Source organism: Melospiza melodia, unplaced genomic scaffold (assembly GCF_035770615.1).
Source record: "Melospiza melodia melodia isolate bMelMel2 unplaced genomic scaffold, bMelMel2.pri scaffold_54, whole genome shotgun sequence".
NCBI lineage: Eukaryota > Metazoa > Chordata > Aves > Passeriformes > Passerellidae > Melospiza > Melospiza melodia.
In genome coordinates, this window is record NW_026948798.1 from 1045969 (window position 1) to 1117422 (window position 71454).

Consider the following 71454-nt stretch of genomic DNA (forward strand, 5'->3'; position numbering starts at 1 on the left):
CAACAGCGTGTTATGGCCCTGTCGATTGCCTTCGAGTGTCCCTTCAGTTGAAGCAGTAGTGGTCTCAGGATCAGAAGTAGCTTCTTCTCCAGACGGTCCTTGTCCTCTTCCGTGAGTTGATCCACCAGCCGCTGCATCAAGAACAGGTTTAGTCCACTTGGCAGGTACCCACAATGCTCCTGTAGGGGTGGAAATACAAAGATATCCCCTTCCCCAGAACAGGACCTTAGAAGGATCCTTCCATAGCCCTGTCTTGGGATCTCGGTATTTTACCCACACTTCTTTTTCCTGTTCACCAATTTCTTGTGGCTTATAATGTAGTTCTGCTGGGGGTTGCCCTACATCTCCAAACACGCACAAATGATTGATCACAAATAGGCTTTTTAATAATCTGGCGTGGGGGTCAGTTACTTCCTCATGCTTGGCTAAATATTTCTTTAAGGTACCATGTGCCCTTTCAATGATGGCCTGCCCTGTTGGGGAATTTGGAATACCTGTAACATGTTCAATCCCCCAATTTCCTAAGAATTTCCCTATCCTTTGACTGGTATAGGCAGAGCCATTATCTGTTTTAATCCTTTTTGGTGTACCCATCACTGCAAAGCAACTGTACAGATGTCTTTCCACATGTATAGCTCTTTCTGAGCTGTTGCCCATATATATTTGCTATAAGTATCAACGGACACATGTACATACTTTAGTCTGCCAAAACTAGGGACATGTGTAACGTCCATTTGCTGTAATTCATTTGTTTGCAGGCCTCGTGGATTTACTCCTAGGCCTAAACCACTTCCCTGACTTGACAGAGGTGTACTTTGGGTAATGGTAACCAATCTATCTGCCCTATCATTCCCTTCACCTAAACCAACCTTCCATTTATGACTTCTAATATGAATTACAGCATAAGCATGTTCCCTGGATCTTGTAGCCCTCTTTAACTGCAATAGTAGTTCATATAGTCTTTGATTTTGCACCTCTTTTATGGAAGCGTCTTCAATTCTTGCTACAACTCCTGCTACATACAGAGAGTCTGTAACAACATTCAAAGGTTCCTTAAATTGTGCCATTGCCCATACCACTGCTAACAGTTCCATGGTTTGTAGGCTGTCCACTGCTTCTGCTTGCAGAATATGATGCTTCCATACTCCCTTTTCTTGCCAGGTTATTGCAGTAGTTCTTGATTTCCTGCCAGCGTCTGTAAATGCAGTAATGGCACCTGAGATAGGAGAATTCTCTCGCTTTGGACGAGTTATCCAGTTGCAGTCCCCTATCCATTGAATCAAAGCTGGTCGAAGCTGGTGTGTTTCAATAGGGCAACATGCACCTAAGAGAGCTTCCTGCAGTTCCTCTGAATTAGTCAGATAGCAGTCCAAGGTATCCTTTTTCATTGGTATCTTGATGGCAGCTGGTTCTGCCCCAGCCATCTGCAACATCCTTTCTCTGCCCTTCTTTATCAGATCTGCTAACATTTCAATTTTTTGAAAAAGAGTCTTACTTTGCTGTAGTGGGGGGGAGATCCATTCTAATATCCGTGTTTCCCCCGCTTCTTGTTTGCATTGCATAAGAGCTCCCAAAAGATATTGTGGGCCCTTCCAGATGGTAAGATCTATGGGTACATCTGGATCCCTTCGATGAACATGTCCATGCATAACACAGTCCATAATTTGTTGAATGACCCGCTGTTGTTTGTTAGTAATACACACTGGATGAGTTGGGTCAGTTCCTTTCAGCAGTGGACGCAACTCATCAAGCAGTTCATTAGGTATTCCCACCATCGGTTTTAACCACTGTAAATCACCCAAGAATTTCTGAGCATCATTTAAGGTGGTTATTTTTGTTTTTAATTGCAGCTTTTGAGGTTTAACAATTTGTTCTGTCATAGACCATCCCAGGTATTTCCAGGGAGTAGTTGTTTGGATCTTCTCAGGAGCTACTACTAGAGAGTATTGTGCTAGTGTGATTCCTATTTCCTGGACTTGTTGTTGTGTAAAAGGCATCGGCTGAGCAAACAATACATCATCCATGTAATGATATATCACTGTATTAGGCCATTGCTTCCTAAGAGATTGCAAAGCTGCACTGACATAAAGCTGACACAAGGTGGGGCTGTTGCACATGCCCTGCGGAAGAACCGTCCATTCAAACCTCTGATCTGGTGCTTCTTTATTAATCGCAGGTAATGTGAAAGCAAACCGTCGCATATCCTGCGGGTGGAGGGCAATAGTAAAAAAGCAGTCCTTGAGATCAATAATCAGCAAAGGCCAATCCATCGGGATCATGGCTGGGTTAGGTAATCCAGGTTGCAATGAGCCCATAGGTTCCATCTGATCATTAACAGCATGCAAATCATGGAGCAGTCTGTATTTTCCTGACTTCGTTTTAATTACAAAAATTGGAGTATTCCAGGGGCTGGTAGACAAACGCAAGTGTCTCTGTTGGAACTGTTCTGAGACGAGCTGATTTGCGTGTTGCAGACTTTCCCCTTTCAAAGGCCATTGCTTAACCCATACCAGAGAGTCAACGATCCAGGTAATGGAAATTGGGAAAGCCCAAGCAATGGCTTTTACTCCAAAGGGTGTTCATTTGTTAAAACAACCCCTAGCTGAACCATAATGTCCCGACCTATACGGTATTGAACAGTAGGTGGTAACTGCACCACCGAAAAAGTCGCCATCAGCTGCTTCCCATTGATATAAACTTGAATGGGGAGTGAGCGGCTAGCCAGGGTAAATCCTCCTATCCCGGATACTGCAGTGGCTACCGGCTGCAAAGGCCAGTGATGAGGCCAGCAGTTAGGACTAATGATGCTGGAATCTGCTCCAGTATCCAGCAGACCTGAAAATGACCTTTTCTGTCCGTTAAATTCTACTTCTACTTTTTTCTTGGGTCTCTCGGCAAGATTTAAAGTTAACAAGGTAAGTCCTCCTGTGGAACCAAAAGCACTGTCTCTCCTCTCTTGAGTTTTTATGGGTTGTATTCCTTTCGTCATTTGCTCAAGCAGTACCAGCTGAGCAATCCTTTGTCCCTTGTTTATTTGAAGAGGAGGAAAAGGGGTGTAAGCCATTACCATAATCTCTCCCGTGTAATCTGCGTCAATAACGCCAGGCAAAACAAACAGTCCTAACATAGATGCAGAAGATCTCCCAAATAGTAGCGCACCCACCGCTTTGTTCTGTATAATAATAGGTCCTTGGACCCCTGTAGCGATTTTTTGCGGGTGCAGAGTCATCAACGTTACGTCTACTGCGGCTGCCAGGTCCATGCCGAGGCTCCCTGCTGTGGCGGGCTGGAGACTCCCAGCTGCGATGGGTTGGAGGCTGCCTGCTGCGGAGGGTTGGAGGCTCCCTGCTGTGGAGGGTTGGAGGCATGGGGGGGTGTTGTTGCTGCAGCGGCAATTTGTGTCTGGGCGTGGCTGCTGAGAGAATACGCGCTCCTGGAGAAGTTTCCCGACCTCCTTCTACAAGCGCTCGTATTATAATTGTCCATATGGCATTTCGCACCAGATTCTTACAGCCTGGCATTCCTGGCGTACATGGCCCATGCCTCCGCATCGGTAACATTTCACGCGGCCCCTTTTATTTGATGCTGCAAATGCGGCTGACGCTTGGAGAGGTGCAACAGCAGCTAACACCTGACTCTGAGAGGACTTTGCCTGTTCTTGCAAGCCTATTCCTAACTGTTTAATTGCGTCTACCACTAAAGCCTGCTGCCCGGTTGGTATGAGAGCCATCCTCTCTAATGCCTCCTCTATAGTCCAATTTGCACCTAAGGTATTAAGTATGTTTCTAGTAGCGGAATTACAATTTTGAATCTCACACTGTTTGAGGAGGGCCCCGCGCATATATTCTGCTACTCCAGCTCTCTCAATTGCAGCCGCAGCTCTATCAATAAAAGCGCCAAATGATTCCTCTCTGCCTTGCTTAATTCCCATATATACTGGTATCCCTCCTGGTTCCTTTACCCTTTCTATTGCGAGTCTGACTAACCTCATTGCCTCCCGGCACTTCTCCTGACCTATTAAGGCTTGTGCCTCAGTGCGAAGGAAAGGTCCCAGACCCATAAGTTCATTAACAGTGACGCCATGGAGGGGGTCACCCTGCTGCCTTTGAACTGCCACGCACTCGTTAACGAGCGCTTGCCAGTGAGCATTAAACAGCAGTTGTTGATGTTGGGTAAAGATTAGTTTAACTATGCCACGGCAATCATTACGAGAAGGATGCTGGTGTCAAAAATATAATTGAGCATTTGCTTGGCTGGTTCGCTTTTAAATCCAAACTGACTAACAGTAGCTCGCAATTGAGATAACATTTTCCAGTCTAAAGCACTGATTGTCGCCTGTATACTGCCTCCGGCCTGAGGAGTAAAAATAACCGGACAAGCCAGTTCGCTCGCCATGCTTATCAGCTCTTGGTCTCCCTTTTCCATTGCATCCTTGGCCAGGGCAGCCCACGCATCTCGTCTTTCCCTTGCAATCGTTGCCGCTAGATCGTTTTCTGACCCAGGGACCGACTGACTGCTTTTCGGGAACAGAGTATGCAGTTTTGGCCCCGGCTGCTACGATACAGCAGATACAGGAGACTCAGAGGCGCTCCATGTAGCCTGTGGCAAAGCAGGCAATAAAACACCCTGTGGAGCTTGGCTCGTTAAGGGGGGCTGGCTCATTAAGGGAGGCGGCGAAGCGGGTAATGCAGCACTCTGCGGCGCCTGGCTTATAGCCTGGCTCACAGCCTGGCTCGCAGCCTGGCTCGCAGAGGGAGTTGGTGAGGCTGGTAATAAAACCGTCCTCGTAGCGGGGCCAAGAGGAGTTCCTGACTCCGTATCAAACTCCCTGTCTTGATTGTACTCTTTGTTACGATCATGAGCGGCAGTAGCCTGGTGGGCAGCCCTTTTTTCAGCCTGAAACTGCAACAGTTCAGTATTAACGACCCGCCATAATTTACCCCACTTTTTAGCAGTTTTATCATCATCTAACGCAACCTGCCATAATATATCACCAAATTTATGCCATTCCGACAATTCATGAACTGTGTGGGGATTCACAAAAATTCCCCATTCCAAACCATAAGCCAAAAGACCCAGTAATTCTTTCTGTAAGTCTATTCCCTTAATTTGCCTTTTTTGCAAGAAAGTAATATAAAGTTCATATGCGGCTTGCCTTTCCATACCTATATAAGTGCGCACTTTGCAGCTCCTCAAGGCTTCCGGCCGCACATATCAGCCAGGCCCGTTTATACGGTCGCCTAGGGCACGGCGCGTCTCGGCGGGTTTTCCTCCGCTTTGTTTATTCGCGCTTATTGCCGTTCCGGCTGCTTCGGAACCTGAACCAGTCCTCACCTCCTGTGGTGTTCGCAATCCCCGAGGTGTTCGCTATCATGGTCCGGTGTCACCATTTGTTGAGATGAAGGGAGAACAACCATCCGTTAATGCATCGAACTCAACTTTATTGATCGATCAGTCACTTTAAATAACAGTGCTAACGAACTTCATGAACATTCCAAAATCCAGGTTCATGATAGGCTAACAGAGAAAACTCTAACCAATCCTTTTGTTTTACAATACCATTAATTGTTTACACAAAACAAACCCAGTGTTCCCACTGTGATATGAAAGGTTCCCAAAATTTCCACATCTGTTCTCAGGGTGCCATCTTTTCCCAGAGAGGGTGTTTTGCTTGTTATGGGAAGACTGCCTGAGAACCTTATTGTTTATAAAGTGATGCCTGAGAGAGTCTAATTGTTGATAGAAATCAGGCTGGGAACTGCTTTTGGAACTGCTTTGCAACTACCTTTTACTTTTCTCTCAATTGTATGCCTTCATGGCCTTTTTCTTTAAGCCATGCTTGAACTAAACTCTCCACATACAATAAAAAATAAAATTGCATTTCAGTGGTAATCTTTATTCTAGGAAGAAGTAAGACCCCTTAAGCCAGCCAGCCTGCTGCAGGGGCTCTTTTCCTGCAGGAGCTTTGTACCTAGTCACAACCAACATGCATAAAACCTTTTCCCTGTTACTTAAGATTTTTGACAAGCTCACGTCTTAGTGTTCACAGAAAAACTATGAGCACAGTGGGCATCTCTTCCAGTTCCCATCTTTGTATGCTTCTGGTGGAACTCCCTCAGTTCTAGAGCAGGGCCTTCTCTCAGCTTCCTGCTGGCCCCAGGCTCTCCTTCCGGCCTGCTGGGCTTTGTTGGGTGGCACAGCCTGTGCCAAGGGGCGGCAAGGTGCCTGCAGGCCCCAGCTCTGGGGGAAACGGAGAACGTCCTGCCCGCATCCACCGTGCTGCCAGCTCAGCAGTGCAGCACAGCACGGGCTGACGCTCCCCATTGCTCCCACAGGTGCAGCTGGAACCACAGCACATGTTCCTGATGCCCAGAAGGGCCTTGGAAGGGGTTTCTGTCAGGGAACAGGCTGCTGGCTGGGCTTCCTGGCAGGCCTGCTTGTTTTGGAGCTGATTTTCATCTTATGCTCTGTCCAAATTTGGACTTACGAGAAGACAGTGAGTGTTTAGTTCACCTTTCCCTCAAACAGCTTTTTTTGAAAGTCTACATAGGAAACATTCCCAGTGAGGCTGCAGTGTAGGTGTGTTATGGTTTAGGCCTGGCAAAGCCAGAGCCCCCATGAGTATACCTTCTACCTGATATCCGCTGTGAGATGTGAGCAGGAATAAGCAAAGCAGGCTCCTGCTTGAACATAAAGAAAAGTTTATTAACTAAACTACACACAATTACTAAACTACACACAAAAAAAAAAAAAAAAAAAAAAAACACAAGGAGAATGAAAACTACACAGTAACACTTCCCCCTCCTCCTCCAGATCCCAGTACAATTAATTTCCCAAAATTATCCACACTCGGTCTGGTACCACCCTTTAGAAAATCAAATCTTCAGCTTATGAAGAGTAGACGGAGTCCTTCCTTGTGCCACGGACTTCTTATCACAATTACCACTGCCCGGAGTCCTGCTATCTTGTGACATCTCCTTTCCTTGCCAAGGTGCTCTCACCACCAGGCATGGGATGAGGCAGAGGCCTGCTTTCAGGGTGGACCGTTTTAAGAATGCCTCGTCTCGTTCCAAGCAGAGCACACTCTCATCTCTGGGACCTTTGTCCCCCCCATTTCTTCTATACCCCTGGGGCCGAGGGGTCTCAACACCAAACTCTCCTGGCTCCGAGCCTCTGCTTCCCCCTGCAATGCAGCCTCTGTATCACCAGGAAACCGTCCATGGCTCTACAACAAAAGAGTCCAGCAAAATTGCCATTCCATCTTCCCCCATTCCTTCAACATCTCTCTTTCTCTTTGCCAGACCCCCTTACTGGCCTGTTTCTTCCTTCATCTTCCACTCTTATCCCTTTCCTAGGAAAGGTAATGTTCCGTGAAGTTCTCACTATCCACAAGAGTTAAAAGCTCTCCCAGGCGGCTGGGCTGCTCACAGCCCCCCCGCCCTTCTCCTCCCAGCCGTACAGTAAAAGTTCCAGCACAGGCTGCATTCTCTTCCCCTCCAAAAAAAAGGGGGGGGGGGGTAAACAGGTCGCTCGATGCTCCCCCACCCTTCCACCGAATCCTGGCCTACCGTACATGGGCCTCGTGGCTTTCCCCTCCCCCAGCCCAGCCAGCAACTGGGCCGGGGGAGGCAGGCCCAACCCTTCACATCAGAAATCCCAAGAGGGCTCTGAAGGACAAGAGCCCTGCTTTTAACTCCTTGGGTTTGTACTCTCAAGAGGCGGATACAATACCCCACTGGTCAAACCAGGTGCTCATCTTAAAATCCGAACACCCATTGGTAACCACAGCAAAACAACATATCCCAGATGTCCCATTTCCGGTCAAGCCACGACAAGGTGTGGCCAGTCCGTGATTGTTTAAAGACCTCTGCTGAGGGTTCTGCTGCTGCCCAGAGCTTTCATTGGCCTCCTAATTGCTGGGCCTTGGCCTGAGGGGCCCGCTGGGGCTGCAGCCAGTGCTGGCTCCCACTGAGGCTGCCTGGCCAAGAGCAGCCCCAGGGGCACAGGGCAGAGGCAAAGCTCGGTGGGGAGGAGAAAGAGCAGGGACGAGATTGCCCTTGAAAGGCAGAGGCGCTCTGGGGCCCGCTCCTGGCCAGGGAGCTTGCCCAGAGCTGTGCCCTGCTCGCCAGGGCCTTGAGGGACAGCTGTGCAGCTGGGCCAAGCTGTGCCAGCAGCTCCAGCCGTGCTGGGGAGCCTTGCCAGCTCTGGGCCCTGCTGTGCAGGAGGGTCCCTGTGTGCCACTGGCAGCTGGGGCCTCAGCCACCTCCTCTCTTCACAGGAGCGCCTCTGCAGCTTCACAAGACTGGCCAAATAACTCAGCCAGGGAGAACTGGACCTGTCATCTCTCATTCCCGTGCCGGTGTCCATTGTCCCTGCCATGGCTGCAATACCAGTTTGTTGCTGGGGTCATGCTGTTGCCACCACCACCCAGAACAGGACCCTCTGTCCCTAGTGGGGCTGGCTGTGCTCTAGAGCCAGGCCAGGAGGTGCAGCCCTCCAGACAGGGAAGGGCCTGAGTACAGCAACGTCTTTGGGCTTCACCTCATGTGTCCCTGAGCTACCACCAGCACTGGCGGAGATGCTTGTCTGGGCACAGCCATGGGTGGGCAGGCAGTGGCCAAGCATGGGGCTCCTGAGACACCATATTTTAGCTTAGTTCTTCATTTTATTAATTAGAAACTTTTAGAAATAGGTAGGGTTTATTTTTTTCTTAATAAAGAAATCGTCAAAAATTTGCCCCCCTTTTCCATAGTCGGTAAGGATTTTTCAAAGTAGTTTTAGAATTCAGAATAACTTTGAACATTTTTACACTTCTAGAATCAACTGGACTTGTCATCTTGCATCTCTGTGCCAGTGTCCATTGTCCCTTCCCCAGAGCTGCATTAACAGCTTATTGCTGGTGACATGCTGTTGCCTCCACCACCCAGAAGAGGACCCTCTGTCCCCAAAGGTGCTGGCCCTGGTGTCCAGCCAGGCCAGGAGGTGCAGCCCTCCTGCCAGGGAAGGGCCTGAGTCCACCAACATCTTTGGCCTTCAGCTCGGGTGTCTGTGTGCTACCACCAGCGCTGGCAGAGCTGCTTGTCTGGGCACAGCCAGGGCTGGGCAGACAGCTACTGGGCACGGGGCTCCTGAGAAAAAGCGACCCCATTTTGTCTTCATTTTACATAGCAGAAATTGTTCAGGATTTTTACATAGCAGAAAATGTTCAAAATATTCAGAAACAGTTTTTGTAGAAAAAAATCCCTATATATTTCTTTCCTTTTCCCACAGGAGTTCAGGATTTTTCAAAGTAGTTGTAGAATTCTGAAAAAGGTAGAACACTTTACTACTTGCAGAATAAAAACTAAAACTGAATTTAATTGGTGATCTTTACTCTAAGAAGAACTAAGTCATCACAAGGCACCCAACGTACTGGAGAGGCTCTTTTCCGACTGGACATTCTTACTGCGTGACAACAACCAACCTTTTCCCTGATATTTTCTGGGATTTCTGAGAAGCTCACCTCTCAGACTTCAGAGGCAAACTTTGAGCACAGTGGGAATCTCCTGCTGGGCAGGAGGGTCTCTGTGTGCCAGCTGGAACTGGGAGCTCAGCAACCTCCTGTCTCAACAGGCGTCCATCTGCAGCTTCACAGGACCGGCCAAACGCCTCAGTCTGGGACACCTGTTCCAGACATTCCCCATCGCCATGCCTATGCCCAATGCCCCCGTCACAGTTGCTTTACCAACTTGTTGCTGTGCAGGTGCTGCCACTACCCAAACAAGGTCCTCTCCCCCTGAAGGCACTGGCCCTGATCTCTGGCCCCTACTGAAGGTGGGCAGAGCTCGGCCCAGCATTTCTGTTGCAATAAAGAGATGGAGCTGTCACCCCAATGTCCGGGTGGCAGCAGCAGCAAAGCCCACCTGGCACCCACACTGGCTCAGCTCCGTGCCCAGGAGCAGCCATGGATGCCCACGGTGTGGGCAGGCAGGAGCCAGGCAGGGGCTGCTGTGACCAGCGGCGGGGTCCCCAGGGCTGGGGGAGCCCATGCTGAGCGTCCCTGGGCTGAGGGCACATTTCCTTCCCTGGCATCATCTGGGCCTGGACCTCCTCCAGTGGCAAGCCCAGGAAAAGAGGGAAGCCATCAAGAGCATCTCCATGGACACAGTCTGACCCACAATGTCAGCAGGTGACAATAAAGGTTTTGCTGAGCAATGGACCTGGGATACACAAACACAATCAAGGCAGTCCATTTGTACAGATGCAGGCACACTCTGGGGGTACAGATGAGGCCATGAGGTCACAGCAGGCTCAGGGCTCACAGCAGGCTGAGGTCACAGTTGGCTCTGAGGTCACAGAGGTGCCAGACCCAGTGATTGCAGAGCAGCACAAGGAGCGAGCACTCAGTCCTTGAGCACAACTGTTGTGGCAGCAGCGGCGGTGGCAGCAGTGGTGCTGGCATTGGGACAGCACTGTCAGGACAGTGGTGGCAGCAAGAGCTGCGGGACTGGCAGAGGGCAAGGCACCATGGCCCTTGCTCGGCGCCTCTTCCTCCTGCTCCTCCTGGCCGTGGCCCTGCCGGCCAGGGCTGCCCAGGCTGCTCCGCTGCCAGCGTGGCGAGCACGTGAGCTGGCAGCCTGGCTCCCCTTTCCCGGGACAGCGCTCCCTGCTCCCCGGGAAGTGCTGGGGATGGTTTTCCCCAGGCCTTTAGGGAGGGTTTCCTCTTGCGGAGGGAGAGAGCCCCCATGGCCCTGGGAATCCCCAGTTTCCTCGCCAGGGATGTGTCACAGGCCTGCAAAGAGGGTGCAGAGTGACCAGGAGCCAGGCCAGAACTCCCCAGGCCCCTGTGCAGTTTGACCTTGTCCATTCACACCTGGCTCCCGTAGCCTTAACCAACCCCCTTGCAGTGCCCTCTTCCCAAAGGCAGAAGGGGATCCCAGCACACAAAGGAAATGGTTCAGGTCTTTGCTCCATTCTAGATTTGGATCACGCCTTGGAAGATTTGGAAGTCCAGGTGAATGACACTTTGAATGTCTTGGCAAACGCCAGAGGCAAGTTCTGAATTTCCCTTTTTACTGGCAAAATAATCAGTGTCCATGTTGCAGGAGCTCACCCATCGGCCATTTTGTTAACGTTAAGTCAGGGCTGAAGAATTCTGTAAACCTGGCCCCGCTCCTTTCTGGAGCACTGAGGGATCCCACAGGATCGCTGTCAGTGGGAGGAAGGAGCATTTAGCTGTCCATCCTCCTCCCGTGTGCAATGCCACTGTGTCCTTTTGTGTGCTCTGTGCAGTCACAGAGAAGAGTAGAACAGGCAGGGGCCAGGCCCAGGGCTGTACCGCAGGGCTGAGCCTTGCCTGCAGCCTGAGGATCTCCTACAGTGCCATGGGTGATGTTCTGTCCTGCCTTTCTTTGCAGCTGAACCTGTTGGTGAAGGTGATCTGGCTTCCCAAACCGCATCCATGACTGAGCCTCTGGGAGATGGTGAGGGTAGGTCAAGGCCTTTCCCCTGGGAGAGCTGCCAGCTCAGAGCCCAAAGCTCGGCCAGGGGGGCATCGCTGCAGGTGCCAGGACAGAGCCATGCACGTGTGTGCCCTCGACCTGCGCGATCCCCTCACTGCTCCTGAGGCTCAGTGGTGCCCGTGCAGCTGAGCAGAGATGGCAGAAGCTTCTGTGGCTGTTGTGTTACAGATGTGTCTGCAGGGAGGACTTTTTCTGTCCCTGTGATGATTCCTATACAGAAGCCAGGCTCCCGTCGCAGGGGTGAGTAGTGTGTCCCTGCTGACCCCACAGGCTGAGCCCTGCTTTTGCAGCATCCATTCATGGGAAATGGAACCATGTTGCTCTAAGGTCCTCCAAGGGGAAAGAACAAAGCTACAGGACAGAAGAAACCCCATGAGCCATCTGAACAAATGAGGGAAATGCTGAAGGAAATGCAGCAGGCAGGACAAGGTGGGTGCATTCCCTCAGCCTTCACCTTGGGCTGAGTAGCCGAGGGTTCTGGCTGGACATCTGGACACGCTGAGCCCGGCACAGCAGGAAGGGATCCGTGGCAGCCTCACTGCCCCGCTGCTGCTTCCATGCCCTGCAGGGCTGTTTCCCAGCCTGGCCTGGCTGCAGCTTCTCCCCAGCCTCTGCAGGAAGGCATTGGGCATCAGCTGACAGGCAGACCAAACCGCAACACAGGCATGAGATGCCCTGCAATTTCCCATCTCCAGGCAAATCAGAAGGGGCACCTATATGGAGAAGGGAGAGCCCTTCCCTACCCCACCCCAAAAGTTGAAAGGGATTTCCTGAATCTTAACCATGTCTTTGAGAGGCATACCCTGCTCCAGTGTGTCCTGAGAGGGCTTGGCCATGTGCCCATGTGCTGGAAGATTTGTCCCAGGGGAAAGACGGTTGGAGGGACAGAAGTAGGTAGAAAGGGAGGGAGAAAGGGCAGGAGGGACGGAGGGGTCAGGGGGATAGCTGTGGCACTGCCTGCTGCAGTTTTCCCCAGGGATTTAGCAAGAGTTGCAGCTGTGGAAGTGAGAGCTCCCAGGGCCCTGGGTTGCTTCAGCCGTCCCACCATGGATGTTGCACAGGGCATGGAAAGAGGGTGCAGAGTGACCAGGAGCCTGCCCAGAGCTCCCGAGGCTCTTGTGCAGTTTGACCTTGCCCATTCACACCTGGCCCCCACGGCCGTACCCGACCCCCTTGCAATGCCCAATTCCCAAAGGCAGAAGGGGATCCCAGCACACAAAGGAAATGGTTCAGGTCTTTGCTCCATTCTAGATTTGGATCACGCCTTGGAAGATTTGGAAGTCCAGGTGAATGACACTTTGAATGTCTTGGCAAACGCCAGAGGCAAGTTCTGAATTTCCCTTTTTACTGGCAAAATAATCAGTGTCCATGTTGCAGGAGCTCACCCATCGGCCATTTTTGTTAACGTTAAGTCAGGGCTGAAGAATTCTGTAAACCTGGCCCCGCTCCTTTCTGGAGCACTGAGGGATCCCACAGGATCGCTGTCAGTGGGAGGAAGGAGCATTTAGCTGTCCATCCTCCTCCCGTGTGCAATGCCACTGTGTCCTTTTGTGTGCTCTGTGCAGTCACAGAGAAGAGTAGAACAGGCAGGGGCCGGGCCCAGGGCTGTGCCCCAGGGCTGAGCCTTGACTGTAGCCTGAGGATCTCCTACAGTGCCACAGGTGATATTCTGTCCTGCCTTTCTTTGCAGCTGAACCTGTTGGTGAAGGTGATCTGGCTTCCCAAACCACATCCACGCCTGAGCCTCTGGGAGATGGTGGGGGTAGGTCAAGGCCTTTCCCCTGGGAGAGCTGCCAGCTCAGAGCCCAAAGCTTGGCCAGGGGGGCATCGCTGCAGGTGCCAGGACAGAGCCATGCACGTGTGTGCACTCACCGCTCCTGAGGCTCAGTGGTGCCCGTGCAGCTGAGCAGAGATGGCAGAAGCTTCTGTGGCTGATGTGTTACAGATGTGTCTGCAGGGAGGACTTTTTCTGTCCCTGTGATGATTCCTATACAGAAGCCAGGCTCCCGTCGCAGGGGTGAGTAGTGTGTCCCTGCTGACCCCACAGGCTGAGCCCTCCTTTTTTGGCATCCATTCATGGGAAATGGAACCGTGTTGCTCTAAGGTCCTCCAAGGGGAAAGAACAAAGCTACAGGACAGAAGAAACCCCATGAGCCATCTGAACAAATGAGGGAAATGCTGAAGGAAATGCAGCAGGCAGGACAAGGTGGGTGCATTCCCTCAGCCTTCACCTGGGGCTCAGAAGCCGAGGGTTCTGGCTGGACATCTGGACACGCTGAGCCCGGCACAGCAGGAAGGAATCCATGGCAGCCTCGCTCCCCGCTGCTGCTTCCACACCCTGCAGGGCAGTTTCCCATGCTGGCCTGGCTGCAGCTTCTCCCCCGCCTCTGCAGGAAGGCATTGGGCATCAGCTGACAGGCAGACCAAACCGCAACACAGGCATGAGATGCCCTGCAATTTCCCATCTCCAGGCAAATCAGAAGGGGCACCTATATGGAGAAGGGAGAGCCCTGGCCTACCCAAAAAGTTGAAAGGGATTTCTTGAATCTTAACCATGTCTTTGAGAGGCATTGCCTCCTGAAGATGCCACCTCTCCAATGGGGAAGAGCCCAATCTGATCCAGCTCTCTCTTTTCTTTTCTCCATAAGCAGATGGAGAGGCTGTGCAGAAAGAAGCTTTTCCTGGAGGAAGCAGTGGCTCACGGACAGCCTCTTCTGCAATAAGGGAGGGGATGCCAGGCACAGCCAGAGGAGGTAATTGCTGTGCCTCTGGGCCTGAGCCCTGCTGAGGCTTGAGCTGCCCTCTCTGCTGCTTGGCACTGCGGGCACAGCCCAGACAAGATCAGCACAGTCCAGAGGAATTGTCCCGAGCAGGCTCAGGGCACTCGGGTACTGAGCTGTCCTGCTGGGCTCCCTCCGTGGGAGACACGTCCCGAAACCTGGGAGCGGCTGCACGGGGTGCCCATGGTGGGGAAAGTGCAGAGGGGGAGATCAAGGCTCCAGTGTGTCCTGAGAGGGCCTGGCTATGTGCCAGTGTGCTGGGGGATTTGTCCCAGGGGAAAGATGGTTGGAGAGACAGAAGTAGGTAGAAAGGGAGGGAGAAAGGGCAGGAGGGACGGAGGGCACAGGGTGATAGCTGTGGCACTGCCTGCTGCAGTTTTCCCCAGGGATTTAGCAAGAGTTGCAGCTGTGGAAGTGAGAGCTCCCAGGGCCCTGGGTTGCTTCAGCCGCCCCACCATGGATATTGCACAGGTCATGGAAAGAGGGTGCAGAGTGACCAGGAGCCTGCCCAGAGCTCCTGAGGCCCCTGTGCAGTTTGACCTTGCCCATTTACATCTGGGTCCCACGGCCGTACCCAACCCCCTTGCCGTGCCCAATTCCCAAAGGCAGAAGGGGATCCCAACACACCATGAAAAATGTTCTCATCTGTGCTCTGTTCTAGATGAGGTTGCTCGAAAGGCTTCCCCATTAGATTGGTTGAGAAAAGTGTTGAAGCCTTTGAAGCCTCCTTCAGGTATGTTCTCACTGTCCTACACAGTAATAATTGTTGACAACTTCAGAGCAACCAGGTTATACAAGCTACTGTGACTGTTGTGTTACAGATATGTCTGCAGGGAGGACTTTTCCTGCCCCTTTGCTGATTCCTACAGAGAAGCCTGGCTCCCATCGCTGGGGTGAGTAGTGTTGTCCCTGCTGACCCCACAGGCTGAGCCCTGCTTCTCTGGCATCCATTCCTAGGAAATGGAACTACTTTCTGTTAAGGTCCTCTGAGAGGGAAGAACAAAGCCCCAGGACACAAGAAACCCCATGATGCAAACAACATCTTGAAACGAATAGTGACAGAACTGCTCAAAGGGAATGGTGAGAGCATTTCCCCAAGCCTTGTCCTGGGGCTCAGCAGCCGAGGGCTCTGGCTGCACATCTGGACACACCGTGCCCAGAACAGCGGGAAGGGATCCATGGCAGCCTTGCTGCCCCGCTGCTGCTTCCATGCCCTGCAGGGCTGTTTCCCAGCCTGGCCTGGCTGCAGCTTCTCCCCAGCCTCTGCAGAAAGGCAATGGACATCAGCTGACAGGCAGCCCAAACTCACTAGGGATCCCCTGCATTTTCCCGGTCCCCAGTCACATCCTGAGATGTGGCTGCTTGGAGGAGGGAGGGCCATAGCCAGCCCCAAAGGCCTGGGGGGATCAGGATTTTCCTGATCCTTACCCATGTCTTGGACAAGTATTGCCTCCTGAAGAGGCCACCTCCTGGATGTGCAATGATTCCATCTGATCCAGCTGTGCCTCTTCCTTTCTCAAGGGATGGACAGAGGGGCTCTATGGAAGGTGGCATTTCCTGCAGGAAGTGAGACGATGCCAGGCACAGCCACAGGAGGTAATTGCTCTGCCTCTGGGCCTGAGCCCCGCTGAGGCTTGAGCTGCCCTCTCTGCTGCTTGGCACTGCGGGCACAGCCCAGACAAGATCAGCACAGTCCAGAGGAATTATCCCGAGCAGGCTCAGGGCACTCGGGTACTGAGCTGTCCTGCTGGGCTCCCTCCGTGGGAGACACGTCCCGAAACCTGGGAGCGGCTGCACGGGGTGCCCATGGTGGGGAAAGGGCAGAGGGGGAGAGCAAGGCTCCAGTGTGTCCTGAGAGGGCCTGGCTATGTGCCCGTGGGCTGTGGGAGCTGTTCCATGGGCAGGTGGGCAAGCAGGAGGGAGGGACGGAGGTTGGGAGTGACAGCTGTGGCACTGCAGATTTGCCCAAGCATTTAGTGAGGGTTTCCCGTGTGGGAGGGAGAGAGCCCCAGGGCCCTGGGCTGCTCCAGCTGCCCCTCCAGGCATGTGGCACAGGACCTGCAAAGAGCATGGAGAGTGACCAGGAGGCACAGGCTCCCACAGCCTTACCCCACCCCCTTGCATTGCCCCATTCCCCAAGGCAGAAGGGGATCCCAGCACACCATGGAAATGGTTCTGTAACATCTGTGCTCCCTTCTCGACTGGGATCATGACTTGGATTAGTTGGAAATGCTGGTGAATGGTGCTTTGAAGACCTTGCCAGATGTTGGAGGCATGTTCTGAATGTACCTTTCCTGACAGAATAATCCGTGTCAGCGTGGCAAGAGCTCACGTACGAGCCAGTTCCCTTAAGTTCCTCTGAAGGTTGATCAGTTCTGGAAACCTTGCCCTGCTCCCTTCTGGATCCCTGAGTGATCCCACAGGATCACTGTCAGTGGGAGGAAGGGGCATTTAGCTGTCCCTCCTCCTCCTGTGTGCAATGGCACTGTGTCCTTCTGTGTGCTCTGTGCAGCCACAGAGAAGAGCAGAGAGGGAAGGGGCTGGGCCCAGGGCTGTGCCCCAGGGCTGAGCCTTTCTCAGCTCCTTTGCTGCCCCCAGGGAGCCCGAGCTGCTTCTGCTGCCACTGCCAAGGCCTCGCCCTGCCTGGGGCTGGGTTTGGAGTTGCTGGCAGCTCCAGGGAGTCCTTTCTGCCCCTGACTGCCCCGCAAGGGGCTCCTTCCATCCCAGTGTGGGGCCACTGCAGGCACGAGGTCCCGCTGGCCCTGCTCCTGCGTGGAACGCAGAGACAAGGGAGTGCCTTGGAGGGCACCAATCACCCAGGTGCCCTCACTGGCACTCGGGCCTGAAGGAGAATCTTCAGCAGTGCCATTGGAGCTGTTCTGTCCTGCCTTTCGTTGCAGCTGAGCCTGTTGCTAAAGGTGATCTGGCTTCCCAGCCCACGTTCAGGATTGAGCCTCGGGGAGATGGTGAGGGTAGGTCAAGGCCTTTCCCCTGGGAGAGCTGCCAGCTCAGAGCCCAAACCTCGGCCAGGGGGGCATCGCTGCAGGTGCCAGGAGAGAGCCATGGCCGTGTGTGCCCTCGCCCTGCATGATCCACTCACAAATTCTGCTCAGCACTGGCAGCTTTATGGAGGAAGGTGGGCCCTGGCCCAGCGGAAAAAGCCTAGATGATTTGTTGATTTTACCAGAATGTGCATAAGCAAGACGTCCTGAACATGCCATCAAAGCAATGGAGAACAGTTCCGTCTTTTAAGGTGTACTTTTTGTTTCTCAAGTGATAGGCCAAAAGGCAGGACAGAAGGAGTTGTTTCCCCAAAGAAGCATAGGCCGATTGGCAGCCCCTGCTGCAGGAAGGAAAGCCAAGCCAAACACAGGCACAGGCACAGGCTCAGAAGGTAATGGCTGTGCCGGGCTCAGCGGGGCTCAGCCCTTGGCAGGGCTGTGTGGCTGCAGCTCTTCCACTAGGGCCTGCCCTTGCATGGCCCAGCAGCAGCCAAAGCTGGAGGTGCCTTTGGAGCTTGTTCACAGCCCCGGGGAAAGGGGACATGTGCCCAGGAAGCTGCGCTGCCACCGGGCTCTCCTCCCGGCCTGCTGGGCTTTGTTGGGTGGCACAGCCTGTGCCAAGGGGTGACAAGGTGCCTGCAGGCCCCAGCTCTGGGGGAAACGGAGAACGTCCTGCCCGCATCCACCGTGCTGCCAGCTCAGCAGTGCAGCACAGCACAGGCTGACGCTCCCCATTGCTCCCACAGGTGCAGCTGGAACCACAGAACATGTTCCTGATGCCCAGAAGGGCCTTGGAAGGGGTTTCTGTCAGGGAACAGGCTTCTGGTTAGGGTTACTGGCAGGCCTGCTTGTTTTGGAGCTGGTCTTCATCTTATGCTCTGTCCGAATATGGACTTGCTGGAAGAGAAAAGGGTGAGTGTTTAGTTCACCTTTCCCTCAAAAAGCTACTTTTGAAATTGTACTTCAGACAGAAAACATTCCCAGTGAGGCTGCAGTGTAGGTGAGGCCAGTCCATCATTGTTTAAAGAACTCTGCTGAGGGTTCTGCTGCTGCCCAGAGCTTTCATTGGCCTCCTAATTGCTGGGCCTTGGCCTGGGGGGCCCGCTGGGGCTGCAGCCAGTACTGGCTCCCACTGAGGCTGCCTGGCCAAGAGCAGCCCCAGAGGCACAGGGCAGAGGCAAAGCACAGTGGGGAAGAGAAAGAGCAGGGACGAGATTGCCCTTGAAAGGCAGAGGCGCTCTGGGGCCCGCTCCTGGCCAGGGAGCCTGCCCAGAGCCGTGCCCTGCTGGCCGGGGCCTTGAGGGACAGCTGTGCAGCTGGGCCAAGCTGAGCCAGCAGCTCCAGCCGTGCTGGGGAGCCTTGCCAGCTCTGGGCCATCTCTGCAGGAGGGTCCCTGTGTGCCACTGGCAGTTGGGGCCTCAGCCACCTCCTCTTTCCACAGTTCCACCTCTGGAGAAGAGTTGTAAGACAGTGGCTGCACCTCACACCCAAACAGCAGGAGCACCTCCTCCAGCAGTTAGAAGGGCCTGGGCATCCCTGTCAAGAGTTCTGAGAAGAAGACTGCAGAACAGCCATCGACAAGGAAATCTCCTATTCTCCTGGAGATCCCACTGACACCTCCTCTCCTTATGTATATCCCCAAGCTACTTCCATCTTTCTTTTGATCCTCCTCTGTGCCGTCTCGACTACTTCTATAGACCCCAGGAGCAGCCCAGCACCATCCAGCCTCTCCTAAGCCCAACATGTCCCTTCCTCTGCCCCTGAGCCCCCTGGCCCTGCCATCTAAACAACACTGAAGTTAACCCTGCTCTCTGCCAGGCCAGGTGATGGCCCCTTCTGTTGTTGCACTACAGGGAAGGTGCCGTCATCCCAGTGTTTGGGTGGCAGCAGCAGCAAAGCCCAGCTGGCAGCAGCACTGGCTGAGCTCCATGGCCAGGAGCAGCCGTGGATGCCCACGGTGTGGGCAGGCAGGAGCCAGGCAGGGGCTGCTGTGACCAGAGGCGGGGTCCCGAGGGCTGGGGGAGCCCATTGGGCAGGCAGCAGCATGGGGCTCCTGAGAAAAAGCAACCCCATTTTCTGAATTTTTCACTTTTAGATATTAGAAATTTGCAGAAATATTTCAAAATCGTTTTCTGTAGAGAGACACCTCCAAATATTTCTTCCCAATTCCTATAGTAGTTAAAGATTTTTCTAAGTAGCTTTAGAATCCAAAAAAATGACGTCATTTTGTCTTCACTTTTCATTTTTAGAAATATTTAGAAATATCTCTTGTAGGGAGAAATCCCCATGTGTTTCATTCCTTTTTCCACAACACATCTGTATTTTTGAAACTGGTTTTAAAGTTCTGGAAAATATTTTCCCCTCATACAATAAAAAATAAAATTTCATTTGAGTGGTAATCTTTATTCTAGAAAGAAGTAAGACCCCTTCAGCCAGCCGGCCTGCTGCAGAGGCTCTTTTCCCGCAGGAGCTTTGTACCTAGTCACAACCAACATACATAAAACCTTTTCCCAGATATTTCCTGGGATTTTTGACAAGCTCACGTCTTAGTGTTCTCAGACAAACTTTGAGCACAGTAGGCATCTCTTCAAGTTACCATCTTTGTTTGCTTCTGGTGGAACTCCCTCAGTTCTAGAGCAGGGCCTTCTCTCAGCTTCCTGCTGGCCCCAGGCTCTCCTTCCGGCCTGCTGGGCTTTGTTGGGTGGCACAGCCTGTGCCAAGGGGTGACAAGGTGCCTGCAGGCCCCAGCTCTGGGGGAAACGGAGAACGTCCTGCCCGCATCCACCGTGCTGCCAGCTCAGCAGTGCAGCACAGCACAGGCTGACGCTCCCCATTGCTCCCACAGGTGCAGCAGGAACCACAGCACATGTTCCTGATGCCCAGAAGGGCCTTGGAAGGGGTTTCTGTCAGGGAACAGGCTGCTGGCTGGGCTTCCTAGCAGGCCTGCTTGTTTTGGAGCTGATCTTCATCTTATGCTCTGTCCAAATTTGGACTTACTTGAAGAGAAGACAGTGAGTGTTTTGTTCACCTTTCCCTCAAACAGCTTTTTTTGAAAGTCTACTCTACATAGGAAACATTCCCAGTGAGGCTGCAGTGTAGGTGTGGCCAGTCCATGATTGTTTAAAGAACTCTGCTGAGGGTTCTGCTGCTGCCCAGAGCTTTCATTGGCCTCCTAATTGCTGGGCCTTGGCCTGGGGGGCCCGCTGGGGCTGCAGCCAGTGCTGGCTCCCACTGAGGCTGCCTGGCCAAGAGCAGCCCCAGGGGCACAGGGCAGAGGAAAGCACAGTGGGGAAGAGAAAGAGCAGGGACGAGATTGCCCTTGAAAGGCAGGGGAAGGGAGAATGTCGCTTATCCGAGAGAGCCCCAAAGAGCGGCTGGAAGAGGTGCCGGCTGATCAAGGACCCCCGAGGAGCAGAGGGAGGGCGTATCGGCTGACGGAGTGTCCCGAGGAGCGGCTGGGGAGAGTGGGGGTGTCCCTTAGTGGGGAGGAGCAGCCGGAGCGCTTGCACGGTCCGGTGGTGGGGAGGCCGGCGGGGCTGTCGGAGTAGGCTCAGCCCGGCCGGTGGGAACGGCCAACGCCGCCTGCCCGCAAGACCACGGCGCAGTTCCTGTTGGAGGCGGACCTGCACGGGCTGCTGAAGCTGGACACGCTGATCCCGACCGCGCCGCCTGTGCGATGGCAGCGCAAGGCCAAGGAGAGCGGCCCCGGGCCCAGCCCCGTCGGCGTGTCGCCCATGAAGCCAGCCAGTCGCTCCCACAGTTCCAGCAAGACGCTGTCCACGACAGCCGGTGAGCGCCGGCCACCAGCAGCAGAGGTTGAGTGCGGGAGCCTTGCCCAGGCTGCTTGTCCGTAGCCACGGGGCTCTGGGCTCCCTGCCACGCTGCCCTACCGGCTGCTGCTCAGGCAGGAGGAGGTGGGCTGTGCTCCTGACAGCCACCCACCTCCTTGCCAGCATGAGGGGCAGAGCTCTGAGCACTGGGGCTGGCCAGCTGCTGTTCGCCCAGCTGAGCCTTGCTGGCACACAGCTGTATGCCAGGATGAGTGTGGGCGGGACTGTCAGCTGACAGCTTTACATCCTGTGGGCGTTTCTGTATCTTCCCCTTATCTCTGGACTCTGGAATTGTTGCACTAGTCCTACTTGTCTGGTGGGTGTGATGTGGAAGAGTGTTGGGTTTACTCCCATGAAAGCTCTAATACAGGCTGTTAAATAGCTGTAAGACAATATTTTCATATGTGAATGCAGGTAAATCTTGATCCAAAATTCAAAGCTACCCCACAAAGGCCGGGGGGGATCGCTACATTCCCAAACGCAGCACCATGCAGATGGAGATGGCAAATTTCCTCCTAAGCAAAGAGAATGACCCTGCTGAGGATTCCCCTACCAAGAAGGTGAGCATGTTGCTAAGTTACAATTACTTCAACAACCGCTACTCCTTCCTGCCCCTTTACAGAGCAGTGAACAATAGGTTCTATCAAGTGGGCACACGGGACTGACAAGTCCCAGCCATCACTACTTGCAGCTCTGGGCTTCAGGAGCCTAGGATGAGACTGAAGCTGTAGATACTGCCATGCACTCTAAGCCTATGCTGCTTCTGGAAGCAAAATTTAGCTTTTGACTAATGAGGTGTTAAAATGTAGCAGGCCACAAAAACACAAAGCTGTAAGCCTATGCAAAGTGAAACTGCTGGTGGTAGCTATTCTAGGACAATGTCTCCACTGGGAACACTTCTGGAATGTTTTACACTGTGTTCTGAAATCTGTTTATGAAGAATTTGGTCGCTTTGTGGCTGTGGCTTTTCCCACTGGCAATAACACTGAATTTGCCATTGTGTGAAAATGTGAGCAGGATGATGTATGAAAGTCTGAGGAAAAATTGCTTTGACCTGCCTCTGTGTGACTGACCCTTGCAGCACAGGCAAACATCTTCAGATTCTAAGAGAAGGGGACTTAGGTGTCTGTTTAAATTGCAGTGTGGGAATTGTTTTCAATGCATTGCACTGAGGGTGATTTGTCTCTGTAGGAGCAACAGAAAGCCCAGGCAGTGCATCTGAATGGTTTTGATGTAGAAGAGGCAAAGATCCTCCACCTCAGAGGAAAACCACAGAATGCTCCAGAAGGTGTGATACAGGCTCCGTGTGAGCTGAATCAGCAGGAGAGATCAGGTCAGGGGAACAGCAACACAGAGGCTCTGTGTGTGGTCACAGGAGAAATCAACTGGTTTCTGAGAGCTGTACAGGCTGGAGTCTCCTTTCTTAAGGTTCCTGAGGTCGAGGGAGGGCATAACAGTTACAGTGAATTTATTTAGGAGAGTTGCTATGACTGCCAGTTGGTCACCTGTTACAGGGCTTGCAAGGGTCTTCAGGGTGAAGGGAGAGATGAGAATCTTGACCTCATGTTCAGAAGGCTTGATTTATTATTTTATGATATATATTACATTGTTACTATACTAAAAGAAATAGAAGGAAAGTTCTCAGAAGCTAGCTAAGCTAAGAATAGAAAAAGAATGAATAAACAAAGGGCTGTGTCTCAGCAGAGGGTGAGACCCAGCTCTGCTGTGAGTGGTCAGTAAATCCAAACATTCACCCGAGACCAATCACGCATCCACCTGTTGCATTCCCCAGCAGCAGATAACCATTGTTTACATTTTGTTGCTGAGGCCACAGCTTCTCAGAAGGGAGAAAAATCCTAAAGAAAGGATTTTTATGAAAAGATGTCGGTGACAGTCACCTGTACTGCAGGTTCCAAACCTTCATGAAGTCTGTAAGAGCACCAAACTCTCTGCACTTTCTAGCTTAAACTGCAACTAAATATAATGGGATTCAAAAACCCAAGTGTTTGTTAAATTTGTTTCCATGAATGAGGAAATTGTAGCTCACCCCTGTTCAGCAGTTCATACTGCCAGTGATTTTAGTGCACTGCAGGCTTGTGAGTGTTTCTCTTACAACTTCATTTTCACTCCAAGGGATTCCTAGGTGGGTGAGCAGCACTCAGCTGGGAGGAAACTAACTCAGGTTAACAAACCTGTTCCCCTGCACACAGGCTATCAGAATAACCTGAAAGTGCTCTACAGTCAGAAAATGGCACCTGGATTCAGCAGGAAGAATAGCAGAAATATTCCCTCAAAGCCAGAACGGGTCTTGGATGCACCAGAGATGTTCAACGACTACTGTAAGTAGGCTACAGGGTTGCGTGCTGGGAATCCAGAACATTCTGCACTGGATTGATGTTCCTAGGACACTGTAACTGGGCTGTCTGTATTATTTGGTGTACCCAGGCTAGCACAGACCCCTTCTGGAGTGTCCCTGTGTGGCCTTAGCGGGACAGTGGTCTAGGGCACTGTGTAGATGCCTTGGAGCAGGGAACCTGGCCCCAGCAGCTGGGCATAGTGACACTCAGAAGGCTGCCCCTCACCTGCACGTGTGTGTGTGCACATGTGCACCCACACCTGCTGCAGCAGCACGGGTGAAGGGCAGGGCTCTCTAGCCAAGCATGGTGTGACCTGCATTGCTCTTTCAAATTGTAGAACTGAATCTCATAGACTGGAGCTCCCAGAACTTCCTGGCAGTGCTTCTGGATGACACTGTTTATCTGTGGAATCACACTACTAGGGAGATTATCCCCCTGCTGCAGATGGAGCATCCAGATGTTTACATTTCCTCTGTGTCATGGATTAAAGATGGAGACTACCTTGCTGTTGGCACAAGTAGTGCTGAGGTTCAGGTGAATGCAAGAGTAAAACTAGAGGTGTTTTCTAGGGATTGACAGAACTGGGGACAAAACCCTGGCTGGCAGAGGAAGGATGCCATGCACCTGACTTGTCTTCCCTGGTGTGGGGTGGAACTGCCCAGTGTGCAAGGCAGGGTTTGGTTTGGGGGTTTTCTGATACGTAGTGTTACCTTCTGTGCTATAGTCATGAGATACACACTTTCTCTGTTGCCTTACTGAGAAAGCTGAATGCCAGAGCCTTTGCAGTGAGGTTCCTAGGGCATAGAAACAGGATTGGGTTTCTTCTGAAGAACTTTTTGCTTTGCCTCTCCAGCTATGGGACGTTGAGCAGCAGAAACATCTCCGAACCATGACCAGCCATTGTGCCTGTGTGGGAACCCTCAGCTGGAACAGCTGCATCCTCTCCAGGTAAAGCAGTGGGTCAAGGGCAGTTTCCAGTTGTTGCAAACTCCTATCCATCAATCTATGTGTGGCATGGGTTAGGGATGGCAGAGAGAAGTTTGTCCTGGCTTGGGATTCTTACTCAGCCTTACCTGTTGGGGCTGTGAGGAGAAGGCCTCTTTCCTGTATTGCAATTTGTGCTGAAGTTGTAAAGAGCTTGTGTGGGTGTTTCACTCACACCAACAGACCCGTGTTGCTGGTAACACTGGTTGAAACCCAGTGGCAGGTATAGCAGTCTTGCAACAACAAAAATGGATTTGGGTGAAAATGTGCAGCCTGACCCTGCAAGCCTTCTCTTCTCTCTGCAGTGGTGCACAGACTGGGCACATCCATCACCACGATGTCCGAGTGGCTGAGCATCACATGGCCGCCCTTGCTGGCCACACACACGAGGTATGCGGACTCAAATGGTCTCTGGATGGCTGCTGCCTGGCCAGTGGTGGCAATGACAATCTGGCGAACGTCTGGCCATGCACCCAAGGTGGGGAGGGAGACTTTGCTCCTGTACAGACCTTCACTCAGCACCAGGGTGCTGTCAAGGTGAGCACAGAGCTGCCACGGGCGGATATGTGTGTGCAAGGCAGGCAGGCAGCACTGGCTGGGTGCAGGTTGTCTCTTGTATGTTTTAAAATGAACTCTCCTCTCTCAAGCTGTGGCATGGTGCCCATGGCAGATGAATGTTCTAGCCACTGGAGGTGGCACTAGAGACAGACACATCCGCATCCGGAACGTGTGTTCTGGCGCCTGCCTCAGGTCTGTTGATACCCGTTCCCAGGTGAGAGATGAACATCAGCTTGGAGACAAACACCTTCTGGCAGCACACCTACACAGAGCTGCTGGCTCCTCAGGCCCAGAGGCACAGGGAAGGAGGGGGACCATGCTCGCCTCCGAGTGGTGAGCATCAGCACAAGCACCTTGTCTCACCTGTGTTACTGCCTCTTTGCAGGTCTCTTCTATCCTATGGTCAACAAACTACAAGGAGCTCATTTCAGGCCATGGCTTTGCACAGAATCAGCTGGTTATATGGAAGTATCCAATAATGACCAAGGTTGCAGAGCTGTAAGGTAGGTGGATGTTGTTATCTTGTTGCATTTTTAAAGTCCCATACTGTCGCAATCATATTTCTAAAGTCTCGTACCTTCTCGGTGATACTTATTGGGGCCAGTTCTTCACAGCTCTGACTTCTTCTCCTGCTTGTTGCTCCTTCTTCGTCAGGGCTCCTTGTCAGCTCAGCTTCACTGGCCAAGCCCAGCCTCTTTTATCCCAGTTATCTTCACTAGCTACAGCTGCAGCCCAATTAAGGACATCGCAGCTGCAGCCCATCAAAAACAACCAGGGCTTATCAGAGCAAGGCCTATATACAGATATTCAATGTACAATACAGATATTTGTCTGTGCATCATACTGTGGTGTGTATGTGACTGGACATGCAAGACTAGAAGCTATTTCCACCGCCTCACCATCCCCCATTTGCATTACTTCTTTTGCCAAAGCAGCCCAAGCTTCTCTCCTCTGTTTAGCCATCTCCCCCCATGGATCACGGTGTGCCCCTGGGATGGGATCTGACTCTTTAAGGGTGCTATGCTGCTGGCGCTTTGGTGCAGACACCGAGTTTTCGCGCGGGGAAGGCAGTGGAGCAGAGGCTGGCTCGCGCGGGGGCATCGGCCCCCCCGCTGGAGCTGACAGTGAAACCTGAGCCGGCTCGTGCGGGGGAATCGGCCCCCTCGCCGAAGCCGTAACCGGAGCCAGCTCACTGAGGGGAAGCGGCAGAGGCAAAGCTGGCGGAGGAGGCGAAGCTGGCTTGCTCCCACCCCCACCATCCGACCCGCCTGAAGTTGGTGGCGGAGGCAAAGCTGGTTTGCTCTTACCCCCACCATCCAACTCGCCCTCCCCCTCTGACAGGAAAGGTGCAGATGGTTCCACTGTGCCTATAGGGAAATCCTCCACACCACGTTGCTGGGGACTCTTAGGCATAAGTATCTTAGTTACAGAAGGTGCCAGGGGATCATCCTCACGACCATACCCTATATTCCTCTTAGGAGCTTCTGTCGCCCTTTCTGCTGCCTTTCTCTCAGAGACCTGCTGAAGTAACGTGTTATACACCACCCGCCATAACTTTCCTAATTTCTTTGCTGACTTACCATCGTCTAACACTGTATCCCACAGTATTTCCCCAAACTTCTTCCACTCTGCTAGCTCATGGACTGTATGAGGGTTAGAAAAGGTACCCTTAGCATGGCCATAGGCTAATAACCCTGGTAATTCCTTTTTTAAATCTATCCCTTTTATTCCTCGCCGTTCTAAATACGCGGCGAATAAATCGTATGCCGCTTGCCTATCCATACCTATTAATCAGCGCGTGCTGTTGCAGCTCTCCAGGCTCCTGCGACACATATTGGCTTGATTCACCGTTGTGATCATCAAGGGTGCTCCAAATTCTGGCACCATCCCGACTGCAAGGACCCAAACCCAACTTCCTCGACTGTGGCGTAATCCCCTTTTTCTTTTAATCCGAGAACAAAGGGCAGAGATTCGGCGTTGCCCGCATTCTCCACCATTTGTCGACAGAAGGAGACCAGGACATCAATTAGATCATCACAGGCCCAATTTTATTGATCAGTACAGCAGGTTAAATACAGTTCATAATGAGCTTCATACATATTGCAAAAGTTGAGCTCAAGATTGGTCAGTTACATATCAGCACCTATGCCTACTTCTGCATTCCTATGGTTCTACTTTTGATACTTTCTACATATTCTCAGGATATATTCAGGAATAATCTCTACTCCCTATCCTCATGTTGCAGCAAGGTCACTGACTGCTGACCTCTCCTTTCAGCTTGCTGACTGCTGACTTTCCTCCTTCAGCTTAACCAGCGGCATTATGTCAGTATGGCCTTTCTCAGCTAACCAATTATTAATAATACTCTCCACAGATATTTTACTAAGACTCCTACTATATTTCCCCCTTTTCATTTACTTACAGATACTAAGACTCCTACTATAGGTGGACAGGGCCTGGGTGGGGGGGCTGTTAGAGGTTGAAGACAGCTGCACTCCTTGGTTTGAGCCTGCAGCATCACTGATACAGGATAGTATCCAGGGCCATGCTGCTAGGAGTGAAGCATGCCCACAGGGCTGTGGAAGAGATACCATTGATCCAAGTGTGTGCTTGGGGTCTGAAATCATGCTGCCACAGCCAGTGGGGAGACAGCTATGCAAGCTGGCAGGGCTCATGGGAGCATACAGGAGTAAATGTGCATGTGGTGATCAGCTCAGCCCTGACTGCACATTCTTTCTCCTCCTCAGGTCATACTGATAGAATCTTGACCCTGACCATGAGCCCTGATGGTAGAACAGTGGCCTCAGCAGCTGCTGATGAAACACTGCGGCTCTGGCGCTGTTTTGAGATGGATCCCATAAAGAAGAAGAAGGAGAAAGATAAGGCAAACAGTACCAAAAGCAGTATTCCTCACCAGAGCATCTGCTGAGAGCACGGGATTGTTGTGGGGAGGGGGATATTTGGTTTTACACACTGTACAGTATTTTAAATGTTAATGAACTGCTTAACTTGACTTTTTCTTAATGGAGTCTGATGAAAGAAAAAGCCATGGCTCCTAAACCCAAGTCCTTCTCCCTGAGGCTGGGGATCTGGGCAAGGAGTGGAGACCTAGGAATTAAGGGCCAGTTTACAGGCCCCTGAGCTTAGCACAGCCTAGCAGAAGGATGCTGTGCAAGGGCTGTACTTCTGTTTCTGTCCCAGCTAAGATAGATATGTCACCTGCCCCATCTAGATGCTGACTACAAGCACAGTAGCTCCACCACAGGCTCAACTGAAAGCACAGCATGGCTGTGGCCTCAGTTTGTGTTGTCCTGGCCTGTCTCACAAGCCCAGGGAGACCTTCCTATGGCTCTGCAGGCAGATCTCAGTTTGTCTTGTTAGCTACAGGCAGCCATCACTGCCTGCCTATGGTGCTGGAGTAGAATATATGTTGGAAAAAAAAGGAGGGAGGGAAATACAGAGCAACAGCTGTAATCACCCCAAAGGCTGGAAAGGGGCTGGCTCTGGCATAAAGCCTGATGCAAAACAAAAGGTTAGCTTACACTGCCACAGCCAGCCTGGGTGTCATGCAAGAGCCACACAAAGCACCACCAATCCTGTGCTCAGCCTTCAGTCACGTATTCGTCCAACAACTCTGATCTCCCTTCCCTTCCTGCTGACAGGAGGCCCTGGTGCCTCACTGAGGCTTCATGCAGGGGAGCAAGCACCAGGGCTCAGCTGACATTTATTGGAGCTTGACTCCCCTACACTTGGAAAAATGCCTTTTTTCCAGGCTGAACTGTGCTGGAGCAAGTTGCAGGAAATATATTTGAGCCCTTACCTGACCAACAAGCAGCTCAGCCATGCTGCTTTGCATGGTGGAGCTGCAGTGTCTGAGGTTGGAGGGCTGCACCAGACCCATCAAGCCTGTCCTTCAGCTGCACCAGCATTGCCAGGGGCTGCTGGGGACACTGCACAGCTGAAAAGCACCTTGGCCTGTACAGAGCAGCTCCACCAAGCCTGTGCCTCCCATCAGCCCTCAGTGATTAGCTGAGGGTGGATTATTAACTATTTTCACCTTTCCCTCAGCACAGTACCACACTGTGCCTAGCACCAGCTCTGCCTCCTGAGCCTTACAGCAGCTGGAACCTTCAAAGGTTCTGACTTGTGCTCTGCCAAGGCCAGTGAGTGTGTAACCACACCTACCAGAGCACCCCCCCCCCACACACACATATAAAGCTGATATGGGGAGCACAGTCTCAAAAAACAGCCACTGAGCCAGCACCTTCCCAGCAGTGCTGCTGGTGCATCCCCATTTGGCCACTTGGGAAAGATCAGGAGGTCCAAGGATGGAGCTCTCCCTCAGACACAAATCCTCGGGCCACAGCTGTCTCTAAAGGGGAAGCAGGCAGGAACCCAGATGCAAGGCTGGGCTCTTCCACAGAGCTGTGCTGTTGTTGTAGGAGCCCTGCCCCACAGCCCTGCACTTGGTGCTGGGAGTTAGCACAGACTTGCCCTGTAGGGCCACAGCTGATTAGGCCTTCCCTGGTCCCTGACATGGAAGGAAAGCTTTATATGCCAAAAAGTTCCTGTCATTTTTTCAGTCCCATGTAAGAGCAGCTCAGCTTTCTCACAGACTCTTTCTTTCTCCTTAGCACATGCCCCACACCCAGATGCTGTGCATTACCCAGCCCTTAGAGGACCTCTGAGCATTACCAGAGGGTAATGATACTGCAGGGTCTTTGACCCCATGCTGGTCTCTCACAGTCCTGGAGTGAGGAGGAGCAGAGGAAGGAAGTGGGCACTGATCCAGCAGGCCCAGTAAACACAGCCCTATAAGGTGTGAATTCAGTTCACAGCATGACAGCATATTAATTACCAAGTGCTATGGGCAGCCCATAGAAGAGCACAGCTAACAGTGTTATGAATAAGAAGCTTGACTAGGCCAATATTCAAGCAGCAATCAATTTATTATTTAATATGGTAAAGTATGAGCAATACAGCGCTGGGTACAGCAGGGGAAGTTTTCCCTCCAACTGCACACCGATAGTTGAGGGTTACAAGTATTTATAGGGGTACTCATCAATTTTTTTCAGTAGTTTCTATTTCCAATCTTTTACTCATCAGCAATTTTTATTCCAAATTATTACATAACAATTCCATACACTATTGTGATTTTAATTTCTCAGGATGTATCTCAAAGGAGTATCCCCAGATGATGATGGTCTAGTTTCTGAAAGAAGAAAGACGAATCCCATCTGGTGGGGTCCAGCTCCCCAGATGTGTGTCCACCTTTTAATTGCAGAGACTATAAATCTCATAACAGTGATGTCTAGCTTCCCTTTGGTCGAAACCATAAACCCTTGAGGTGATGTTCATCTTCCTTTCTCAAGCTGTTTTTCTCTGCTTCAATAAGGCGTGAGATAAGCATATTTCCTTTATATATATTCCAAAGCTACAGTTTCAAGGATAAAAGTAATATTCTAAAATTATACTTCAAAAGGTTATTATTGCAGAGCTTTTTATGGATTAAATGCAAGCAAAAAGCAACATCTTTAACACCTTAATTCCAATGCTCCTAAATCAACTGGGGTTAATTTGCAAACAAAAGATAGGTTCAAAGGCCTTTTTCCATGCTTTACTTTCCGCAGTTATTATTAGAATGCACAGCTCTCCCATTGTCGGGGTCCACACATTTTGCATTCACAAATACACACCTTGCCTGTTTGTACCTGACACGAAACACAGCTTTGCATCTCACAAACAAGAAAATGCACTCCTTGCTCTTCTGACACAGCTCTCTCTGTTCATGATGTGGGACAGCGAGTGCCAATGTGCAGGAGCTCATGCAAGGGACAGGGATAAGGATGCAGCAGGCATAGTGCCAAGCAGACGGAGGGATGATCTCTGGCAATGGCAGTGAAAGAGAAGAGTTTGCAGGCAGCACAGAAAATGGCTCTTTGTTTCACCTCTTCTTTCAGTGCTGCTAAGAATGTAGCCTGGAGCAAGCTGGGAACTCCAGAGCCTGGAGCCCTTTCCAGGCAGGGCTGCATCAGACACAAACCAGCAGGGGACTGAGGAGCCCCTGGGGTGGCAGTGAGCAACCTTGGGCTCTGCTCACTGCTGCTGGCATTTTCTATTGAACCATCTCCAAGGACTTCTGTTGTGCTCTGTATTTCTAAGGGGTTTCCCCCTTGGTTTTTTTTTCAGTTGTCTCCTGCACCTTTTCTTCTCCAAATTTTCCTACCCTGTCAGCAGCAGCCCCTGTCCAGAACTGGCTCTAAAATATCAGCAAAGCAGCTAGGAACAACAATGGGTGGAATCCTGCGGCTCAGGAATTCGTACGCCAGAGCCCTGCCTGTGCCTGTGCCTTATGTCAGGACCTCCTTCTCTGTGCAAAAACTAGGGATTAGTGGAGTTTTTTACCAAAGAGCTCCTGAGAAGCAAATGTTGTGCTAGGTTTCTCAGGAGTGTATCCGTTAAGTTCATTGCTGGCAAAGAGAAAGTAAGGCCAGGGTAGCAGAGCAGCTGTGAGCTGGTCACTCCCTGCAAGAGGCTGGTGTATGATGTGAGAACACCACGTTCCAGGAGGGGCGAGCAGGGTCAATATGCTCAAGGTGCTGCCAATGAGGTTTGGGTTCAGTTACAGAGTAGTCAGGAGTGGTGAGCACTGGAAATCCAGCTGCAGTCCCCATCCATGTCCCTTTCAGTACTGGCTTTAGAGCATCTGCAGCCTGGATCCAGAGCGCCCTGGGGGGCTCCTGAGGCTGCCTTTGCACCCAGGGTGAGGATGCCCAGGAACCCCTGAGGCCGCAGTGGGCACCAGGGCTGGGGCTTGTGGCCTGGCAGGTGTGGCTCTCGGGGCTGTGACATGCCAGGGCATGGGTCACTGTCACTGCCCTCCGCAGCCCTGGCTAGCTCTGTGATGCTCCAGGGACAATGGCAAGAGTGGGGACCTGGCTAGGTTAGGGTTTTGCCTTAACCAGAACCTCTAGGCCAAATGCCTAGCAGCAAAGACCCCTGGAGGACCGAGTGAAGGAAGCAAAGGAGGCTCTTCTGCGGTGTAAAGTGCAGCAAATTCATCAGGAGAGGAAAGGGGAAGGTTCACAGGGCAGAATTCCCAAAGGGAACAGATGTTTAAAGAACCCCCAACACCCCTATGCACAGGTTTTTAAAATCTTTCAAAACAGGGGGTGGACACCATATAGTAACCAAAAAGCGACTCTTGGGGTGTGGTTTTGAGGGCTACAACAAATCAGAACAAGGGGAGGAGAGAGCTTTGGGATAGGGATTGGATCTTAGGGGGAGGGACAGGGAACTTTCTGGAACAAAGAGTAGGGTTTGGGCTGATGGATGGGGCAAAGGGGCTGGGTTGTCTTGACAAACAGGGAAAAATCTGGTGAGGAGGGAGGGGATTCCTCGAGGGACACTTGGGTAGGAGGGCACAACATAGGGGAGAAACTAACTCTAATAACTGGGGGAACACTTGAACATACCACTATATAATAGAACATTTGACTCAATAAACTAACACACTGCAACACAGAAATTCAGGCTTTCAGCAGCTGAGAGGTGGCACTATTAGAACCCACAGCAGCTGGTGAAAGCCATCTCTGTCCTTCAGGTTCTTGCTGTGTGGGAAGGTGCTGCGAGTTGTGGTGGCTGCACTCCCCCTTTGCTGGGAGGATGATCTGTACCAGGGGAGAGCAGAAAGCTGCCATGGTGAGCAGAACAGGCTCAGAGCATTACAGTTCAGAGAATGGCACTGCCCCTGAAGGGCAAAAAGCTTGAAAGCATAGAATTCTGTACAGAACTGTTGCACAAATTTTCTCTTCTAGAACATGCCCATTTTTGTAGATGAATACCCTGGGTTTTATAGAATACATGGGGTTTTTTTTAAGGTTTTTGGGAGAAGTCTCAAGTTTATTTCTCTTTGTATTTTACATCGAGCATGCATACAGTTTTTTTTTAATTATTTTTTTTTTTTTAGTAAATAGTGAGGGAAAAAATACCTAAGCATTTTTTAATCCTTTGGGATATTGTGATTAATATTCTTAGAAAGAAAACCTTGTTGAACAAGTGTGAAAACACAGAGAGAGGAAAAATAGCATAAAAGTAGTTTAGAACAGGGCGTGTAATAAGGACTGCAGAACTGAGTAATTCCTCCAAGGGCAGAATTAGCAAAATATATCACCAAGAATACCTGCCAAGATACTTCCTTAAATCAAGGGAAATGTGACCTGCAGCCATAGGAAGTACAGCCAAAGCAAATAAAAGCCTTTGGAAAAGAGGGAATTTTGCCAGTGACATCAGTCTGTCTGGATAACTGAGGGATGCCCATCAATATTGCACTACATTCCTCAATATTTGCAATGTCTTTTCTCACAATTTCTGTGAAATGAATAAGCTGCAGTTGTTTACCATTAGCTTAAGCTCTTAGGGGTGTTATGAACAGAAATTCGGTTAATATTTTTTTTATGAGAAAAAGTTTCAAAAAGGCAGCCAGACCACTGGCCCTGCCCAAGTTCTGTGTGTTTTGTTATTGTAATTACGGGTCGTTGAGGGTAATCGCTCCTTTTGTATTAGCAGAGCCTTGCCCGAGGCTAAGTTGTACCTTTCTCATAGTGAAGACACCTGAGAAGGTGGGGGGGGTTATGCAAAGTGACTCCAAGACCAATGCAGCATGGTCCTCCACTGTACTGAGAAGACCCCAAAAACAACGAGCCAAATAAGAGTTGAGAGACTGGAGTGATGTCTGGATGTGAGGAGCAGAGCACTAGGCCTGCAGAGATGTGGGAAACCTTCATCGTTCCTCACCCTGTCCTCGAGATCCCCCGGGACAGGTCTGGGAGGTCTGGGAGACCCGGACCGAGGCACCATCTGACAGGGATCAGGAGGCCCTGAAGGCTCCCAAGAGGATCTGATCCCCAGCTCTGCCCCTGGTGGACAGAGCTGCGCATATCCTCCTCCTCTGAGCCGCCTTGGGAGAGAGACCACGGGATGCTGCAGACCCGTCGAGCCGCCCAATCCTGAGCTGATCACTTTTAATAAAGGCATTAAAAAGGAGAAGAAGTCTCCTGGCCCTTTTGTTTTTTTTCAGCTGGGGGCTCTCGTCCGGAATAGCCACGCCGCAAGAGGACTCAGGACTGGCCATCTTGGATCTTCAGAGGACAGCTGGCTACCAGGACCAGAGGGATTGGCTCAGGACAGCGATGCAGAGGAGCACCGGAGCACCGGACTGGTGAGAAACTCGGTGGCGGGAGTGGGAGACGTGCGCATGTGTGTGTGAGTGAGACGAGGGCCGGCAGCTGGACCTTCGAAGCGAGAGTGGACCCCTCAGTACTGCGGTTCCGGCTTTATCGCGAGAAAACCGGCCAGGAACAGGGGGACGCGAGTGTGAGTGAAGTCGTCTCCCAAGGGGGAATAAAGGGACCACCCACTCCGGGCGTGCGGAGTGAATTACTGTGTATGAGTGGCACGCACCCCAAAGTCCTGACAAAGGGAGTCAGGCACAAACCCCAGCGAAGGAGGCTGCGGTTTGCTTTTAAGTCCTGATACGGTGAAGCCTAAAAATTGGCAGGTTAGGCAAACTAAAAATCAGGCAGTTGTTTTTCCTGACTGAGGGAGTCAGGCATGACCCGGATTCTTGGCCGAGGCTTCGTGTGTTCAAGTCCCGATAGATGTAAGACCTGACGCTGGGGAGTTGGGCAATCAAGAGATTGGGCAGTTGTTTCAGTATAAAGTCCTGAGCATCAGGCAGAAATTTGAAGTTCAGTGGAGGAGGCTGGAGCTCCTCAAAGAAGGTTTTTTATTGAAATTCCCAGTCAGTAGAGGCACCTTTGGGATTTTTTATTGAGACCTGAAAAATGGGATGTTGTAGTAGTAAAAAGACTGGCAAGAGACTGAGAGATATACCTCCTAGTAGTCCCTTAGGAGAACTGTTAGTAAAATGGGATTCTATAGAGGCCACAGAGGGATTAGATAAAGTGAAAATGATCCATTATTGTATGGAAGCGTGGCCAGAATTAGAGTTGCAAGGAGGATGGCCTTGGTGTGGGACAAAGGATAAGTGGATGTGCCAACAATTAAATAATTATCTGACAGCTCAAGGGGATACTGATCCTGAGCAATTATTGTATGTGGCTTGCTGGTTAAAGAGCGCTGTTTGGGATGAAAGGGTGCGAATTTGTAAGGTACAGAGGAAGAAAGAGGGTAAAGAAGGAGGGGATGATAGAACTAGTAAAAGATGGGACCCCCTGGATTATTTGCCTCCTTCTGCCCCTCCACCTTATAATCCTCTTCTTCAAGCACCTCAAATGGCAGGTCCGGTTCCTCCCCCGGCTGCCATCTCATTACCACCTGCTCAAATTCCTCCTTCTACCTCTTCAGCTTCCGCTATGATAAACCCAGTATCTCCTCCAGTTCCTTCTGCACCACTACAAGCGCCTACTCCACCTGCTGCATTCTCCACCCCTTCTCCAGCTCCGCTTAATATCTACTCAGGTCCCTCTCCCCCTCCTATTGCTGTCCCTTTACCTCCTCCTAGTTGGGACACAAATGCCTCCCAGCCCAGTAAACAGCTATCAGCAAATACACCTGCTGATGGGCAGAACATTCAGGGTAACGCAGAGAACCCACAAAGTAGTTTGGCATCTGAAGATGGGCCTTACTGTAGCACCAGATCCAAGACCTCCAAGGCAGAGAGACTCTTTCCCCTCAGAGAGGTTCCTATGGGAGGAGTAGTGGCCGGTGTTGGCTTTGTGAATGCTCCCCTAACTGCTTCTGAGGTGAGAGGATTCAAGAAAGAGTTGGGGCATTTAGTTGAGGACCCAGTGGGCATAGCCAACCAAGTGGATCAATTTCTAGGTCCAAATATCTACACTTGGGGGGAGATGAATTCCATCCTGAGTATATTATTTTCCCCAGAAGAGGTCCAGATGATAAGGGTGGCTGGCATAAAAATTTGGGAGAAAGATAACAGTCCAGGACCCCAGGTGCCAACAGGTGAACAGAAATTGCCACAAACAGAGCCCAACTGGCCATGAGGGAATATAGATCTTTGATAATATGGGGGATCAAAGAGTCAGTTCCCAAAGGAACTAATACCCAATTGGCATTTGAGGGTACACAAGATGAAGCTCCTGCTGCCTGGCTTAATCGCCTAAGGCGGAACTTCCAGTTGTACTCTAGAATAGACCCAGACACCCCGGAAGGTCAAATGCTACTAAAAGTCCAATTTGTTACCAAATCTTGGCCTGATATACGGAGAAAACTGGAAAAGATGGAAGATTGGCAAGAGAAGGACATTAATGAGTTATTAAAGGAGGCATTGAAGGTGTATTTAAGGAGGGAGGAAGAAAAAGTAAAGGCCAAGGCTAAGATCATGGTTGCTGTAGCTAGAGAAAGTGCAGGGTGGGCGGGTCCACCATCAGGGGGAGGCAGAGGTAGGCCAGTACTGACCGGTGCACGAAGGGTTGAGAGACCTCAAGAAGTCCCTTTGAGAGGACGACAGTGTTATTACTGTGGGGAGGCAGGACACATCAGGAGGTTTTGTAAAAAGCTCAGTCTCGATGAGGCAATAGCCAAGGAACAGGACAATTTAGGAAGGATTCTTAAGGGGAAGGACTAGGAGTGTCAAGGGCTTTTTACTATAGGGGACTTGATGAAACATCTAGAAGAGCCCTTGGTAAATGTTGAAGTGGGACCCCTAAATGAGGAATTTGAATTTTTGGTTGATACAGGGGCAGATAAGTCCTGTCTCAACAAAATACCACAAGGTATGGAAATTGGGAGACAATTTTGTGAAGTATTGGGTGCAGAGGGGAGACCATTTAGAGCATCGGTGATTGAAGAAGTGAAAATAATTGGAAACTCAAGGCAATGTAAAGCTAATTTTCTTTATCTGCCTAACTTAGAAAAAAGTTTGTTAGGAAGGGATCTGCAAGTCCATTTGGGTGTTGGGATTGTTCCAAGGGAAGGGAGGATGGTAGTACAAGTGATGAAGCTGTCTCAAGGAGATGTTGCAGAAATAAATCCTGAGGTATGGGCTGAGGGGGGAGAGGCTTATTAGACATTCCAGCGATAACAATAAAAATGCAGGATGATATCTCACCCATATGGGTTAAACAGTATCCGATTTCCCTAGAAGGAAAGAAGGGGCTTGCTATAGTCGTTGAGCAACTGTTGCAGGAGAGAATTTTAGAACCCTGCATGTCACCACATAATACCCCTATACTGGCAGTTAAAAAGGCTGAAGGGAAATATAGGCTGGTACAAGATTTGAGGGAAGTCAACAAAAGAACCATTGCCAGACATCCAGTTGTTCCCAACGCATATAGTCTCCTAAGCAGAATTCCAAGAGAACATGCTTGGTTCACTGTCATAGATTTGAAGGATGCTTTCTGGGTGTGTCCTCTGGCAACAGAATGTAGAGATTGGTTTGCCTTTGAATGGGAGGACCCGAGTACGAAAAGGAGACAACAGCTAAGGTGGACCCGATTACCACAGGGGTTCACTGAATCCCCCAATCTCTTTGGACAAGCTTTAGAGAGTTTGTTGGAACAATTTGTCCCTGAACAAGAAGTGCAGATCTTGCAGTATGTTGATGACCTGATGGTATCAGGAAAGGAAAAAGATCAGGTCAGACAAACTAGTATTAAACTTTTGAATTTTCTGGGGAAGAAAGGACTAAAAGTTTCCCAAGGGAAACTACAATTTGTGCAATCAGAAGTAACATACTTGGGGCACATAATGGGGGGGGGGAGGTATAAGAAACTAAGCCCTGACAGGATTTCAAGTATTTTAGCTCTCCCGGCCCCAAAAACGAAAAGAGATGTGAGAAAACTCCTGGGCTTGTTCGGGTATTGTAAGTTATGGTTGGATCAATACACACAGAGTGTGAAATTTCTGTATAATAAACTAGTAGATCCAGAACCCCTAATTTGGACAGCTGAAGATGATCAACAATTGGAAAACTTAAAAAACAAATTGTCTTCTGCCCCGGTCCTAAGCTTACCAGACCTCAGGAAGGGCTTTGACCTGTTTGTGAGTGCAGAAGGAGGTATAGCCTATGGAGTATTAACTCAAGAGTGGGGAGGGTGCAGGAAACCCGTGGCTTACATATCCAAATTTTTAGATCCAGTGGCTAGAGGCTGGCCAGTTTGTATACAGGCAGTAGCAGCAACTGCAATCCTGATAGAGGAGACTCAAAAATTGACCTTACAGGGAAAAATTAAAGTGCATACTCCTCATGATCTTAAGGCAGTACTGAGACAGAGAGCTCCGCAGTGGTTAACCGATGCTAGAATATTAAAATATGAGATAATACTAATGAATACAGAGGACTTAGAATTTATCACATCAAATGCCCTCAATCCAGCACAATTCCTAATGGGAGAGCCTATAGAGAATTTAGAACATGATTGTCTAGAATTGGTTATCTCCAAACAAAAGTAAGAGAAGATTTGGAAGATCAGCCTCTAGCAACTGGAAGAAGCTTATTCATAGATGGCTCTTCGAGGGTAGTAAATGGAAAAAGAGCTTCAGGTTATGCCATTATAGATGGAGAAACATTACAAATTGCAGAAAAAGGGAAACTATCCCCAAGCTGGTCAGCCCAAAGTTGTGAAATATATGCCCTGAAAAGGGGACTGGACTTACTGGAGGGGGACCGGGGAGCCATTTATACGGACTCCCAATATGCGTATGGGACAGTTCATACATTTGGGAAAATATGGGAGGAACGTGGGTATTTAAGTTCAAAGGGAAAGAGCTTAGCCCATGAGAACCTAGTCCGATCAGTACTAGAGGCCCTACAAAAACCTATAGAAATAGCAGTGGTCCATATAAAGGGGCACCAAAGAGGAGACAGTTTAGAAATTAAAGGAAACCGACTGGCTGATCAGATAGCCAAAGAAGCAGTTCTAGAACCAGGGGACACAGTAAAAATTTTGAAGACAAAAATGACACCTGAAAAAGGGGAGGAACCTATATTTAGTGAAGAAGAATTAGAAGCAATAAAAGATTTAAAGTTACATCAAGGACAACAGGGAGAGTGGTTAACCTCAGATGGACGGGTGTTTTTGAATAAAGCACTGGCTTGGACAGTGCTAACAGAACTACATAAATTAACTCACTGGGGAGTCCAAGGACTATGTGATCATTTCCTAAGAAATAACCTATGCATCGGGGTATATAGCCTGGCTAAAGCTGTTACCAGAGGGTGTATCATTTGTCAAAAAGTGAACCAGAAAGTTATGAGAAAAGTAGCACCTGGAGGAAGGGAATTAGCCTTGAGACCCTTCCAAAGCATACAGATAGATTTCACTGAAATGCCCCCAGTGCAAGGATACAGATATTTACTGGTTATAGTTGATCATCTCACACACTGGGTAGAAGCCTTCCCGACCAGGAGGGAAACAGCTCAAGTCGTGGCAAAAGCAATCCTAGAGAATATTATCCCCAGATATGGTATTGTGAACACCATAGACTCAGACCGAGGTCCACATTTTGTGTCCCAAACATTACAAAATATAATTGAGGCTTTAGGAATGAAATGGAGGTTGCATACTCCGTGGCACCCCCAGAGTTCTGGGAGGGTGGAGCGAATGAACAAAACTCTCAAAAATGTATTAACTAAATTGATTGAAGAAACAAAGATTAATTGGCTGAAGTGTTTGCCCCTAGCGCTATTGCGCATCAGAACAAGACCTCAGGCTGACATAGGAATTTCACCTTATGAAATGATGTTTGGGCTGCCATTCTTGTTAACACCTTATAGCACAGGAGACTATCTGGAAGGGGAAGAAGCTACCAGAAAGTATTTAGAAATAATTGGAAGAACTCTGGAGGGACTTAGAAAGAAAGGATACCTTCCTCAAACTTCCCCTCTCAACACAAAAGTTCACAACATTAGTCCAGGAGATTGGGTTTTGATAAAATCATGGACTACGGGAACATTAATGCCTAAATTTGAAGGCCCCTTCCAGGTGCTCCTGATCACAAATTCAGCTGTGCGGACCAAAGAAAAAGGTTGGACTCATATCACAAGAATAAAAGGGCCAGTCTCACCCCCAGGTACGGGACTGGATCCAACATCAGCTTCCCCCTCTGGCATTGGACCAGAGTCTACACCACTCTCACCCCCCGGCGCTGGACAAGATTCATCTGCTTCACAAGCTAAATCACCTGAGTACACTGTGGTAAAAGGACCAAAGGATTTAAAGTTGACTCTGAGAAGGAAGAGTCAAAAAGACTGAACTGTGTGGGAAAAAATTGTTTGTTAAGAGTTCTAATATTGCTTAAAATGTTTTAAGACTATTCTGTGTAAATTATGTTGGTAAAAAGTTTAAGACTGTAAATAAGTAATTCTGGTTAATTCTCCAATTTATTTCTAAAGACTCCAGGTTAATCCTCTACAGAACACTCCCCTGGGAGGGGAAACCAAAATTGGTAGGGAACAGACCAAGAGAGGTTTAACCAGTGAAACGGGTAGAAGGGACTCTGAAGAGCTTGGAAGCTTTTCCTCAGTAAAGTTCCCCAAGAGGCAATGCCGGGTGGGCAGGCTGTGTGAGATGACCCATACCGGACTCTTGGGAAGGGTAGTAATGATGGCTCTGATTGCTGGTGGTGCTCAGGGGAGCCCAGCTGAGCCGTGCAATGAATGCTATCAACCCCTCTGTGAGGAGGAAGTGAGCTCCTTGTCGAGAGTCCACATCAGTTCTAACCCTGATTGTGTTAACCTCTCCCAATTGGTCTTTTATCAAAAAAAATAAGAGAGTGTATTGGATAATATACAATACTGCCACTTTTAGGCAGCCACTCCTAGGAGAGTGCCCTATAGGGGAAGCCTGGTTGTGCTTTGAATGGGATGTTGCTGAAACAAGCCCAGCAGATCTAGTAAAAAGCACAGAAATGGTGAAAATGGTAAGAAAAATTGTTTGTTACAAGTATTTATATGAGTGTACTGAAAAAGAGATAAACCCCTTTTGGAACACATTTCAGGGGAGCCTTAAACCCCTAGATTTGATCTCGTCTGGCAGCTGCACCGCTGGAGTTATAAAACCAATTTTCTTATTACCCAAAGAAACTGGATCAAGTTTGGGAGTTCCTATATATAATGATTTGGGAGAAATTAAACAGAACAAGCAAAGTGGAACAGAAATTGAGAAAATCCAAAATTGTAAAAGCCAAATTCGGATCCCAATATCTATGTTAAACAAAGTTATCCGGCTCCAGGCAGTATTAAAAATAAAGAATTCAATTATTAGGAACATTTCAAACGAATTAAAAAGGTTAGCATGTGTAAATAATGAGGAACAAACTCCTACACTTGATCCCAGTGGGTGGGAGAACCTAAAGATTTTCAAAAAGGATGCATGGGAGAAGGTAGTTTTTCTCAGTGTGTGTATACTTGGAGGATTGCTCTTTTTACTATGCTTGTTTATCTGTTTTAGTAAAATAGTACTGGCCGTGCAGACCAACCAGAAGAAACCAAGGAAAGTAACAAGGTTAAGTAACCATGATTACCAAAGTGCACAAGGGATTTATAGTAGAGTCAAAAAAAAAAAAAAATGGGAGTTGATGCGAGCTTAGAATTTAAGCTCTATCAAAGAAAAAGAGGGGGGACTGTTATGAACAAAAATTTGGTTAATATTTTTTTTGTGAGAAAAAGTTACCACTACTGCTGGGCTGCTGCCTTTGTTATTGTAATCACGGGTCGTTGTCGTTAATGGTTGTTTTTGTATTAGTAAAAGCCCTGGCTGGGGCGAGGTAATGGCCCTTCTCCTGGGTGGGGACCTTGCCCGAAGCTAAGTTTTACCTTTCTCAGAATAGGGAAGACCCCTGAGAAGGTGGGGGGGGTTATGCAAAGTGACTCGCAAGACCAGAATGCTTTGTGGGACCCCCATCTCCAAACTCATGGAGAAACCCCAAAAACAACGAGCCACCTAAGAGTTGAGAGACTGGAGTGATGTCTGGACGTGAGGAGCCGAGTGCTGAGCCTGCAGAGACGCAGAACACCTTCGGACCCTCTCGCCCTGACCATGGGAGTTGACCCCGGCGGTGAGACCAGGCCGACTGAGTGGGAGGGGCACCATCTTATGGGATCAGGAGACCCTGAAGGCTCCCAAGAGGATCTGATCCCCAGCTCTGCCCCTGGTGGACAGAGCTGTGCATATCCTCCTCCTCTGAGTCGCCTTGGGAGAGATGGCGGACGCTGCAGACCCGTCGAGCCGCCCAATCCTGAGCTGATCACTTTTTAATAAAGGCATTACACAGGAGAAGAAGTCTCCTGGCCCCTTTTTGTTTATTTCAGATAGTGTGTCCTTGGACCTAGCTGTAGTACGATAACAAATAGTGAAAGAGACATGAGAAAAGAGAGATGTAACCCCTAAGGAATGAGGAAGAGTTAATGGTATAGTTTAACCAATAGATTGCTTGGCTTACAGAATATTCATAAGCTTATTATTTGCTGTATAGGTGTTTGATGCTTTCTTCAATAAACTGGACCTGTGATGAACCACCTGGTGTCCTGGTCTCCTTCCTTCGACACCTAGGTGTGATAGGCAGGCACAATTTCCCTGCTGACACAGGGACTGATGACAAACCCCTCTGTTGTCACTGAAAACAAAAGAAAGGAGGAAGTTTCTTCCCATTGGAAAGTCCCCGTTTGCCCTGAAGGACTCTGCCTCTTCTTTCTCAGCAGCAGCTCAGCAGCCGGACGCCAAGAAGGACAAGAGAGGGAGAGGTGGTTGATTTGTGTGACAATCTAACAGCCCTTGCAAACAAGAGCTGAGACTGTCAGTAACATCTCTGCAGAGGCAAGTCCTTGCTGAGGATGCAGAGCTGTGTCACTTGTGTTTACTTTGCATCGAGTTAATGGCACGGTGGGTTTTCATGCTGCAGGTGTGGCCCCTGTGACAGCAGCCTGTTCATCCTTCAGGGGGTTTGCACCCACAGGGACAGTGCTGCTCCTGCCAGCACACCACAGTTTGTCCTCATGCCAAAAAGTCCAGGCAGAACTTACCTTGTCGCAGACATTTCTCCACAGAAATCCTTTCTTTCGGATTTCTGTGTCTTCAGGAGGCCAGAGGCCTCCGAAGAGAAGGTAAACAATTATTATCAGCTGCTGTGGAATGCAACAGGGACACCTTGATTGGCTCATTTCCTATGTTTATAATTAAGGGCCAATCACCAGGGCAAGTGAGGGGACTGAGTCCCTGGACACAACTTTGTTTGGGATTCTTTTCTATCCATTCTTAGCTTAGCTAGCAGCTCTGCATTCTATGTAGTATAGTCATAATGTATTATATATCATATCTTAATAAATCAAGCCTTCTGATCAAGAAACAAGATTCATTGTCTCTCTATCACCAGCTGCGCCCACTCAGGTCGCTGTAATATCTGGTGACCCCTCGTGTCAGAGCAAAAATTAATCTGATAAGACCAGAGGAGCAAATTGCTGCACTGGGTAAAATCCTGTATGTGTAGCATTTGATGGCTGCTCTGAAGTGATCAAAAAAGTGGATTCAAGCCAGGAGCTGAAGAACTGAAGATCCTGATATGGACAGAGTTCACAGCCAAGGCTGACCACAACAGAACCACCTTCTTCTGAAAAACCTTCAGGAAACATGGTAGACGAGAGCAGCATACCTGCAGAGCTGGCCAGAGCAAGCTGGACTCTTTCAAAAGGTACTGTTCATTTTTCTATCCCTGAGGGTTCAGCCGCAAGAAAATTATGGCTGTTTATATGGGGGAGATTCCCTTTGAAGTACGTGGTTCATTTTACTCCTTCAGAGGAAAAAATCATGGCCCTCTGGAAATATTGGTGCAGGGAAGACAGTTTCCTTTTGTCAGAAACAGATATCTATGAATTCTTTCGATGGGCAAAGCTTTTTGGGTTCTTTGCTGATGTCTTATATGCTTTAGATGTTTTTGTCTGGGAGTGCATGGACTCCATTATCCAGCGAGTCTACATTGAGGGACGTGTCCTGCCTTCTATCTACCCAGCATTTATAAAGCTTTTCCCAGTCCTGAAACGCAGAGCAGCTTGTTTTCAATGGATCTCTAATTGTTATGGCCGGGCTCCGTTTCCACCGCCTTTGGCAGAAGACCCAGTGGGGGAGGACATTTTTCTTCCCAGCCCCCCCTGCTTCACGGCGCGGGGGGGCGAAACTTCGCAGGGTGAAGAAGTTTTTTTTACTCTTGCTCCGGAGCATGCTCAGATGGAGTGTTCTCCTTCCCCCCCTTCTCTCTCTCTGGGGGGATGGGAGTGGCCGCTCAAGCCAGCGCCGGCCTCTCAGACTCCGCCTTCAGACATGGGGGTGGCACCGGTCTCTGAGGCTTCCTCCAAGGCCCTGCCAGAGCCGTCACTCCAGGAGATCCCGCCCGCGGTTTCACCGGCATCCCCGCCCCTGCCAGCGCCTGTGTCGGAGAAGGTGGAAGAGACAACACCTTCGGCGATTGACCTGTTGCTAAGCAACGGCGACGCTCCGCCGCTTCTCCAGGTTCCGCTGATGCCCGTGCCGTGCCCACCGCCGCTCTCAGAGCCAAGGGACGCAGCAACAGCGTGTTCCCGAGCGTCCCCGCCTGCTCCAGCCGAGACGGTTCCTGTTCAGGATGGGGCTGAAAACGGCGTTGAGCCCGCGGGACCCTCGGAGCAGCTCGCGGCGGATCCCACGCTCAGCGCGGTTCCCTCCCCAGTTCCGGCTCCCTCCCCGCTGCTTCCACCGGACGTCCCAGCAGTTGCCCCGGCGGGGGGTCTCTCCTTCTGTGGAGCGGGGGCTGCCCGCCAGCTGACTGTTGTGGCAGTCCAGCTGCCTGTTTTTAAGATCAGCATTCTCGGCGGTTTGGGGGGTGGTTTTTCGGGGATTGTCCCATGGAGGCCGCCGCCTCTCTTGTGCCCTAGTGGCATGGGGGGGCAGGTGCATCCAGAGAGTTCTGCCTTTGATCCCCAGCCCGGAGGGGATGGGGATGATGCCACGGGGCGGATGAGAGACAAACCCGATGCATTGCCGAGGGAGAGGGCACAATTGGAGGAGACCATAGCTGGTTTGCTGTGGGGAGCAAATGTCTCCAGACCCCAGATGGGATTGCTGGGTAAGGCTTCTATTTCCCTGCTGCTGGCATGCCTCAGTGGTTTTGGGGAAAGGAAGCGTCTCACTACCCGTGCTGCCATTGTGCTTGCAGCAAGGTTCAGGCCTGCGGGAATGCAGAGCCTTCCTTATGAGTTTGGCCTGGGCCGTTGGGCTCAGGAGGTTCCTGGGCCAGGGCCATCATTTGGCCTCTTGATGATTTTAGGAATTGTGGTTTGTCCTACCGGTCCGGGTCCCCCTGTGTGAGCCAGTTTTGGGGTTCCTGGTACAGCATGGGCCAGGGCCCCCAGGGCCTTTCCTTCTCTGGCACTGCTCTGCCCCTGGCTGCTGCTCTTTTGTTTTTCGGTTAAAAAAAAAAAAAAAAAAAAAAAAAAAAGAAAAAAATTTAAAAATTAAATAAAAAAGATTGAAAATACTGGGCAGCAGCTCTGAAGCGCTGAAGCATTGAAGGGCCAGAAAGGACATTCCAAAATTGTTCAAGTTGTTTCAAATCGTTTCAAATTTTATTAAGACTGTCAATGGTTTTTGATAACTATTGATGGAACTCTTTTGCAGAAGTCTGTTTCAGGACCAAAAGGACTCTCAGATATTCCAAGGGAAACAACTTCGGCTCTTGGACTGTTCCTGAAATTCATCTGCATGGACTCAAATTCGCTTTACATTGTATTTTGCATTTTTCTTATATTATAGCATGGTTTTAGTGGTTTGTTAGTTATTGTATATTCTATAGGTGAAGAAACTTCCTGTTCATTCCACATCAGCATTTTTCTTTTATTTTATACAATTTAGAAAGGTGAGATGTCGCAGACATTTCTCCACAGAAATCCTTTCTTTCGGATTTCTGTGTCTTCGGGAGGCCAGAGGCCTCCGAAGAGAAGGTAAACAATTATTATCAGCTGCTGTGGAATGCAACAGGGACACCTTGATTGGCTCATTTCCTATGTTTATAATTAAGGGCCAATCACCAGGGCAAGTGAGGGGACTGAGTCCCTGGACACAACTTTGTTTGGGATTCTTTTCTATCTATTCTTAGCTTAGCTAGCAGCTCTGCAAACCTCTCTCTATATTCTATGTAGTATAGTCATAATGTATTATATATCATATCTTAATAAATCAAGCCTTCTGATCAAGAAACAAGATTCATTGTCTCTCTATCACCAGCTGCGCCCACACAGGCACAGCAACATTACCTCTTAAAGGAACATTTTCCTTTTGCTCTCAAACCAAAGATTTAGATGTAATGGTATAATAGAAAAAAATCTCTTCCCCTGTTGTCTGTTGGGACAGGAGGAAAATCCTATCACATCCAGATAGCAAGGCGCTGATTGCACTTCCACTCTGGAAATGACTTGCAGGAGCAAGTAAATAAAATTCTCTGCTAGAACAGTGAAGTCCTGCCACTCTAAATCAGTGTGGTGCCTGAAGGGTTTTGTAGCAGGGTTGCACCTAAGTTGATGCTCAAGAAGTTTATAAGGTCCAACATAGACCTAAGGTTTGCACAGCAGAGTTTAGGCTGACAGCTAAGGGAGCATAAATTAAATGGTCTTTCCAACCCAGAAGGCTGATGAGAATTGTTGGTATTTGTGCTGTCCTTCCTTGTTTAAAGGATAGCAACATATTTGATTAGATTTTGGAATTGCAGCTAAAAGTCATGGCCAGATTTAGTCACCTAAGTGGTTGTTGTGCATTTCTAATTGTGGAGGTCAATATCAGTGTAACTGCTTCTGGTAATACAAAAAGCTCTTTCAAGACACTTCTTAAGAGAAATGTCTTTTTCCTTTTCACTCTTAACTGCAAAGCCCCTCCAGGATGTACAGCAAACAGGTTATCTAGATTGTCCTTTCTTAATAACAGGAAACTTCCCCTTTAATCAGCCTGAATTGCACAATTCTCATCTGTATGAAGGAATTTCATTTAGTCTCCGCTGTAAAGAAGTGATTTCTATGCAACAGGGCTGATAAAGGGCAGACCCAAATTAACAAGAGGGGTATTTGTAAGAGCTGCCATTACTCATGACACACTTTAAACAACCCATACCACCGAGCCCAAAGCTAATATGGCTCTGTGTTAAACATTTCTGATGGATTACACATCTTTGTGTGAAGATGGAATTAGGATGTAAAGCCAGTATTTTTGCATGTACAAGCATTGTGCAAGAACATTGCATCTTCAAAATGGAAACCAAATATCACATGTACAGGGTAAATGCTGCAATAACATGAATACACTTCTCCCATCAGGTTCACAGGCAGCTTAACCAATTCTGTGCTTGCAGATAATCTGTTCTGGCATCTTTTGGGGCCCTGAACCAGGAAAGTCACACTGAAATACTGTGAGACCATGAAAATTTCTCCAGATCCAAACCAGTCTCCAGGTGACACAAGTGACTGCAGCAACCTCCAACATCGCAGCAAAGACCAGGTTTGCTGTGTTCTCTTTGTCATTGTGGGTTTGTAATTCAGACTCACAGAGGAGCTTGAGTTGGAAGGGGCCTTAAAGACCCTCTAGATCCAACCCCTCTGCCATGGGCAGGGACACCTTCCACTAGACCAGGTAGCTCAGAGCCCCTGCAAGCTTTGGCAAATACCCAAGGACACCTTTTCCTCTGTTTTGCAAGATCAGATTTCCATGCTCACTTTCACAGATGGCTCCAGTCTGACACAGGGCATTGCTGATTGGTCACTCTTATCTCCACAGCCCAGCAGAGATCCTGTTTTGGATGGCTCTCACTGCTCCCAAGGCCCCAGGGACCAGCCACTGCCTCTCCTCCTTCTGCTTTCCCTTCCAGGATCAGAGATTTCCTGCTGCTTCCTCCACATCTGAGACAACTGGAGGAGATGAGGGGCTGAGGATGTGGCTTCTGACAGAGAGTTGATAACACTCAGCTGAGTATTTTATTCTCCTGCCACTATGCTCTCAGGCTGCTGCTGAAATTCCTCCTGCTTGGAAAGGGCTGGTGTGAGCAGCAGGAATTGTTGCTGGCTGGAACTTTTCCAAGAGCCGGACAAAAGAAGCATTTTGTGGAAGGCCACCAGCTGCCCTTGGTCAGCAGCACAAGGTGTGAGGTCCCCTTTGAAGGCCATCCCTGCACAAGGACAGCCTGGCCTTCTCCAGTGCCCAGAGCACCTTCCAGGCTTTTGGGCTGGCCTTGTCCCTCACCCTGGAGAAGCAGGTTGCTGTTGGAACTCTCATATCCACAGTTTCTGGCTGGATTGCCGTGTAGTACCACAGACAGCCCTGGAGATGCCAGTACAGACTCCATCTGCAATGAAAGGGGATTTTGTTCCAGCTTTTCCCTTGGACCAGCGTGCAGCAAGCCCACCTGGGCCTCATTCAGGTCTGTGTGGGCTGGTAGTCAGCTTCTGCTGGGAATTTAAAGCTTTTACCCTACTTTCCACAGCAAATAGTGGAGCAAACCCAGCTGCACCAACCCCCAAATTTCACTCTAAAAACCACAATTTTCATTTTCCTCTATTCAAGCCTTGAAAAAAACAAACTTTACTTGAGTGAGCTGGAGGCACAGTGTCCTCCAAGATCATTCTTGAGTAGGACAACATTGCAGGGGAAGACTGGCAAACCCAGAGTTTACTGGTGCTTAGGAAGCTTTGCAAAACCTTCCCACGTGCGGTGCTCTTGCACCCTCCTGAGCTCCTGGAGCCCTCACTCAGCTCAGGCACAGTTTGGACAGAAGGGGATGGTTCTGTCTGTCACATGTGGGGACAGGAGGAGGGAAGACTTTGCAAACACTGCCACGAGGGCAGGGCTGTTTTCATTGATGGTGCCAAGGTAGTACATCATCTTTGATTAAATGTGAGGTGCTGAAGGGCAAAAATTCTCAGTGATAAGGAGAGAGTGTCTCCACTCACACAGCAAGGTAAGTGAAGGGGAAAGAGCAATCTGTATTTTATGGGAGGTGTTCAGTTTTTAATAAAACCTTTTTGCAGAAGACGTGCCTAGGCAGGGGTGATTCAGAGCATTTTATCAGCCTCACAGAGTAATCTGCTTTGCCACATTTTCTCTCTTTTTTTCATTGTGAATGATTTCTCCTGCCAGGGTTGCTCCTGCTTGGAGTTCTACTCTCAGTGGAGCCCCGGAGTTTTCTCAGCTGCCTCTGCAGCGAGTTCTGAGCCAATGTGGGGCTCTGCTGCCAGCCCAAATCTGCCCTTCCCCTGCCCAGCCTGAGTGCAGGTGGGGCATGTGCTGGGCATGGCAGGAGATTTGCACGGCCAGAATCCTCCAGTATTTACATCTGCCCATGGCTTTGGGTAGCACAAATCAGAGAACACCCATCGCAGCTGACAAACGGCATTTCTTGCAGATTGCTACACTAGCACTGCTGATCCACAAATACACGAGAATCAATTTCAGTTGCAAAATGTCATTTATTACAAAGTGCTACACCCAAACTGACAATGCAGAACTATACAAATCTCAATTTAGGTTAAAAACAGGAATTTATTATATTATTACAACCTGTCTATGTAATAATATATAAATACCAACTTCAGTTAATTTATTGCCAACCTCCACAACAATTCACTATACACAAATATCAATAAGGTGTTTAACAACTTAATTTATTACCTATTACTACAAGGATTAGGCCCATCTAGGAATACAAAAATATCTCCATAGATATGTGAATAGAATTATATCTAGAAACAGATAAATATACATATAAAAATAGACATATACCTATACAAATACCAATATTCCTATTTTAAAAGCCATATAACAAAAATTATATCAAAAGAGATACCTACACAAGTTTACTCACAGGAAATAGAAATTAACACAGATATAACAATATCCATGTATACACAGATAAATTTATAAACATATATGTAATTTCAAAACAAATATATATACATAGTATACATTCATAACAAAATAAATATACATAAATATAAGAATATACACATGGAAATAAACACATACAAATAGCAAGCCACATATGGAAATACACATGTAATAATCCCTGTCTACATTCAAGTCCGTGTATCTGTAAACAGAACATCAGGCAGAGGGATCCCAGCTGCCCCATCTTCAAAGCCTCTCGCTCGGTCTCCTCCTCCCGTGCAGAGCAGCTCTCCTGGACAGTGACAGCAGATGGGACATCTGGCAAGCAAAGGGAACACTGAGTGAGTATGGGGACGTTTCCCTTGGCTGCAGCTGCGCTTCCATCAGGGCAGAGGAAATGTCAGAGCCTCCCCAGGGGGTCAGAAAGAGAAAGCAGCCAGGCGGGCCGGGCTGTGGTGAGCGCAGCCGCGGCGGGACTGTCCCGCAGCCCCGGCAGCCCGGCAGAGCCGGCACAGCTCCCGGGCCCTGCGGCACAGCTGCCTTGCCCAAGGACAGCCCCTGTGCCAGCCGGGGCAGCTGCGCTGAGCAGCCCCAGCACGGGCAGGGCCCGCTCCTGCCCCACCGGGCAGTGCCCACGGCCACAGCCCACGGCAGCCTCAGCCCCACCTGCCTCCCCGGGCCTGTGGCCTCAGCCGGGCTCTCTCCAGGCTGGCAGCAGCAGGGCCCCGTTCACTGCTCTCGCTGCTGGCCTTCAGCTCCTCCCTGCTGGCTCCCGTCAGTCTCCAGCTGTCCTCAAGGTCTTCATGGCAGCTGTGGCAAAAGCAGAGCCTCTGGAATTGCTTCCAAGACCTGGCAGAGCTGCAGCCCTGGAGCCCTCTGTGCTCCCTGCTGGCCCCCTCCATCCCCTCAGCCCCGCCATGCTCTCGGTGAAGCCCCAGCCACCTTCAGTTTCTTCAGCCCCTCACAGTCCTCTCACGCCCCTCAGTCCCTTCTGAGCCATCCCGTCCCCTGAGACCTGCCACCCTGCCAGCCTGTGCCACTTCCCTGTCACCTCAGTGCCACCAAGGCCCTCAGCTGCCCCACAGCCCTCAGCCCCAGCAGCAGCTCAGGGTCACTGTCCCTTCAGCGCCACGGCCCCCTCAGCCCCCTCAGTCTCACCGTCCTTCAGCAGCTCCTCAGGGACAGTGCCTGGGGCCAGTGGCAGCTCCCACTGCTCCAGGGACAGCCAGGGCTGGAAGTGCTGCTCCGCCCGGCCCGGCCGCCAGCTCGGACCCAGCACAGGGACAGGGGACACAGGGGGCACCGGGGGAAAAGCAAGAGGTGAAAAAGGCAGCTGAGGGGGGAAAGAGCTACAAATGCAGCCTAGGCTTGCACAAACAGCAATCCTTCCATCAATGTCTCCAACTAACCATTCCTATTCCTCTTACTATATACTATACACACTTATAAATCCAACTTCATACGTATATATATTTTTTACTCTACACATATAAAAATCTAACTCTGAAAATCTATAAATGTAAATATATAATAAAATATAATTATATCCCATCTATAACTATATACACATCAATATATGCCCATATAAATAGAACACTATCATCTATAAATGGAATTATAACCACTAATAAATAGAACCACAGAAATTTATAAACATATCTACAAACAGAGGAGCTCTACCTGCCCGATGGTCACAGGCTCTCCCCTGTCTCTTCCTGCCATGCAGGGCAGCCCTCCTGGAGATGTTGGTCAGATGGCATCTGGGAAGCAAAGGGAATGCTGAGTCAATATTGGCCCTGTCCTTCTACCAGGGGCTGTCAAAGATGACCTGACAGGCAGACTCTCACTTGGCAATTCGAAGCAATCTGCCCTTAAAAGAACAGGGACCATTCCAAGTGTTCAAAAGTGTGTTTCAAAACACTGAAGTATCTTGATAAAGTCTCAGCCCCTGCAGTGCAAAGGACACCCAGGAGAGCTTGAAACACAGACAGTCCCAGCTGCCACAAGGAAGCCCAGCCTTGTTCTTTCTCTGAGCTGACAGAGACACCTCAGTCCTCACTGAAATGGCTGAAGCTGAAGGTGCTGGGAGCTGAGTCATGAACCAGCTCCATTACCTGCCATCTACAAACTGCCCTCTGCAGTGAGCAGCAGCTGCTCCAACTTGATCATCAGCTCTGGCAGGAAGGGCTGGGAGGGACAGAGCTCCCTACGAGGTCTGCAGGCTGCACCAGCTTGGCTAAGGGATGAATGCAAAGTGCTCCCTCTCTCCTCTTAGGCCTCCCTAATCAGGGGTCATTCAAGCTTTTCCTTCTGATACTGGAGTTACCGTGAGTTTTCAATTGGTTGGCCTCTGATGTTGTGCTCCTTGTTTTTCGTGTGGGTCAGGACCAATACCAGCAGACTGGTACTACATTTAGTCAGTGATTTGGACTTCTACCCTGACTTTTTGCTCTTTTTTTCCCCTGTTCTTTCAAGAGTTGCTCAGCCTAGCCTCCCCTGGCACCTTGCAGTAAATTTATCCACCAACTTCAGCACAAAACTGGGACATCCGTCTTGGTGACACAACTCCCACAAGGTCAGGTGTTATTCCCTGCTCTCTGCCCCAGCAGAGGACTCTGTGTCAGAGCCTCTGGAGAAGTGTGGAGGGCAGGGCTCAGGCAGGTTGTGCCCGTTCAGGATTTGAACTAAAGGCACCAGGAAGCACCAACCCTGCTCAGGGCAGCCATCTCACAGCTCTCTAAACCAGTGGGGGCTCTGTCCTTACCAGGCTCCTCGGGCTCCTGGGAACTGTTCCTGCAGCTCTCGGTGCCAGATGAAGCTTCCTCTGCTGCAGCTCTGTTCACAGGCTCCCCTCCTGGAGAATCAGGGGCAGCACCAACATTGCCCTGAGCAGAAAAACAGAAAGAAAGGAACCCAAAGATCACTCACTATTTTGCTGGAATCATATCAGGGATACAATAACTGTCCTTCTCCACTCCCAAAGGACATGGAACACAGAGGAGGGAACACTGCCCCCACGGTTCACATGACAAGCCTTTTAAACTCAGGATTCAGGGGGCCAAGGCAAAACTGAAGCTCTTACAAAATGACCTTTGAGACAAAACATGAACACAGAAAACCAGAAGACACTAAGTGAGGGGACGTGCCCCCACACTCTGACCCTGCCTTATCCCAGAGCTGTGAGAAATCAGCCAGCACAAAGCCAGGGGCTCTCCTTGCTGCCAGCACGGCTGCCAGCCCTGCCCAGGGCTGTGTGCTGCAAACCCACAGGCAAAGCACACATTTCTGCGTGGCAGTCTCAGCACCCCCAGCCAAGCGCTCACACAACCCATCACAAGGTGCTGCTTCTCCGAGCCCTCTGCTGCTGCCCCGCGTGTGTCGTCCAGGCAAACATTGATGCACCCAGGCTATTTCCAGGATCACATTTGTGAGCAGTGGCAAAAATCTGTAAATCGTTAGGGTAGGGAAAAAAACCAACCCAAAAGACAGGAAAAGCCAGACAACCAAGTAGTGCTTCTATTCCACTGAGGAAGCAAATGTCCACAATGAAGCAAATTACCTTTGGACACAAAGATATTCTCACTATGACCAGTTCCAGAATATTCATCTCTTCTGCCATAGCCCGTCAATCAGAACCCTAAAGATTCTAAAGATGGTTCCAAGCCTGCAATGTTTCCCTTTATTATGGAATAAAATGCTTCTCTAAACTGCTTATGTGTGACTTTACAGAAGACAAAAGTCATGCCACTTGAGAATAAGGTATTGGTAAATCCAAAAAATCCCACTCCCCCCCTTGAGTCATAACCACAAATGTACTGCAGGCAATGGGTCAGAAAGAGAGACATTCTTTGGCCAACATGTGTAATAATCTGCAAAAGGACAGAGAGCTGCAGCTGCAGCCCAGCCCCAGTCACAGCTCTGGGAGCACCTACACGCACGGCAGGGCTCACACAGCCACAGCAGCTGCAGCCCAGCCCTTGCTTTGCCAGTGTGACACTCTGGGTCCCCATGGAACCATGGAGGCCATTGTGACACTGCAGGGCCTTGTTGAACCGACGGGCCGTTGTGACACTACGGAACCAAGGAGACCCTTGTGAGACCCTGGGGCCCAATGGAACCAAGGGGCCATTGTGACACTGCAGGGACTGGTGGAACTAAGGTGTGGTGGGTTCAGTGCTGGCTAAATGCCAGTGCACCCACTAGAATATAATATACTCATTTTCTATTGTGAGATAGGATTAGCAAGAAAGCAAAGCAGGCTTAAGACTTTAAAAGGGTATAAAGAAAACTTTATTAACAGTAACTTAATAAAAAATTAATAAGAATCAGAATAAAACTTTTAGAACACTTCTCCCTCCTACAACCTTTTCCACTCACAAAGCACAGAAAAAATTCAGTCAGTTTATCACCTCTAGAATAGGTTTTGTTCAGTTCACTTAGGGAGTGGAGTTCCTCTTGTCATTTTATGGAGACTTCTCCACAAGAATACAGTTCTCTCGTGGCTTTTAATTCCCATGAGCAGCAGCTGCCCAGGAATCAACAATTGTGAAGTTCCTCTCATCTTTTCACAGCCTTCCCACAGCTGTGTTTATGGGCTATGTCAACTTATGGGGTATTAATTTAAGGTAGAGTTGTTCAAGAGCAAAGATTCTCTTTATCTGTCTCTGAGATCATCTTCATATTTGGGAACAGAGGCCTTTCTCTACTTTCCCTGGGGCCAAAGGGTCTTCATCACTCTTCTCTCCCTCTGTTCAAACTTCTCATGGGATCACAGCTTGCTTTGGTATAAATACCTTCACTCATATCTACAATTTGAACACTTCATCCCCGCATATTTTCAATGAGTTACAGGGAAAAAAAGTCCGATGTATCAATTATATTTTCTCCATAGCCTTACAAGAGGATTTCAGCCTAGAACTGAGGCATCTCCTCATCCTTCCCATCTGGGACTTGACTTCATCTAACTGACCTTCATGTCTTATGTTGTTCTCTACATGTCTTCATGTCTTTACTCTGTCCTTTTCTCTCACCCGAGGCAGGACTGCAGGTCTGTAAGCCTTATCTATGCACTGAAAGAGTTAATATCTCACCTGGGGCCTGCAGATGCTCATGTGATTCCTGACGTGTGGCAGCCAAAGCAATCGCGGTGATGGATTTTTCAGTCTGCCCTGGGGGCTGTGTCAGGATCAGCCCCATGGCCGGGCTCTGGCCCCTGCTGCATTCAGTTCCAGGCACAGGGCCACTCTCTGTGTGGGCTACAACGCTGCCTCTGGCCTCAGCCACATGGTCTCGTGCAGCGGCCACACTGGGGGGAAATGGCTGAGATCTCAGCTGGAACACGCCATGGACTGATGGCCTCCCCTGCCCTGCCTGGCAGCTGCTGGTGCCCGGCTCTGCTGGGACAGGGCTGGGCAGGGTCCCTGAGAAGGGGCCCGGCCTTGTGGCAGTGCCCATCCAGCCTGGCCCAGCTGAGACAGGAGCCAGGCCAGCCTTGTTACCTGTTCCCAAGCTGGAAGGAAGGGAGCTTTTCCCAGGGTTAGTTTGTTTTTAACATGCATGTTCATAGAGGCATGTTCAGCTTTCTAGTGGTTTAACAAGGTGTCAGTATTCAAAACTAGTCACTGATTGCTTTTATTAGGCACAGAGGAAGCTCTCAGCAGCTCTTCTCAGAATTATCATTTCTGTGGGTGTCTTCTTCCCTCCTCACCACGTCAATTAATTCAAAACCAGCACATATAGGAAAAATTGTGACATTCCAGTGCCCCATGGAACCAAGGGTCCCTTGTGACACTGCAGGATCTTGTGTAAGCAGGGGTCCATTGTGACACTGCGCCACCAGGGAATCCATTGGGGCACTCTGGGGCCTCATGGGACCAAGGAACCACTGTGACACTGTGTGGCCTTGTGGAACCATGGAGGCCATTGTGACACTGCAGGACCTTGTGCAATGATGGGGCCATTGTGACACTGCAGAGCCTCATGGAACCAAGGGGCCAGTGTTGGTCTGCAGGGACTCATGGAATGAAGGAAACATGTTTGACACCGTGGTGCTCCTTGCGACCAAGAGGCCATTGTGACACTGTGGAACCAAGGACAGCATTGCTGCACTGTGAGACCTCAGGGAATAAAGGATCCATTGTGACACCGTAGAAGGAACCCAAGGATCTGAGGGACTTTGTGACACCAAGAGGTCCTGTAGAACAAAGAGGCCATGTTGACACTGAGGGGCCTCATGGAATCATGGAGACCATTGTGACACTTTATGGCCTCATGGAACTGTGGTGACCAAGTTAGCTTGGAGTGTGGATCTGCTGGAGGGTAGGAGGGCTCTGCAGAGGGACCCGGACAGGCTCAATACAGGGGCCAAATCCAACAATGTAAGAATAAACAAGACCAAGTCATGGGTCCTGCACATTGGCCACAACAACCCCTGCAGGGCTGAAGGCTGGGGACAGAGTGGCTGGACAGTGGCCAGGCAGAAAAGGACCTGGGGGATCAGCCCCTGCTCTGCTGCTTCTTCCTTTCTCCCCCAGGATCCTTGCAGAGCCCCAGCCATGCTGTTTGCCCCCAGCGTGCCCACGGCCAGCCTGGGGCTGCTCACGGGGCTTTTCTGTGCTGAGCTTTAGCCTGGGTGTGTTCTTGAGAGCCTGGGCAAGGAGCCTGGAGCCCCCAGGCCCTGGCCTGAGGTGTCAGCGCTGCCCAGCAGTGCCCATGGCCTGTCCCTGCTGCAGCCCCGGCACTGCCACCCCCAGGACTTTGCCCAGCTCCAAGAGCACTCAGGCCCTGCAGCAACACCTGGGCCACCAGGGCAGCGGGGCAGGGCCACAGCAGCAGCACTGGCAACACCAAGTGCTGCTGCTGCTGGGCACAGCTGCTGGGCCAGCCCTTATCTGCCCCCAGCTCTGCACACAGACATTGCTGCGGCAGCTCCAGAGAAGGCAACAGAAGGGGGATCTGCTGTGAAAAGTCTGCTGGGAAGGCCTTAAGGCATTTAAACCCACCAAGAGCACAGCTCCTTATTGATACAATCTGTGGGTTTCAGTGAAAGTGTGGCGGAATAAAACGAGATATGGCAGGATCGTTGGCTTTCATTTAGGGACAATATTAAGAAAGTAAAACAATGAAAAAGAACCTCCAAAATGAAACCAAAAAGAAGTACCAAAGATAATTTTTATTACAAATGATTTTCAGAAACTGCCCAGCAGTTTAATGTTTCTTAAATAGTCCATTCATCTGTGTCCACACTGCAGCCTTGAGCTTCTGGTTCCTCAGGCTGTAGATGACAGGGTTCAGGGCTGGAGGCACCACTGAGTACAGAACTGACAGGGCTGACAGGGCCAGATCCAGGGATGGGGAGGAGATGGAAGAGGGCTTCAAGTGGGCAAATAGATCAGTGCTGAGGAACAAGGAGATCACAGCCAGGTGAGGGAGGCAGGTGGAAAAGGCTTTGTGATGTCCCTGCTCAGAGGGGATCCTCAGCACAGCCCTGAAGATCTGCACATAGGAGAAAACCATAAACACAAAACAACCAAATGCTAAACAGGCACCAATCACAATGAGCCCAAGTTCCCTGAGGTAGGATTTGGAGATGGAGAGCCTGAGGATCTGTGGGATTTCACAGAAGAACTGGCCCAGGGCATTGCCATGGCACAGGGAAAGGGAAAATGTGTTGGCTGTGTGCAGAAGAGCATAGAGAAAGGCACTGGCCCAGGCAGCTGCTGCCATGTGGTCACAAGCTCTGCTGCCCAGGAGGGTCCCGTAGTGCAGGGGTTTGCAGATGGACACGTAGCGGTCGTAGCACATGATGGTCAGGAGGGAAAACTCTGCTGACATGAAAAATACATACAGAAATACCTGTGCAGCACATCCTGAGTAGGAGATGGTGCTGGTGTCCCAGAGGGAATTGTGTATGGCTTTGGGGACAGTGGTGCAGATGGAGCCCAGGTCACTGAGGGCCAGGTTGAGCAGGAAGAAGAACATGGGCGTGTGCAGGTGGTGGCCGCAGGCTACGGCGCTGATGATGAGGCCGTTGCCCAGGAGAGCAGCCAGGGAGATGCCCAGCAAGAGGCAGAAGTGCAGAAGCTGCAGCTGCCGCGTGTCTGCCCATGCCAGCAGGAGGAAGTGCCTGATAGAGCTGCTGTTGGACATTTCTTCACTCTGGGCCTAGTGGACTGTTGAAAGAAGACATTGAAAGGTGCGACCAATTTTTTTTGAGTCAATTCTATGTAATTATTTTTGCAATCTCTGCAAAATAATTTCTCTTCCTGTGAGGAAATTTGGCTAAACTTTCTTTCATTTTGAGCTTGTGCTGCTGAGTACCTGCCTAATCTTTAGCACTGCTCTCAGGCTGAACATTGCAGAGCTCAGAGGGAAAACAGGGCTTCCTGTGCCTCAGTGCAGTCAGTGCTACTCCCCACCCCAGGAGTCATTTGATCATTACAACTCCTCTGCTGGAGGGTACCTGTACTTAAAAATTTATAGAGAAATAAAATGGACTTTTTGAACACTCAGTTTAAAAATAATTTTATCCAAACCCTTCTCTCTTTCCCTGTGTAGCTGGACAGGAATGGATACCAAGGGTTGGTCTGGCTCTCTGCTGCCTGGAGTTGTGCCTACTGGGAGCTGTTTCTCTCTCTCCAAGCCTTGTTCCTGCCAGTGCTGCCAGAGTCCAGCCCAGCCCTGGGGGCTCAGCTCTGCCCTGCGGATCCCTCCCAGCACTGGGCACTGCCCAGGGGCGTCTCCCTGGCAGCAAAGCCTTAAGGGTAGGGCAGACAAACAGAGATGCTGCAACCAAGGTGCTGCTGCTGCTGTCTGTCGGGAGAGGAGGATGAGGAGGCACTTTCTGAGGGAGATCTGAGGCCCATATGCTGATGACCAGGGTGACAGTACAGGAGTCTCAGTGACACAGCCAAAGCTGACAGCCCCTTTCCCTTCCCTTGAGGAGAAAGCTGAGAGCAGCCCTGGCCATGCAGCACCATCTCCACAGCAGGAGGAATCTACCCTGATGGAGGTGGCTCCTTCTACCTCCAACTTCTCCCCAGCAGCGTCCATGGGGAACTGCCAGGCAGGCTGAGAGCTGCCCCTGGCAGGTGGCACATGCCCTGGGCTGGCCAAGAGCTCTGAGGGCTGCAGGAGCTGCTCTGCAGGACAGCCCTGGGCAGCCCTAGCTGCAGCCTCAGCTTCACCCCCGGCAGCCATCCCTGGCAGCAGGAGCCATCCTGCCCTGTCCCTTTGACGGTGCCCAGGGCAGGCCCTCTCTGCAGCACATCCTCTCACTCCTCCTCCTCCTCCTCCATCCTTCTCCTCCTCCTGCTCCTGTGCCACAGAGAAACTGGGAGAGTCCTCCTGACACATCCCCCAGGCTGTGGGGTGTGCTGGATTCAGGAGATCCCTCCAGGAGCACAGGGGACATTGCCCTGCACCCACAGACTCACCATGCACAGGGCTGTGAAGATGTTTCCCCAAGTGAAGTCTCAGCTCAATGTCTTCCCAATCCTGATTGCCTTCAGCCTGTTTCTGCCTAGCTCCTGTCCCCTCAGTGCTTTCTGGCAGAGCCCTCAGCCCTGCTGGGCTGGGAGAGGAGCTGGCCCTGGGAAGAGCTGTTCCTTAAAGCTCAGCAGCACAGACACAGCACAAGGATTTTAATGAGCCTCTCAGGGATTCGGTGTTGTTTACATCAAACTCAGTCCCCGAGAGATTGTTCAAAAAACTTCTCAAGAACTCAAAGTTAAATTGAAACACTGAAATTTCTTGAAGTTTTAATGGGTCCCACTGGGGAACACAACTGAGAAAGTGTCCCCAGGTTCCAGGTAGAGTAGAACACTGGAGGCAGTGATAACAGCTGGGGACAAACAAGGCAAAGGTGTCTGGTGCTGAGCAAAGCTGGATGTGTTTCAGGAATGCAAAGGGCCAAGGCCTGAGCCCCAGCCCCTGGCCAGACAGATCCTTTCCGTCCCTCCTTGCTCAGGGCTCTTGCCAGGATGGGCACTGGCATGTGGGGATGTGCAATGGCAAGGGCAGGAGCATGGGGCGGCCCCTGCCAGGCTGCTGAGCAGGGACAAGGCCTGCAAGGGTCACGTGTCTCCTGCTCCTGCCTCAGTGCATTCCTTTTTATGGAAAGGAACCATCCTTCCTTCCCAGGCACCCATTGTGGAGAAACAGGACTCCCATACAACTAACCAATATAATTAAGCAGAAGCTATTTTGTTATATTATTGTTCGCATTATGCACTTATTTACATATTTTTATAGGTATATACATTTGTATAAATATACTTGTTCATTCATTCTAACCCTACTGCAGACACCGATCACGCTCTTCTTCATTGGTGCCTCTGCGTTGTCCATGCGTCCTGCACTCACTTCTCAGAGTTTGTGATTACAGTCCAGGTGGTTCACAGCCTCCTGTTATCTAGTTCTTGTGGTCTTGGTATTCTGTTTCTCAGCCTTTTCTTTCTTCATTTAGCACATTTTATGTCTTAATAACCTTGATGAATTCCAGAGGGCTCTGATAAGAATAACTACAAGTGGTATGGCTGGTGCACAGTGTGACCCAAGTTGTTTAGATAAATTGCTACAATTCCCCCCTCTTCATCTTGCACCAGCCAAATCCTTTTCAATGTATTTTCTGCCAAGCGGGTCACCGATTTCACTATGTGTGGAATAGCACAAAGCAATATAATAATAACTAATAGTAATAACAAAGCTCCCTTTAAGCTATCTTTTAATCATCCAGTTATTACCCATTCCTCAAACCATTCATCCAAGCCCAAATCATTCACAGTCAATTTTTTCATGTTCTCTTCTAGTTGTTTGAGTTTCCTGTGAATGGAAAGAGGAGGTTCATAAAACACATTCCTTTAAAATTCTCACACCTGTGTCTATGTGCTAACAGCAAAAAATCTATAGCAGCTCTATTTTGCAGTATGCCATGTCTAATACTATCTACATCAGTGAGCATTTGATTTCAAATAGCTGAACTTGTGTTCAGTGTGGGACTCCACAAAATCAGAGGGTTTTGGGGAAGCTGCAAAAGGCAAGCCTCAGAGACAGCAGAACTGTGATTAGAGCTAAGCAGTAGCCATGAGATAGGTCAGCAGAAGAATTATTAAAAAGTAGAAAAGTAAGGACAAATAGAACAATGGTCTGTGTATTAATGCTTGTCTAGAATAACTCCTAAAGATACAGAAAAGTTTATCTAGCAAGATATTAGGAAGTTTGAAGCCTAATAATGGAGCTCTGTGCATTATTGTGTTTTAAGGCTCACAAGCAGGTTTGTATTCGAAATAGGGAAGCATTGTTTTAACCAAAAGTACTTGTGCTTTCAGTGGTTGGATAGAACTACAGTCAATATGCTTTTGCTTTGTGTGATTGGTCAAAAAACTTATAAAGTAAGTTATAACATTAAGTTCTTCATCTGCTGCTTGGGATGTGAGCTGCTGGCATCTTCCTATTGTCATATCCATGTAATAAGACTCATGCTGAAACATAAAAAAGCTCAAGGCACATTCAACAGCAGTCCCATCTCATCTGTGATTTGTACATAGTCCCCAGGTGGTGATATCATCCACATCCTCAATAAAGAGATTTCACTGACCTGGCCCCAATCCTGAGCCCTGGGGACACCCCTGGATGTGGCTCCATTCCTCAGCTGCTCTGAGTGCCAGGGGTTGGATGGGGGAAATGGTGGGGAGGGGGTAGGGATAAAGTGTGATTGATTGTCAGCCATGAAGGGTCTTGATTTTCATATCTGTTCAGACTGCATGAGGAGATGCTGGGGATCAATATCCACTCAGGACTACTGATACCAATCTATAAACAGGAAAAGAAAACTAAACAGGACAAAACAATTCTCTATTCATTGTTTTCAATATATTAGGTTCACTTTGAAAACACTTCTGAAATCTGTGTAACCACAGAAGAACTGAAGATTTGAATTATTCCAATGAGCTTGTCTTGCTTGGGTGTTTTGAACAAATGTTAATCAGCTTTTCTCACTGAATTCCTGAACTGAAGAGATCACGAAAGAAGAGGCCTCTGGAAAAGCAAAATTCATCACCAACTATTGGGAAGGATGAAAGTTTGACAAGAAAGTCTCACACATGTGTATGTTTAGCAGAAAGATTTTTAAATATAGAATCTGAAGAAGGAATAGAAATGAAAGCAAGTTTTGACATGGAAGAAAAGAATTTTTGAACCAGTCTTACTGGCTAACCAAGGAGGCAAAGGGTATGTTAATTCGAAGGGGTTTTTATGGCTTAGAGCAAAGGATAAACCCACCTCAATATCCCTGGACACTGGAAATTTTGAGGAGGAATCATGTTTTGGTCATGGATGCTTCAATGAGAAAAGCAGTTCTTTTCCATTTGAAGGAAAGCCCAGAGCCCCAGGGTTTCAGGGGTACATGAGAAGAGACCCTCGACATGCCAAGGGCAGTTGGACCAGTCAGGCCAAGCCAACCAGACCTGTTCCCTGTTCCCTTGTTTCCATGGGGCCCTGCAGTGTCACAGTGGTGGTGTCATATTGGATCCTTGGTTCCATCAGGCCCAGATGTGTCACACTGGCCTCTTGTTTCTATGGGGCTCCACAGTGTCACAATGGTCCCTTGCTTCCATGAGGCCTTGCAGTGTCAACAGGGTTTCCCTGGTGCCACAGTGTCACAATGGACTCTTGGTTCCATGAGGACCCACAATGTCAGAAGGGTCTCCTTGGTTCCATGAGGCCCTGCAGCCCCTTGATTCAACGAGGCCTCCAAGTGTCATCATGGCCTCCAGGATTCCATGAGGCCCCGCAATGTCACAATGGACCTTTGGTTCCATGGGATCTTCCACCTGGATCCATGGGTCCTTAGTTCCATGGGGCCCTGCAGTGTCACAATGGACTCCTTGGTTCCATGGTGCCACACAGTGTGACAACTGCCCCTTGGCCTGCAAAGACTCCACAGTGTCACAATGGTTCCTTGGTACAATGAGGCCTCTAGTGTCACTGTGGTCTCCATGATCCCATAAGGCCTTGCAGTGTCACCACAGACCATTGGTTTCATGGAGCCCCACAGTGTCACAATGGTCACCTTGGCTCCACAAAGCCCTGAAGTGCCACAATGGCCCTTTGCTTCCACAAGGCCTCCAAGTGTAAAAATGGCCTCCATGGTTCCATGAGGCCCTGCTGTGTCACATTGCACCTTTGGTTCCAAGATGCCCAGAGTGTCACAATGGTATCCTTGGTTCCACAGTGTCAGAATGGACCCCTCATCCCATGGACACCTACAGTGTTCACTGCAGTCCCCTTGATTCCACCAGGCTCTGCCATGCTATAATAGCCCCTTGGTTCCAGTGGGTCCCAAAGTGTCAGAACAGTCTCCATGGTTCCATGAGGCCTCACAAGGTCACTGTGCTCCCCTTGGTTCCACAGGGCCACACAGTGGGACAATGGACACTTGGTTCCATGAGGTTCCTCAGTCCCAATGGTCTCCTTGGAACCGCAGTGTCACAGTGGCCCCTTGGCTCCATGTGTCCAGGCTGTGTCACAATGGCTCATGGTTCCATGAGGCCACACAGTTTAACATGGGACCCTTGGTTCCATCAGGCCTTCCTGTGTCACAAGGGACATGTGGTTCCATGAGCTCTCACACTGCCAGCAGCAGTCTCCTTGGTTCTGCAGTGTCACCATGGACCCTTTGTTCCATGAGGTTCCACAGTAGAACACGGTCACCTTGGTTCCGTGAGGTTCTGCAGTGTCACAAGGGACCCATGGTTCCACCAGGCCTTGCTGTGTCACAACGGCCACTTGGTTCCAAGAGGTTTCTCAGCGTCACAATGGTCTCCTTGGATCCGCAGTATCACAATGCACCATTGGTTCAATGTGGCCCCAGTGTGCCCAAATGGATTTTGGTTCCATGGGGTTCTGCTGTGTCACAATGGACCCTTTGTTCCATGAGTTTGCACAGTGTCACAGCTGACTCCTTGTTTCTGTGAGGCCCCACTGTCAACAAATCTTTGAAATATCAGAATAAGGCTCCTTAACACTAATTTGCTATTTCAGAGAGAATCATTTATTCAGGCCTGAGGTCTAGGAGGCAGAACTCTCAACCTCATATGGACATGTAATTCTGCCAGTTGGCCCTGCCAGAGCCAACTTGGGCAGCACTTTGGCCATGGCTGCTGGGCCTGGGCCTGAGGCAGGAGCAGGAGACAAGTGACCCTTGCAGGCCTGGGGCCTCATTGCCTCCTTGTCCCTGCTCAGCAGCCTGGCAGGGGCCGCCCCATGCTCCTGCCCTTGCCATTGCACATCCCCACATGCCAGTGCCCATCCTGGCAAGAGCCCTGAGCAAGGAGGGACGGAAAGGATCTGTCTGGCCAGGGGCTGGGGCTCAGGCCTTGGCCCTTTGCATTCCTGAAACACATCCAGCTTTGCTCAGCACCAGACACCTTTGCCTTGTTTGTCCCCAGCTGTTATCACTGCCTCCAGTGTTCTACTCTACCTGGAACCTGGGGACACTTTCTCAGTTGTGTTCCCCAGTGGGACACATTAAAACTTCAAGAAATTTCAGTGTTTCAATTTAACTTTGAGTTCTTGAGAAGTTTTTTGAACAATCTCTCAGGGACTGAGTCTGATGTAAACAACACAAAAGCCCTGAGAGGGTCATTAAAGTTTTCCTAGTCCAGTTGTGGAGAAAGATTTCAAGGACCTTGTCAGAAATACACATTCCAATTTTAAATTATGTATTTTATTTTATGTATTTTATTTTATTTTATTTTATTTTATTTTATTTTATTTTATTTTATTTTATTTTATTTTATTTTATTTATTTTATTTTATTTTATTTCTCTTTAGAGCAGAGGTGATTGCAGCATTCTGTGATTGATACTTACCCAGGGTCTCTCCTCAGCAGCTCTGGCCTGCTCACAAAAGCTGTGCCTTGAGCTCTAACCCAGTGTGGACAACCTTGCTCCACATTGCCCAGCCCCATCTTGTCTGTCCTCACTTGCCTGGGCCCTGCTGTGCTTGCAGAGCTGGCTGCACCCAGCCTCAGAGGGGTTCTCCCTTTTTGGTTTTTTTTTAAGTAATCTGAAACTCCTGAGTTTCCCCACTGCCAACAGACACACTGCTCAGGCGTGTGCCAGCCCCAGGTGCCACCAAAGGCACTGCAGAGCTGCCCTGGGCCTGCTGTGAGGGTGGATCATCAGCCCAAGCTGCACTGGGCCCCTGCAAGGGGCTGTGACCATGGGCACTGCACTGACCCCACTGCTGGGTTTGGCTGCCATGGCCACCGTGAGAAATTAAACTGTCCTTGGAAACACTGGGGAGGACTGGGACATACTGGGAACACTGGGAACACTGTGGGAGACACTGGGACGTACTGGAAGTGACACTGGGGTGGACTTGGACAACCTGGGAACACGATGAGTGCTGAGGGGGAATGTGGGGTGACGGGAATGGACTGCGGGGGTACACTGGGACATACTGAGAGTGATACTGGGGCAAACTGGGGACACTTGGGACATTGCGGGGAAGACTGGGGACACTGGGGCATCCTCTGGATGAAACTGAGGTGCACTTGAAGGGAGTGGGAATAAACTCAGGTGTATTGGGAGGGATTGGAGGGGCACTGGGGTAGTACTGGTCTGTACTGAGGATGAACTGGTCTGTACTGGGTGGGACTGGAGGAGGGTGAATGGGCTGTTCCTGCCTTCACCACATCCCATTTGCTGACGCTCCTGCCCATCACCTACTGCAGCCAATCAGCACCAGGGACCTGGTTGTGGGGGTGGTGCCCAGATGGGCTTCTTTCCTTTTTGCCTACAACTCCCATCATGCCCCACGGCCCGACTGAGCCCAATTAGAGCCGGAATTACAACTCCCGTCATGCCTGGCGTTCCACAGAACCCCGGGATCCCCCCCATCTGTCCCATTAGTGTCCCCCAGACCCTCCAGGATCCCTCAGTGCCCCCTCAGTGCCCATTCGGGACCCCCAAAAGCGTCCCCCGACCATCTGAGTGCTCCCAACCCCACATTTGCCTGGTACAGCCACTTCTGGGAATTCATCTCCTCTCATCCCCTGCGGCCTCAGAGCCCCTCAGAACTAAGTCCCGGGCCTGAAACTCCTGCCGTGCCCCGCATCCTAAAGAGCTCAGTTGGAGCCCCCCGAGCTCCCACCGAGTGCTCCTGAACTGTTTAAGTTCCTCTGAGGACCTCAAGTCGCGACGCAGACGCAAACGTGTCCCCCAAAAGCCTTCCCAGACCCCTAAACATCGTGTTCGAGCCACTTCCGTGACTACAGCTCCAATCATGCTCCACAGTGCATGTCCAGCGCTATTCCAGCCTGGACTTCATCTCCCGTCATGCCCCGCACCCCACCGAGACCCATTGCAGCTGTGCTCAGAACTCCCGTGATGCTCCGTGGCTCTCTTAAACCATATGATACCGCGCCTACAACTCCCATCACCCCCGCTCCCCATTCGAGCCCCGTTCGAGTCCCCCAAGGGCCTGCCCGGACCCCAAAGGGCCCCAGATTCCCCTCCCTGACCTCCAAGGGCCCCCCCGGATCTGCAAGTGCTGCCCCGGACCCCGAACTGTCCCTCAGAATCCCTGAGTGCCCCTCCAAGTGCCCACCCATCTCCCCCAAGTGTCCTCCAGACCCTCAAGTTCTCTCTGAATTCCCTCCCCAGACACAAAACTGCCCCGAATGTGCCCCAGAAATGTCTCCAGGGACCCCTAAGTGTCCCCTTTTACCCTGTCTGTGAAAATTATTAAAAAGATGACAAAAGGATTTTAAATAGGACTAATTAGCATAAAGAAGGAGAAATCAATAGCCAACACTGGTCAATGAAGTAATGAAGGGAATTGTGTTACGTAGAACCAATGACCAATAAATCTTTTGCTTTCTAAAAATGTACGGATTTTTAAATATAGATATAAAATTCAGTAATACAAATATAGAATAATGCTATTATAAATAAATTAAAAAATAATTATAATTTATTATTTCATTACTTTTTTTTACAGGAAAATGCATAAAGTTTTTATGCTTTGGATTGTCATTCTGTAAGACACAGTCCAAAGATCTCTCATCTGCCTCTCAACTGCTGTCAAGGACAGAGATTGAAGCCCTCCCCAAGGACTGAGATGACACCCTTTAAAATTCTAACCCTGGCCAGGGGTGCTGGCCTGACTGGAGCGGGATGTCTGCCATAGGAAGCAGGAGGTTTCCCATAGGAACCAGTCCTGAAACAGCAGGCCCTGCTCACTTCTGGCACCGGTTTGTGCTGTTCAGAACTGGACTGTCTGTACCTGTTCTCAATGGATTTATTCTCCACTGTGCCCTCCATGTGCCATCCTGCTCCCCTCCCAGTGGTACATTATAAAAGACCTCTGAGTTAACCAAAGACTTTGAGCCCCAGTCCCTGGCCAGGCAGATGCTGTCCCTCCCTCCTTGCTCAGGGCTCTTCCCGGGATGGCCACTGGCATGTGGGGATGTGAAATGGCAAGGGCAGGAGCATGGGGCGGCCCCTGCCAGGCTGCTGAGCAAGGACAAGGAGGCAATGAGGCCCCAGGCCTGCAAGGGTCACTTGTCCCCTCGTGGCCTCAGGCCCAGGGCCAGCAGCCATGGCCAAAGCGCTGCCCAAGCTGGCTCTGGCAGGGCCGTCTCGCAGCTGCTGCACATCCCTCTGCCCTGTGCAGCCCAGGCTGTCCCACGGTGTCCCTGCCCTCCGCCTCTGTCCCTGCAGGCTGTCGGCATCCCCCGGCTGCCCCACCTTGCTGGGCCCTTCCTTTGCTGACAGCTCTGCCTCCTGCCTGCCTCTGCCTGCCCACACGAAGCCTTGGGCTGATACCAAAAGGGTTCATGTCGACGGAAGGAGACCAGGACATCAATTAGATCATCACAGGCCCAATTTTATTGATCAGTACAGCAGGTTAAATACAGTTCATAATGAGCTTCATACATATTGCAAAAGTTGAGCTCAGGATTGGTTAGTTACATATCAGCAACTACGCCTACTTCTGCATTCCTATGGTTCTACTTTTGATACTTTCTACATATTCTCAGGGAGAATCTCTTTTCCCTATCCTCATGTTGCGGCAAGGGCATTCTGTCCTTGCCTGTCATTGGTCACCGACTGCTGACTTCTCCTTTCAGCTTACTGACTGCTGACTTCCCTCTCTCAGCTTGACCAGCAGCATTATGTCAGTATGGCCTTTCTCAGCTAACCAATTATTAATAAATCTCTCCACATTTACCCCGTTTTCTTCTTGAGCAAGGAGATTAGTTTACCATGTTTTTGCTATTGTACGACTGACCATGTTTTGAATACAATTAAAAATACAAGGCAAAATAAGCAAAAACAGTAAAATTACACCCAGAAGTCCTATAGCATAGATCACAAGGTTCCTCAGCCATGGCCCAAGTCCTAAGCCTTTAAGCCATTCGTCAATTCCTAAACCTTCTTCCTCCTTAAGTTTGTGAAGTCCCTGTTGCAGTTCTTTTATCTTAGTGGGAATGGACACCGAATGATCAGACAGATTCATGCAACACATTCCCTCGAACTCTTCACATCCATGCCCTTGTGCTAAGAGCAAAAAATCTACAGCAGCTCTATTTTGCAAAACAGCATGGTTAACACTTTGCACATCTGCGGTTAGCATATCTAGAATTTTTGATGTCTTCTTCAGCTCATCCTTTGCCCAGCACCCTAATTGTTTTGCTAAGTTCATGGCTTTATTGGCAGATCCTCCTGGCAAGATAGTTGAAACTACCACCTGTTTGAATGTGCCCCAAAACCGTGGATCTCCTATCTTGCTGCAGTCTAAGTCATGTATGCTGCGTCTCTTCCTGTTCGAATTTTGACTCAGCTGCATTAGCAAGGGTACATTAGGGTGAAACAATGACAATTTTCCCAAATAACAGGGTCCACCCTGTGGTTTAGCTGGTATACCATTCCACGCCCTGTCTCCACAAATCAAAAATATTCCTGTGGGTAATTTCATTGGTGCTGTGATATTTGTGCCGTTACATTGACTGTAATGCTGTGGAGAGAATTCACTCACATTCAGGGATGAATCTAGGGTGGCCCATGTTTCTTTAGGTTGGTTTAAATTCTGAGCATCTGAAAATTTGAAGCTAAACCATCCGCCAGCTGTAGTGTTAGACGTACTGGCGTTTGTACTTCCAAAAAGATCCAATTCCTCAGGAGGAGAATGCAAAGAGGTGTTGAGTGATTGGATTAGTAAGCATTGACGATAGCCATCACTCTGACCTGCAGTATACCCTTGTTGTACTGGCAATGTGATGTTTGACATGTTAGACATACATAAGGTTTGATTGTTTATCAAACTGCAAAATTCTCCAGGAGACCACACCGGAAGTCCCACCAGGCATGTTCGAAATGGGTTAGTGACTCCTCCAAGACTAAGACAAAGTGATGATTGGTTAGTTTGATTAGCAAGTGTCACCCATAAATTTTCTCTTGGTTGAATAAAGTGTGTTATTCCTACTGCTTCACTTGCTACAGCATTGAACAGTATAACAAGAACAAACCTCATTTTTCCTTCTGCTTGCTTTGTTTTTCCTTTCTTCGCTGTCTTGTCCCTGGTTTGCTAGATTGTCTATTGTAAGGCTGAGTCAATTTTTGAATATGCTGATCTAAATCAGCATCCTTGCTCACAGGTATAGCATGAGGTAAGTTTGAAGGCAAATCAGCTTTACAGCGAGCTGTTATGATGCGTGTGGCTTTATTAATTTCAAATATTCTAAGTATTTCCTGTAACCTCCACCTAAGATACGCTATAACCACTTGTTCTGCACTCTCAAAAAGCTGTATTCCTGTCCATCCTGGCAGGCCAGTACTTTGTTCAAGAGCTCTAACCCAGATAAAATTTCGAATCCACTTTCCAAAACAAGGTGCACACCATAAATAGTCTATTGACCTCTGTAAATACCAATAAATCTTATTACAATCTGCACAATGCAAAGCTATCCATGCATAGCACTTATCATTATCCCTTTTACAAACATAACAAGGAAGTGAATGTAAGTAAGGACCAGTATAAAGGTCTGGTTCTTCAACCCAATGCAACCAATTCAATGGTGGTGATCGCAAAGCCTCTTCAGCTTTTTTACTATATGAGGCTAATAGTTCAAGCTCTTTCTTTAATACAAGGTGTATCTTATTTCGTAATCGTAGTTCTTGTTCATTGTCTTCCTCAACAACTATATCCTTTCGAGGGTCCCACAACTTTAAAATTGTCCTAATCATAGAAAATTAATTAGCAATCACTGATATCCTTACTCAGATGAGATCGTTCCCCTTTTTGCCTTCCTTTTCTTATCTGTCTTCAATCTTGCTGCTCCTAATCTTACTGGTCCTGCCACTTGCAAACTCAATTTTTGCAACTTGTCAATGCAGCAATCTAATGCTCTATCAGGATTACCTTTGAAGGGTCCTACAATTGAATGCTGTGTTAAAGGTACTAATTTCCTACACCTTACAGAAACTATACGTGATTTACTTTGAACCTTAATTCTATTCACAACACATTGTACCTCCCATCAATAATAAGCAAGAATTTTCTGTTCAGGAGACTCATAAAGATTTAAAGCTATATATGCGTTTTGCCCTGTTTGTCTCCTTAATTCATCTTGCCAGTTTTTACCCCACGTGTGCTCGTGTTCACAAGTGTGACACCACAAATAATGATTGTTCTATCCAAAAAGTCTTATCACAACCCCCACAACGCAGGGCTATCCAGGCAGCACAATGTGGATTGTGACAGTCAAGGAAATGTTCTTTCGCTGGATTTGTTAAGCAAAAAGTTAATAATGAGTCAATAAAACCAATCAACTCCTGGGCTATCCGGTAGTGATGTGTCAGTGCTCTGTCCACCGCTTCCGAGTACTCCTTCAATTGTAACAGTAGTGGTTGGAGGACTAGAAGCAGTTTCTTCCCCAGTCGCTCCTTGTCCTCCTCCGTAAGGCGATCCACCAGAGGCTGCATCAAAAACAGGTTTAGTCCACTTAGCAGGCACCCACAAAGGTCCTGTAGGTGAGGAAACACAAAGATACCCCCGACCCCAATATAATACTTTTGCAGGTTTTTCCCATAATCCTGTACTCGGGTTCTTATACTTAACCCAGACCTCTGTATCCTTAGTATTTTCCTGACCTGACCTCGGATGATGTTTCATTGCAGGAGGGGTATCATCTTCCCCAAAAATGCATTAATGATTAATCACATACAAAACCTTAGCCAAACATGCTTGTGGATCTGCCAAATCTTGATATTTTTCAATATACTGCTTAAGGGTACCGTTTGCTCTTACCCGTAAAGCTTTCCTTAACTGTATCAGTAACTCATACAATCGTTTATTATTCACTTCCTTAATTGCTGCTTCCTCTATTCGTCTGACTATTCTAGCGACATACATAGAGTCTGTGACCACATTTAAAGGCTCCTGTAAGTTGGAAACTGCCCATACTTCTGCTAACAATTCCAGGGTTTGTAAACTATCCCTGTGTGTATTGTTCCTTTACCAATTCATGGGCGTGCATAAGACTCTCCTCTTTTAATGGCCATT

General features: G+C 49.6%; 1 protein-coding gene and 1 pseudogene across 1 annotated transcript; one reads left to right on the forward strand and one right to left on the reverse strand.

Moving 5' to 3' along the window:
- Positions 1–4081: 4081 nt before the first annotated feature.
- LOC134413835 (cell division cycle protein 20 homolog) lies at positions 4082–27941 on the forward strand (annotated as a pseudogene).
- A 29713-nt stretch (positions 27942–57654) lies between these two features.
- LOC134413829 (olfactory receptor 14I1-like) lies at positions 57655–57999 on the reverse strand (the record flags this gene model as incomplete). The annotated part of the gene is made up of 1 exon (XM_063147870.1): positions 57655–57999. A coding segment is annotated over one exon (345 nt), but the record flags the coding sequence as incomplete, so codon positions are not given.
- Between the last annotated feature and the right edge of the window lie 13455 nt (positions 58000–71454).